General features: G+C 44.9%; 1 protein-coding gene across 1 annotated transcript; it reads left to right on the top strand.

Moving 5' to 3' along the window:
• Window positions 1-50,904: 50,904 nt before the first annotated feature.
• On the top strand, window positions 50,905-69,090 carry VSX1 (visual system homeobox 1). Its single transcript, XM_066594540.1, has 6 exons — window positions 50,905-50,942; window positions 66,304-66,690; window positions 67,327-67,405; window positions 67,867-67,990; window positions 68,231-68,411; window positions 68,822-69,090. The coding sequence occupies exons 2-6, from the start codon at window positions 66,306-66,308 to the stop codon at window positions 69,088-69,090; spliced, it is 1,038 nt and encodes a 345-aa protein (XP_066450637.1). The 5' UTR covers window positions 50,905-50,942; window positions 66,304-66,305.
• The last annotated feature ends 2,999 nt before the right edge of the window (window positions 69,091-72,089 follow it).

Raw genomic sequence — 72,089 nt, 5'->3', positions numbered from 1 at the left:
AGTCTATATACACAGTGGGCTTTTCCAAAAAAATGTGGGAAAAAAAATCTATTTGGGCTGCCTGTGACCATCCTGACTGTACTGCGTCTCTGCTGGGGGTAGTTGTCCTAATTCATACGCAGCCAGCTAAGTGTTACAGCAGGCTTGCACAAAATTCTTTCCTGCCTCTGCGTTGCCTCTTACATCACCGCTGTCATCCTGTCCAGAGTGAAACAGTCTGCAGTAATTTTACATAGTCCACGGCCAGTAGTGGTGGTGAGGCAGGGACAGTGAAAGACATATCCAGTCTATATACGCAGTGGGCTTTTCCAAAAAAATTTGGAAAAAAAAATATATCTGGGCTGCCTGTGACCGTCCTGACTGTACTGCGTCTCTGCTGGGGGTAGTTGTCCTAATTCATACGCAGCCAGCTAAGTTTTACAGCAGGCTTGCGCAAAATTCTTTCCTGCTCTGCGTTGCCTCTTACATCACCGCTGTCATCCTGTCCAGAGTGAAACAGTCTGCAGTAATTTTACATAGTCCACGGCCAGTAGTGGTGGTGAGGCAGGGACAGTGAAAGACATATCCAGTCTATATACGCAGTGGGCTTTTCCAAAAAAATTTGGGGGAAAAAAATCTATTTGGGCTGCCTGTGACCATCCTGACTGTACTGCGTCTCTGCTGGGGGTAGTTGTCCTAATTCATACGCAGCCAGCTAAGTGTTACAGCAGGCTTGCACAAAATTCTTTCCTGCCTCTGCGTTGCCTCTTACATCACCGCTGTCATCCTGTCCAGAGTGAAACAGTCTGCAGTAATTTTACATAGTCCACGGCCAGTAGTGGTGGTGAGGCAGGGACAGTGAAAGACATATCCAGTCTATATACGCAGTGGGCTTTTCCAAAAAAAATTGGAAAAAAAAATATATCTGGGCTGCCTGTGACCGTCCTGACTGTACTGCGTCTCTGCTGGGGGTAGTTGTCCTAATTCATACGCAGCCAGCTAAGTTTTACAGCAGGCTTGCGCAAAATTCTTTCCTGCTCTGCGTTGCCTCTTACATCACCGCTGTCATCCTGTCCAGAGTGAAACAGTCTGCAGTAATTTTACATAGTCCACGGCCAGTAGTGGTGGTGAGGCAGGGACAGTGAAAGACATATCCAGTCTATATACGCAGTGGGCTTTTCCAAAAAAATTTGGGGAAAAAAATCTATTTGGGCTGCCTGTGACCATCCTGACTGTACTGCGTCTCTGCTGGGGGTAGTTGTCCTAATTCATACGCAGCCAGCTAAGTGTTACAGCAGGCTTGCGCAAAATTCTTTCCTGCCTCTGCTGTGTGTTCTGTAAGCGAAGTCAGCCTCCAACCACAGGCCAATAAGCGGCACATTTAATTACAGCGTTCTGTTTCTGCACTACTGGTAATACAGCATGCTGAGGGGTAGGCCTAGGGGACGTGGACGCGGGCGAGGCCCAAGTCAGGGTGTGGGCACAGGCCGAGCTCCTGATCCAGGTGTATCGCAGCCGACTGCTGCGGGATTAGGAGAGAGGCACGTTTCTGGCGTCCCCACATTCATCTCACAATTAATGGGTCCATTCGGTAGACCTTTATTAGAAAATGAGCAGTGTGAGCAGGTCCTGTCGTGGATGGCAGAAAGTGCATCCAGCAATCTATCGACCACCCAGAATTCTGCGCCGTCCACTGCTGCAACTCTGAATCCTCTGGCTGCTGCTCCTCCTTCCTCCCAGCCTCCTCACTCCATAACAATGACAGATTCTGAGGAGCAGGCAGACTCCCAGGAACTGTTCCCGGGCCCCTGCCCAGAATGGCCAGCAATGGTTCCTCTCCCACCGGAGGAGTTTGTCGTGACCAATGCCCAACCTTTGGAAAGTTCCCGGGGTCCGTGGGATGAGGCTGGGGACTTCCGGCAACTGTCTCAAGAGCTTTCAGTGGGTGAGGAGGACGATGACGATGAGACACAGTTGTCTATCACTCAGGTAGTAGTAATTGGAGTAAGTCCGAGGGAGGAGCGCACAGAGGATTCGGAGGAAGAGCAGCAGGACGATGAGGTGACTGACCCCACCTGGTTTGCTACGCCTACTGAGGACAGGTCTTCAGAGGGGGAGGCAAGTGCAGCAGCAGGGCAGGTTGGAAGAGGCAGTGCGGTGGCCAGGGGTAGAGGCAGGGCCAGACCGAATAATCCACCAACTGTTTCCCAAAGCGCCCCCTCGCGCCATGCCACCCTGCAGAGGCCGAGGTGCTCAAAGGTCTGGCAGTTTTTCACTGAGCGTGCAGACGACCGACGAACAGTGGTGTGCAACCTTTGTTGCGCCAAGATCAGCTGGGGAGCCACCACCACCAGCCTCACCACCACCAGCATGCGCAGACATATGATGGCCAAGCACCCCACAAGGTGGGACGAAGGCCGTTCACCGCCTCCGGTTTGCACCGCTGCCTCTCCCCCTGTGCCCCAACCTGCCACTGAGATCCAACCCCCCTCTCAGGACACAGGCACTACCGTCTCCTGGCCTGCACCCACACCCTCACCTCCGCTGTCCTCGGCCCCATACACCAATGTCTTTCAGCGCACCATCCAGCCGTCGCTAGCGCAAGTGTTGGAGCACAAGCTCAAGTACGCCGCCACGCACCCGCACGCTCAAGCGTTAAACATGCACATAGCCAAATTTATCAGCCTGGAGATGCTGCCGTATAGGGTTGTGGAAACAGAGGCTTTCAAAGGTATGATGGCGGCCGCGGCCCCGCGCTACTCAGTTCCCAGTCGCCACTACTTTTCCCTATGTGCCGTCCCAGCCCTGCACGACCACGTCTCCCGCAACATTGTACGCGCCCTCACCAATGCGGTTACTGCCAAGGTCCACTTAAAAACGGACACATGGACAAGCACAGGCGGGCAGGGCCACTATATCTCCCTGACGGCACATTGGGTGAATTTAGTGGAGGCTGGGACAGAGTCAGAGCCTGGGACCGCTCACGTCCTACCCACCCCCAGAATTGCGGGCCCCAGCTCGATGGTGGTATCTGCGGCGGTGTATGCTTCCTCCACTAAACCACCCTCCTCCTCCTACGCAACCTCTGTCTCGCAATCAAGATGTGTCAGCAGCAGCACGTCGCCAGCAGTCGGTGTCGTGCGGCACGGCAGCACAGCGGTGGGCAAGCGTCAGCAGGCCGTGCTGAAACTACTCAGCTTAGGAGAGAAGAGGCACACGGCCCATGAACTGCTGCAGAGTCTGACAGAGCAGACCGACCACTGGCTTGCGCCGCTGAGCCTCCAACCGGGCATGGTCGTGTGTGACAACGGCCGTAACCTGGTGGCGGCTCTGCAGCTCGGCAGCCTCACGCACATGCCATGCCTGGCCCACGTCTTTAATTTGGTGGTTCAGCGTTTTCTGAAAAGCTACCCACGCTTGTCAGACCTGCTCGGAAAGGTGTGCCGGCTCTGCGCACATTTCCGCAAGTCCCACACGGACGCTGCCACCCTGCGCACCCTGCAACATAGGTTTCATCTGCCAGTGCACCGACTGCTGTGCGACATGCCCACATGGTGGAACTCTATGCTCCACATGTTGGCCAGGCTCTATGAGCAGCGTAGAGCTATAGTGGAATACCAACTCCAACATGGGCGGCGCAGTGGAAGTCAGCCTCCTCAATTCTTTACAGAAGAGTGGGCCTGGTTGGCAGACATCTGCCAGGTCCTTAGAAACTTTGAGGAGTCTACCCAGATGGTGAGCGGCGATGCTGCAATCATTAGTGTCACCATTCCTCTGCTATGCCTCTTGAGAAGTTCCCTGCAAAGCATAAAGGCAGACGCTTTGCGCTCAGAAACAGAGGCAGGGGAAGACAGTATGTCGCTGGATAGTCAGAGCACCCTCCTGTCTATATCTCAGCGCATTGAGGAGCAGGAGGAGCATGAGGAGGATGAGGAGGAGGGGGAAGAGACAGCTTGGCCCACTGCTGAGGGTACCCATGCTGCTTGCCTGTCATCCTTTCAGCGTGTATGGCCTGAGGAGGAGGAGGAGTAGGAGGATTCTGAAAGTGATCTTCCTAGTGAGGACAGCCATGTGTTGCGTACAGGTACCCTGGCACACATGGCTGACTTCATGTTAGGATGCCTTTCTCGTGACCCTCGCGTTACACGCATTCTGGCCACTACGGATTACTGGGTGTACACACTGCTCGACCCACTGTATAAGGAGAACCTTTCCACTCTCATACCCGAAGAGGAAAGGGGTTCGAGAGTGTTGCTATACCACAGGACCCTGGCGGACAAACTGATGGTAAAATTCCCATCCGACAGCGCTAGTGGCCGAAGGCGCAGTTCCGAGGGCCAGGTAGCAGGGGAGGCGCAGAGATCAGGCAGCATGTACAGCACAGGCAGGGGAGCACTCTCTAAGGCCTTTGACAGCTTTCTGGCTCCCCAGCAAGACTGTGTCACCGCTCCCCAGTCAAGGCTGAGTCGGCGGGAGCACTGTAAAAGGATGGTGAGGGAGTACATAGCCGATCGCACGACCGTCCTCAGTGACGCCTCTGCCCCCTACAACTACTGGGTGTCGAAGCTGGACACGTGGCCTGAACTCGCGCTGTATGCCCTGGAGGTGCTTGCTTGTCCTGCGGCTAGCGTCTTGTCAGAGAGCGTGTTTAGTGCGGCTGGGGGAATCATCACGGATAAGCGTACCTGCCTGTCAACCGACAGTGCCGACAGGCTTACACTCATCAAGATGAACAAAGCCTGGATTTCACCAGACTTCTCTTCTCCACCAGCGGACAGCAGCGATACCTAAACAATGCGTAGGCTGCACCCGCGGATGGAAGCATTGTTCTCTATCACCATCAAAAACGTGGACCTTTTAGCTTCATCAATCTGTGTATAATATTCATCCTCCTCCTCCTGCTCCTCCTCCTGAAACCTGACATAATCACGCCGAACGGGCAATTTTTCTTAGGCCCACAAGGCTCAGTCATATAATTTTTGTAAACAATTTTTATACGTTTCTATGATCATTAAAGCGTTGAAACTTTCACCTGAACCAATTTTTATTTTAACTGGGCTGCCTCCAGGCCTAGTTACAAATTAAGCCACATTAACCAAAGCGATTAATGGGTTTCACCTGCCCTCTTGGTTGGGCATGGGCAATTTTTCTGACGTACATTAGTACTGTTGGTACACCAATTTTTTGGGGCCCTCGCCTACAGTGTAATCCAATTAATTTTTTGCCCACCTGCATTAAAGCTGACGTTACATCAGCTGTGCTGGGCACTGCAATGGGATATATTTATGTACCGCCGGTGGGTTCCAGGGAGCCACCCATGCTGTGGGTCCACAGGGAGTTGTAACTGCATGTGTCTACTTCTAAAGAACCCCAGTCTGACTGGGGCATGCAGTGTGGGCCGAAGCCCACCTGCATTTAACATGACATTACCTCAGCTGTGATGGGCAATGCAATGGGATATATTTATGTACCGCCGGTGGCTTCCTGGCACCCACCCATGCTGTGGGTCCACAGGGAGTTGTAACTGCATGTGTCCACTTCTAAAGAACCCCAGTGTGACTGGGGCATGCAGTGTGGGCCGAAGCCCACCTGCCTTTAATCGGACGTTACCTCAGCTGTGATGGGCACTGCAATGGGATACATTTATGTACAGCCAGTGGGTTCCAGGGAGCCACCCATGCTGTGGGTGCACACGGAATTCCCATTGCGGAGTTGTACCTGCCTGTGACTATTTATAAAAAACAGCGGTCTGACTGGGGCATGCAGACACCTTGACAGAATGGTGTGTGGCACATAGGTTCCCATTGCTATGCCCACGTGTGCAGCTCCTGATGGCGGGGGCACAGGATTATATTTCTCATTGCTTCTGTACAGCATTGTGGGCTATCGCCCCGCCCCTTTTAAAGAGGGTCACTGCCTAGCCGTGCCAACCCTCTGCAGTGTGTGCCTGCGGTTCCTCCTCATGGCAGACGCACCTATAAATAGACATGAGGGTGGTGTGGCATGAGTGCAGCTGAAGGCTGCGCAGGGACACTTTGGTGTGCGCTGTGGACACTGCGTCGTGCGCAGGGGGGGGGGGGGGTGTTGGCAGCATGTAAGCCAGGAGAAGTGGCAGCGGAGTGTCATGCAGGCAGTGATTGTGCTTTGTTGGAGGTAGTGTGGTGCTTAGCTAAGGTATGCATTGCTAATGAGGGCTTTTCAGAAGTAAAAGTTGTTGGGAGGGGGGAGGGCCCACTCTTGCCACTATTGTGGCTTAATAGTGGGACCTGGGAACTTGAGATGCAGCCCAACATGTAGCCCCTCGCCTGCCCTATCCGTTGCTGTGTCGTTCCCATCACTTTCTTGAATTGCCCAGATTTTCACAAATGAAAACCTTAGCGGAGCATAGGTCCCATACAAAAATGTTCGGGTCGCCCATTGACTTCAATGGGGTTCATTACTCGAAACGAACCCTCGAGCATCGCGATAATTTCGTCCCGAGTAACGAGCACCCGAGCATTTTGGTGCTCGCTCATCTCTAGTTACAACATATACTCATATCAAGATCTGAGAAAGACATACCTATGATGAACTTTGTGATAATCTCCTGATGAACTGTGTGTAATAGGAGAGGGAAACGCGTTGAGCAAGAATTCAGTCTGAGCACAAAATCCAGTTCTAATGAGCACTATTTCATTTTGAGCAATTATCCAGCTCTAAGAACTATAGTGCCTCTGTATATAGAAAAAATAAACATATGAACATCAAGATCTTATATCTCATACGAAAACTCACTTTGGTCTACTGAGACCTTTCAGAAATTTTACCGCACTTGAGTATAAGAAATAATTGCATATAGTAATATTTGCTGGATTAAAGATGACCTACACGATTACTATATGTATCACTTAATGATGCCATATACTTCATTATATGACTGATATAATACATCATATATATCATATTTTATCATCATCTATGAAATGTGGGTAATACTACATTCTACTGTTTGCATGTAGGACACTCATTATAGACTGTCCTCTAAACTTTATAATGCTGATAATCCAGCACAGCCCAAGAACCTCCTTTTTGTCGTTCGTTAGCCCAGCTTTTTAATGAATATTAATAAAAATTTTGTTTTTAGTCTATATCTGTGAAAGGCTAGATTAACAATTATATAGACTTTCCCTACCACTGTGATTTTTATTCTTACCAAGAGGGTGGAAATGGTTGACGAAATACGGGTGGCTGGGATCTTAGGAGGCAGTGATCATGCTATCCTGGAATTTTGCATAACAAAAGGAGCAAGACCTGAGAAGACTCAGACTTCAAGGTTGAATCAGAAAGGCAGATTTTAAAGGACTCAGAAAGAAGGTAGGAAAGATCCAATGGCTGGATGTTGTTAAGGACAGAAATGTCCAAGTCCGTCGGGAAATATTACAAAATGAGATTCTCAAAGCACAATCGCTAATAATTAGAGATGAGCGAACGTGTTCTTCCGAGCTTGATATTCGTGCGAATATTAGGGTGTTCGGGATGTTCGTTATTCGTAACGAACACCATGCGGTGTTCTGGTTATTTTCACTTCCTTCCCTGAGACGTTAGCGCGCTTTTCTGGCCAATTGAAAGACAGGGAAGGCATTACAACTTCCCCCTGCGACGTTCAAGCCCTATACCACCCCCCTGCAGTGAGTGGCTGGGAAGATCAGGTGTCACCCGAACATAAAAGTCGGCCCCTCCCGCGGTTCGCCTCAGATGCGGTGTGAGTTAGATGAGGGACAGTGCTGTTTGTACCGGAGCTGCTGTAGGGAAAGAATTGGCAGTTAGTGTAGGCTTCAAGACCCCCCAAAGGTCCTTATTAGGGCCACTGATAGCTGTGTGTTGGCTGCTGTTAGCAGTGGCAAATTTTTTTTTCTCAAAATCGCCTCTGCAGACCGTTGCACCTGGCATTAGGGACAGAAGTGCTGCATAGGCAGGGAGAGTGTTAGGAGTGAGTGTAGCCTTCAAGAACCTCAACGGTCCTTTCTAGGGCCATATTTATCCGTGTGCAGTACTGTCCAGGCTGCTGTTAGCTGTGCTGCATTTTTTTTTGCTTCTCAAAATCGCCTCTGCAGACCAATGCACCCTCCATTGATACTGCAGGGAAAGAATTGTATAGGCAGGGCGACAACACAGTTGTTATTCATTGAATATACGCAGTGCTGCCTTTTGGTGCCAAAAAACTGAAAACAAATCTATTTGTCCAGCCTCTGTCCGTCCTAAGGGCTGTGGACACGTGTGAGCTGCGTGAACAACATTGCTAAATCAGACGCACCCAGCTACGCTTTACTGCTGGCTTCGCCATTTGCTTTCCTTAATTGGGAAAAAAATACCTGCTCTCCAAGAGTTATAATAACTCTGCTACCCTCACGTTCTGTGACACATAAGCAGGGACACAGCACAGTTATTAAACTTCTCATGTTCATTGAATATACGCAGTGCTGCCTTTTGGTGGAAAAAAACTGAAAACAAATCTATTTGTCCAGCCTCTGTTCGTCCTAAGGGCGGTGGACACGTGTGAGCTGCGTGAACAACATTGCTAAATCAGACGCACCAAGCTACGCTTTACTGCTGGCTTCGCCATTTGCTTTCCTTAATTGGGAAAAAAATACCTGCTCTCCAAGAGTTATAATAACTCTGCTACCCTCACGTTCTGTGACACATAAGCAGGGACACAGCACAGTTATTAAACTTCTCATGTTCATTGAATATACGCAGTGCTGCCTTTTGGTGCCAAAAAACTGAAAACAAATCTATTTGTCCAGCCTCTGTCCGTCCTAAGGGCTGTGGACACGTGTGAGCTGCGTGAACAACATTGCCAAATCAGACGCACCCAGCTACGCTTTACTGCTGGCTTCGCCATTTGCTTTCCTTAATTGGGAAAAAAATACCTGCTCTCCAAGAGTTATAATAACTCTGCTACCCTCACGTTCTGTGACACATAAGCAGGGACACAGCACAGTTATTAAACTTCTCATGTTCATTGAATATACGCAGTGCTGCCTTTTGGTGGAAAAAAACTGAAAACAAATCTATTTGTCCAGCCTCTGTCCGTCCTAAGGGCGGTGGACACGTGTTAGCTGCGTGAACAACATTGCTAAATCAGACGCACCCAGCTACGCTTTACTGCTGGCTTCGCCATTTGCTTTCCTTAATTGGGAAAAAAATACCTGCTCTCCAAGAGTTATAATAACTCTGCTACCCTCACGTTCTGTGACACATAAGCAGGGACACAGCACAGTTATTAAACTTCTCATGTTCATTGAATATACGCAGTGCTGCCTTTTGGTGGAAAAAAACTGAAAACAAATCTATTTGTCCAGCCTCTGTCCGTCCTAAGGGCGGTGGACACGTGTGAGCTGCGTGAACAACATTGCTAAATCAGACGCACCCAGCTACGCTTTACTGCTGGCTTCGCCATTTGCTTTCCTTAATTGGGAAAAAAATACCTGCTCTCCAAGAGTTATAATAACTCTGCTACCTTCACGTTCTGTGACACATTAGCAGGGACACAGCACAGTTATTAAACTTAGATAATTCATTCACTAGAGGCAGTGGGGCCTTTCGTTTTCCAAAAAGGGCAAAAATTATATTTGGCCTGCAGTCTTGCGCCAATTTATTTCCTGCCTGTGAAATCAAATCACTGGTAATACAGCATGCTGAGGGGTAGGGGTAGGCCTAGAGGACGTGGACGCGGCCGAGGACGCGGAGGGCCAAGTCAGGGTGTGGGCACAGCCCGAGCTCCTGATCCCGGTGTGTCGCAGCCGACTGCTGCGCGATTAGGAGAGAGGCACGTTTCTGGCGTCCCCACATTCATCGCCCAATTAATGGGTCCACGCGGGAGACGGTTATTAGAAAATGAGCAGTGTGAGCAGGTCCTGTCCTGGATGGCAGAAAGTGCTTCGAGCAACCTATCGTCTACCCGCAGTTCTGCGCCGTCCACTGCTGCCAATCCGAATCCTCTGTCTGCTGCTCCTCCTTCCTCCCAGCCTCCTCACTCCACTACAATAACACCTGCTCAGGAGCGGGAACACTCCCAGGAACTGTTCTCGGGCCCCTGCTTAGATTGGGCAGCAGCGGTTCCTCTCCCACCAGAGGAGTTTATCGTCACTGATGCCCAACCATTCGAAAGTTCCCGGGGCCCGGGGGAAGAGGCTGGGGACTTCCGCCAACTGTCTCAACAACTTTCTGTGGGTGAGGAGGACGATGACGATCAGACACAGTTGTCTTGCAGTGAGGTAGTAGTAAGGGCAGTAAGTCCGAGGGAGGAGCGCACAGAGGATTTGGAGGAAGAGCAGCAGGACGATGAGGTGACTGACCCCACCTGGTGTGCAACGCTTACTCAGGAGGACAGGTCTTCAGAGGGGGAGTCAAGGGCATCAGCAGGGCAGGTTGCAAGAGGCAGTGCGGTGGCCAGGGGTAGAGGCAGGGCCAGACCGAATAATCCACCAAGTGTTTCCCAAAGCGCCCCCTCGCGCCATGCCACCCTGCAGAGGCCGAGGTGCTCTAAGGTCTGGCAGTTTTTCACAGAGATGCCTGACGACCGACGAACAGTGGTGTGCAACCTTTGTTGCGCAAAGCTCAGCCGGGGAGCCAACACCAACAGCCTCACCACCACCACCATGCGCAGACATATGATGGCCAAGCACCCCACAAGGTGGGACGAAGGCCGTTCACCGCCTCCGGTTTGCACCCCTGCCTCTCCCCCTGTGCCCCAACCTGCCACTGAGATGCAACCCCCCTCTCAGGACACAGGCACTACCGCCTCATGGCCTGCACCCACACCCTCATCTCCGCTGTCCTCGGCCCCATCCAGCAGTGTAGTTCAGCGCACCGTTCAGCCGTCGCTTGCGCAAGTGTTCGAGCGCAAGCGCAAGTACGCCGCCACGCACCCGCACGCTCAAACGTTAACCGTCCGCATAGCAAAATTCATCAGCCTTGAGATGCTGCCGTATAGGGTTGTGGAAACTGAGTCCTTCAAAAGTATCATGGAGGCGGCGGCCCCGCGCTACTCAGTTCCCAGTCGCCACTACTTTTCCCGATGTGCCGTCCCAGCCCTGCACGACCACGTCTCCCGCAACATTGTGCGCGCCCTCACCAACGCGGTTACTGCCACGGTCCACTTAACTACGGACACGTGGACAAGCACAGGCGGGCAGGGCCACTACATCTCCCTGACGGCACATTGGGTGAATTTAGTGGAGGCTGGGACAGAGTCAGAGCCTGGGACCGCTCACGTCCTACCCACCCCCAGAATTGCGGGCCCCAGCTCGGTGCTGGTATCTGCGGAGGTGTATGCTTCCTCCACTAAAGCACCCTCCTCCTCCTCCTCCTCCTTTGTCTCGCAATCAAGATGTGTTAGCAGCAGCCTGTCGCCAGCAGTCGGTGTCGCGCGGTGTGGCAGCACAGCGGTGGGCAAGCGTCAGCAGGCCGTGCTGAAACTACTCAGCTTAGGCGATAAGAGGCACACGGCCCACGAACTGCTGCAGGGTCTGACAGAGCAGACCGACCGCTGGCTTGCGCCGCTGAGCCTCCAACCGGGCATGGTCGTGTGTGACAACGGGCGTAACCTGGTGGCGGCTCTGCAGCTCGGCAGCCTCACGCACGTGCCATGCCTGGCCCACGTCTTTAATTTGGTGGTTCAGCGGTTTCTGAAAAGCTACCCACGCTTGTCAGACCTGCTCGTAAAGGCGCGCCGGCTCTGCGCACATTTCCGCAAGTCCCACACGGACGCTGCCACCCTGCGCACCCTGCAACATCACTTTAAGCTGCCAGTGCACCGACTGCTGTGCGACGTGCCCACACGGTGGAACTCTACGCTCCACATGTTGGCCAGGCTCTATGAACAACGTAGAGCTATAGTCGAATACCAACTCCAACATGGGCGGCGCAGTGGGAGTCAGCCTCCTCAATTCCTTTCAGAAGAGTGGGCCTGGTTGGCAGACATCTGCCATGTCCTTGGTAATTTTGAGGAGTCTACCCAGGTGGTGAGCGGCGATGCTACAATCATTAGCGTCACCATTCCTCTGCTATGCATCTTGAGAAATTCCCTGCAAACCATAAAGGCAGCTGCTTTGCGCTCGGAAACGGGGGCGGGGGAAGACAGTATGCCGCTGGATAGTCAGGGCACCCTCCTGTCTATTTCTCAGCGCGTACAGGAGGAGGAGGAGGAGCATGAGGAGGATGAGGAGGAGGGGGAAGAGACAGCTTGGCCCGCTGCTGACGGTACACCGGCTGATTGCCTGTCATCCTTTCAGCGTGTATGGCCTGAGGAGGAGGAGGAGGAGGAGGAGGATCCTGATAGTGATCTTCCTAGTGAAGACAGCCATGTGTTGCGTACAGGTACCCTGGCACACATGGCTGACTTCATGTTAGGATGCCTTTCTCGTGACCCTCGCGTTGCACGCATTCTGGCCACGACGGATTACTGGGTGTACACACTGCTCGATCCACGGTATAAGGAGAACCTGCCCACTCTGATTCCCGAAGAGGAAAGGGGTTCGAGAGTGTTGCTATACCACAGGACCCTTGCGGACAAGCTGATGGTAAAATTCCCAGCCGACAGCGCTAGTGGCAGAAGGCGCAGTACCGAGGGCAAGGTAGCAGGGGATGTGCGTAGATCGAGCAGCATGTACATCCCAGGCAGTGCAACAGTCTTTAAGGGCCTGGCCAGCTTTATGGCTCCCCACCAAGACTGTGTCACCGCTCCCCAGTCACGGCTGAGTCGGCGGGAGCACTGTAAAAGGATGGTGAGGGAGTACGTAGCGGATCGCACGACCATCCTTGGTGACGCCTCTGCCCCCTACAACTACTGGGTGTCGAAGCTGGACATGTGGCCTGAACTAGCGCTGTATGCCCTGGAGGTGCTTGCTTGTCCTGCGGCTAGCGTCTTGTCGGAGAGGGTGTTTAGTGCGGCTGGGGGAATCATCACAGATAAGCGTAGCCGCTTGTCAACCGACAGTGCCGACAGGCTAACACTCATCAAGATGAACAAAGGCTGGATTTCCCCAGACTTCTGTTCTCCACCAGCGGACAGCAGCGATACGTAAGCAATACGTAGGCTGCACCCGCGGATGGAAGCTACGTTCTCTCTCACCATCCAAAACGGGGACATTTCTGCTACATCAATCTGTGTCTAATATTCCTCCTCCTCCTCCTCCTGCTCCTCCTCCTGAAACCTCACGTAATCACGCTGAACGGGCAATTTTTCTTAGGGCCACAAGGCTCACTCAAATAATTTTTCAGAACAATTTTTATAAGTTTCAATGCGCTTAAAAGCATTGGAACTTTAACTTGAACCAATTTTTCGTTACACTGGGCTGCCTCCAGGCCTAGTTACCACTTAAGCCACATTAACCAAAGCGATTAATGGGTTTCACCTGCCCTCTTGGCTGGCCATGGCCAATTTTTGGGATGTACATTAGTACTGTTGATACAGCAATTTTTGTGGGCCCTCGCCTACAGTGTAATCAAATTAATTTTTAGCCCACCTGCATTACAGCTGACGTTACCTCAGCTGTGTTGGGCAATGCAATGGGATATTTTTATGTACCGCCGGTGGGTTCCAGGGAGCCACCCATGCTGTAGGTGCACACTGAGTTTTTAATACATCTGTACACTTCTAAAGAACCCGTCTGACTGGGGCATGCAGTGTGGGCCGAAGCCCACCTGTATTACGCACGACATTACTACCTCAGCTGTGTTGGGCAATGCAATGGGATATTTCTATGTACCGCCGGTGGCTTCCTGGCACCCACCCAGGCAGTGGGTCCACAGGGAGTTTAACCTACATGTGTCCACTTGTAAAGAACCCCAGTCTGACTGGGGCATGCAGTGTGGGCCGAAACCCACCTGCATTAACCCTTTCCAGTCCACTGTGTGACCTGTGAAGACATTAGGGTTTAAGGCTGTACAGCTCCGTTGTTGGTAGACGTCCGTCGGGGTTCTCTTACTGTATATTGCCAGCCTCTCTGCTGTCAGAGCCTATCCTACGTGTCAGCTCATGCAGTACTGGCTTTAGCCAGCATATAGCGCCGTTGTATAACAGCAGAAAAAGAGTAAGCCCCCTAGGAAAACCATATACAAATTGGATTGGAAAGGGTTAAGCACAACATTACTACCTCAGCTGTGTTGGGCAATGCAATGGGATATTTCTATGTACCGCCGGTGGCTTCCTGGCACCCACCCATGCTGTAGGTGCACACGGAGTTTTTACTACATCTGTACACTTATAAAGAACCCCAGTCAGACTGGGGCATGCAGTGTGGGCCGAAGCCCACCTGCATTAAGCACGACATTACTACCTCAGCTGTGTTGGGCAATGCAATGGGATATTTCTGTGTACCGCCGGTGGGTTCCAGGGAGCCACCCATGCTGTGGGTCGACAGGGACTTCACAATAGGGAGTTGTACCTGCCTGTGTCTATGAATTAAAAAGCCCGGTCTGACTGGGGCATGCAGACACCTTGACAGAATGAATAGTGTGTGGCACATAGGTTCCCCATTGCTATGCCCACGTGTGCAGCTCCTGATGGCGGTGGCACAGGATTCTATTTCTCATTGCTTCTGTACAGCATTGTGGGCTATCGCTCCGCCACTTTTAAAGAGGGTCGCTGCCTAGCCGTGCCAACCTCTGCAGTATGTGCCTGCGGTCCCTCGTCATGGCAGACGCAATTCTAAATAGACATGAGCGTGGTGTGGCATGAGGGCAGCTGAAGGCTGCCCAGGGACACTTTGGTGTGCGCTGTGGGGGGGGAGGGGGGGCGGTTGGGCAGCATGTAACCCAGGAGAAGTGTCAGTGGAGTGTCATGCAGGCAGTGATTGTGCTTTGTTGGAGGTAGTGTGGTGCTTAGCAAAGGTATGCCATGCTAATGAGGGCTTTTCAGAAGTAAAAGTTGTTGGGAGGGGGGGGGCCCACTCTTGCCGGTATTGTGGCTTAATAGTGGGACCTGGGAACTTGAGATGCAGCCCAACATGTAGCCCCTCGCCTGCCCTATCCGTTTCTGTGTCGTTCCCATCACTTTGTTGAATTGCCCAGATTTTCACACATGAAAACCTTAGCGAGCATCGGCGAAATACAAAAATGCTCTGGTCGCCCATTGACTTCAATGGGGTTCGTTGTTCGAAACGAACCCTCGAGCATCCCGGGAAGTTCGTTCCGAATAACGAACACCCGAACATTTTGGTGTTCGCTCATCTCTACTAATAATCTCTTAATAAAAAAGAAAAAAGAGACCAGGATGGATGAACACAGAACTTACAGACATGTAAAAAAGGAAGAAAAATATGTTTATCAAGTAAAAAGAGGGGGGAATATCTAAAGAGAACTATAATGCAGTCTGCAGAAATTGTATGGCAAATGTCAGAAAAGCTAAAGCTAATAATAAATTGATGTCAAAAGCAGATCAAAAGTCAAAGATGCTATATCATATTTATAGGATGAAAATGGTGAATCGGTTAAAAATGATGATGAGAAAGCCGAATTTTTAAATTCCTATTTTGTATCTGTTTTCTCTCAGAGAGTAGATATAACATCAACTGATCTTCCCTGTGCTATTTAACCCTTTCTAATCCACTGTCTGATGTCTTCCAACATTCTGATTGAAGCTTGTACAGCTCCAAGACATCCGGCAGGGTATTCTTACTGTATATTACTGGCCACTCTGTTGTTGGGGGCCTCTTTCGGCATGTCACATACTGCAGTTTTGGCTCTGGCCGGCAGATGGTGCCATTGTAAAATGGCAGAAAGAGAAAGCCTCCTAGTAAACCCGGAATCCAAAATTGAATTGTAAAGGGTTAAGGAATAAAAGAATGCAGGCTTTCTATAAACAGAGAGATGGTGAGGGAACACTTAGCTAACTTAAATGAATTCAGTTCTGCAGGTTCAGGTGAATTACATTGTAGGATACTAAAGGAAGCAGCGGAGGTAATTGCTGAACCACTCGCTGTAATCTTTGAAAATTCATGGAGAACTGGAGAAGTTCCAGAAGATTGGAGAAGGGCAAATGTTCCTATCTTCAAAAAAGGGAACAAAATTACTTGCCTGTGAGTCTGACTTCTATACCGGGAAAAATCTTTGAACAAATTATTAAACAGAATCATATGAAAGATGAGAAGTAAGTAATTAACCAGAGCCAGCATGGGTTTGTAACAAACAAGTCATGCCAGACCAATATAATTTCCTTCTATGACAGAATTACCGACTGGGTTAATCAGGACAATGCAATGGATATAGTATATCTTGACCTTAGTAAAGCATTTGACAAAGTATCTCATACCATACTAATTGAAAAAGTGAACAAATATGAGATTGACAAGGCAACAGTTAGGTAGATTCACAACTGTCTGACTGATTGTACTCAAATATGGTCATAAATGGCTGCACATCCAATTGGAAGAATGTGTCAAGTGAGGTACCACAAGGCTCTGTCCTGGGCCCAGTGCTATTCAACATTTTTATAAATGATCTGGAGGTGGGACTTGAGGGGAAACTGATCAAATTTGCAGACAATACAAAGCTAGGAGGGATAGCTAACACTAGAGGAGAGGATTCAAAAAGATCTAGAAAAGCATGAACAGTGGGTGGCGACTAACGGAATCGAATTTAACAAAGAAAAAATGCAAGGTCCTACATGTGGGCTAGAAAAAAAGAAAAAAAAACATACAGAATGGAATTGGGCTAAGTAGCAGCACATGTGAAAAAGACTTTGGTATTCTTATAGATCACAGACTGAACATGAGTCAACAGTGTGATGCAGCAGCAAAAAAGGCAAACATAATTTTGGGATGTATCAGGAGAAGCATAAAGTGACTTTATTAAAGTCTAGATCAAGTTAGACCTCATCTGAAATACTGTGTCCAGTTCTGGGCAGTACAATTTAAAAAAGACATAGACAAACTGTAGCAAGTTCAGAGAAGTGCTGCCAGGATGGTGAGCAGCCTGCAAATCATGTCCTATGAGGAACGGTTAAGCAATCTGGGAATGTTTAGCTTGCAAAAAAAAAGGTTGAGTGGAAACTTAATAGCGGTCTACAAATATCTGAAGGGCTGTCACAGTGCAGAGGGATCAGCCCTATTCTCATTTGCACAAGGAAAGACTAGAAGCAATGGGATGAAACTGAAAGTGAGGAGACACAGATTAGATATTAGACAGTGAGGGTGATCAATGAGGGGAACAGGTTGCCATGGGAGGTGGAAGTCTTCAAACTGAGGCTGGATATCTGTCTGGGATGATTTAGTGAATCCTGCACTGAGCAGGGGGTTGGACCCGATGACTCTGGAGGTCCCTTCTAACTCTACCATTCTAGTGGGGGTGGGGGTAGGGGGGGTGGGTGGAGAGATCTCTCTCACTCTCCCCCTGCTGCCTCCTGTTCCCCCCCCCACGCAATGCATAGTTACTCGATAATACTGCTACACGAGCGTGCTCACTCATCTCTACATATAACCTTTTCAGTCCCATTCACTGCTCATTCTGTCATATGAGTTCTCTGACCGCTCAGACTTGCAGCCTTTATCTCTGCTTTCCTGAACCAAATAAAATAAACTTAACCCGTCATGTTATAAAGCTAGCAGAAGTGACAGCATTGCTCTGCAGCCGTGGTACATACTCCCTTAGAAGAGCCCACATACTTTACAGTGTGACAGGACCTTTTTCAAAGTGTATCCCCCATTTCATAAAGGCATGGCATAGATCTACGAAACACCATTACCTTATGATCCATTAGTTTAAAAATAGGGGAATTTTAATAATATGCCACTTTAAAGCAGAGCTGTGACTATAAAAATGTTCTTCTATCCAGCACTTTATAGTGATGTTGCTGCTGAGCTATTACACCAAACTGTGCAAAAAATATTGCGCCATTCAATTAATAGCTGCTGATAGAGACTACAGCGGTCTGCTGAATTCATAAGGTAAGTGCTCCTACTGCCCACCACTTGCATTGACTGGCGCCCAACATAATCACAGCGCATCTCGTAAGTATAAGTAAGGTACTATGTATTGCTAATAATAACAACATTTTAATATGGAATAGCTTTTTATGCCAAATATTAGGATGATTATTAAGGTGCATGTATTTAACCCCTTAAAAATACAGTGCAGGATTAAAGCTTTTGCTCCTGCCATGTAGCCGAAACAGGTTGGGTCTTTGGCTGTTAGTCACAGCAGAGGACCTAGAGGAGGAGGAGGCACTTCTGCCTTCTCTCTAATAGCGCTATGTAGTGAATAGAGAAAACGAAAGTCGCTATTCCACTTAGTGACTACTCTCACTACAGGGGTGTGTTTTCCCCTGTAACTGGGGCTCCTACAAATGCTGCTCCTATGGATGCCCCAGCTACAGGGGAAAAGTGTGAAATTAAAAAAACAAAAAAAGCAATGTGAATGACTTCCAGAGGTCTTATATGACATCATGGGGGGACATAGATGTTTAAAAAATAGTTACAAAAATGAGTAAAAAAAATTACAGAATAAAATAAAAAAATGTATATAAAAAAGAAAATGACCCACCGCTGACGCCAACGAAAACCGTTGCCATATGCACCCTGTAATCCAAGACTATACAAATGATATATCAAAAAGTCTAAAACAAAATGAGGAACCCATTCCGCAGTTTATTTTAGCATAAATATACCCTTTTTTTTTTAAAACTATTAAAAAATATTTTTTTTTCTTAGCTTTTTACCCCTAATATAACTAAAAAACAAATAGAAGTCAGTGAAAAAAACATGAAAAAATGTCTCCGTATGTCACAGAAAAAAAGGAGCAAAAGTAATTTGGCAGCTGAAGAAAAGAAATAGGGTAGTAAAACCACCACATGGGTAAAATCCCTAAAAAAGGTCTGGTCCTTTAGGACCGAAACATCCTGTTTAGAGATGAGCGAGCACCAAAATACTCGGGTGTTCGAGTAACGAATCCTATTGAAGTCAATGGGAGACGCAAGCATTTTTCAAGGTACCCCATGATTGGCATAGGGGATCTCTCTCTCTCTCACTCTCTCTCTCCCCTCTCCTCCCTCTCCTCTCTCTCTCTCCTCCCTCTCCTCTCTCTCCCTCTCTCCTCCCTCTCCTCTCTCTCTCTCCTCCCTCTCCTCTCTCTCCCTCTCTCCTCCCTCTCCTCTCTCTCCCTCTCTCCTCTCCTCTTTCTCCTCTGAAATTTACCCAAACGAGCACTTTCGATGCTAATGCTCGGACGAGCATGCTCGCTCATCTCTAATCCTGTTCCTTAAGGGGTTAAAGACACCCAGTTTGCTGATGCTAGCATTGACTGCTTGTGTGCAAATAACAATTACGAGCACATTCAGCAATACAATGTAATAGAGACTGATATGCATGCCAGAACTAACATGGAATAAATCATAGATTGATATTGTAGATATGAGTTTGCGCCATAAATGCATTCACATATTTAAGGCCTCTAACGCACTTACGTCACTATAAAAATTCAAAGCTCCAGTCTTGTATATGGAAAAAGGAGGCTATTAGTATAAGCCTAATACGTGCATACTAGTGAGCCATAAAACAAATGCAAGCCTTATAAACTGATTGAAAGCAGATATAAAGTCTATGCTTTATAACTACAAATGACTTGCCCATATGCATATTTAAGGCTTCATCATCCCCTGTAGCTCAGCTTTAAATGTGAACTGCTGAAATTAAGCTGATTCTGCTGTAACATCAAAAATTAGGGTTTTATCCACTAATATCTGGTCAGACAGGAAATTTTCTGTGGGAGGGAGGCTGGATTACCACTTCTAATTACGACAGGAGATTTACTCTTAGTTGTGGAAGTGAAAGTCTTTTGACCAACCTCGAGTTTCAACAAAAACAGCAAACTAGGAAAGTGAGCCGTCAAAAAGGGAATGACTAAGAAAAATGACAGAATGGATTTTATAATACTGGCAAGCTGCTTCATTACAACACAATTACAGATATTGGGCAGTTGGAATGTGCAAATTGTCCTATTAACACATGAAAACCATAATGGAAAGTGTATAAAGCTATCAGTGTGGTGTCTATGCGCCACAAACTACTTTAAAGGGGTTGTTCAAGTATAATTTTTTCTAAATGTCTGGAAAAGCTCTAAAATTACAAAAGAATAGATACTCATCTTTCTTCCCCTGCCTGGAAACAGCAGAAGGGCTTCGTTGAATCTCCTGCTGTTAGTGCTGGCTGGACATTACGTGGCCACTGCGGTCAATCAGAGGCCGAAACATCACCTCTAGAGATGAGCGAGCGTACTCGCTAAGGCAAACTACTCGAGCGAGTAGTGCCTTATGCGAATACCTGCCCGCTCGTCTCTAAAGATTCGGGTGCCGGCGGGGGAGAGCAGAGATCTTCTCCCCCCCCCCCCGCTCTCCCCTGCCGCTCCCCGCCCCCCGCCGGCACCCGAATCTTTAGACATGAGTGGGCAGGTACTCACATAAGGCACTACTCGCTCGAGTAGTTTGCCTTAGCGAGTATGCTCGCTCATCTCTAATCACCTTTCATTCTCCTGGCATCGCTGCTTAGATCTTGGGCGCCATGAGTACAGGAGTTCGGGACTGGATGTAGCGGCTCTGATTGGCCACAGCGGTCACCAGACTTCCAGCCACTGCTGACAGTGGGAGATTCAGCAGAGCCGCTACACTGCTTCCAGGGAGGAGACGAGAGGTAAGTATCTATTCTTTTGTTATTCTAGAGCATGCCCAGCCATTTAAAAAATTATAATTGGACAATCCTTTTAGGCAGGGCTCACGCAAGCGTAATTTAATTCGTGCACAATGTACGAACACATAATATGCAGTGAATGGCGTCAATGAAAGTACATGGATTTTCATTGATCCATTTACACTTGTGTATATAGATTGCATATATTACTTGCATAAAAAAAGAACGCAGCATGTTCTTCGTATTATTCGCAGTACTACCCTATTGCTCTCCATGAGTGCATATGAAAACACTGTACATACTCTGCAATTTTTACTAGTTGTTGAGCCTGGCCCTAAAGTCTATATTTTCATTTGCCACTTTTTTCTGTTGCTTCGACAAATCTAAAAAAAAATGCGCTGTGCAAAGTTGTCTAGTCATTTTGTTATGTGTATTGCACAGCTGCAACAAGTGAAAGGTTAATGCTTGCATGAGACTGGGAGATGCCTGCAATGTATCAATTTATGTCTCGTCATGTGGTATGTGAGAGATGATAAATATGAGTGTTTTGGTTGTGGTAGGGAGTTAGAGAGAGAGTTTCATTTCTTCTGGGTTCCCGGGAAAGAGTGCCAGCCACATAGGGGTACCTTCAATCCTCATGTGGTAAAGAATGGAAGAAGAGGAGCGGTTTCTGAAGATTTATATGCCTTTAACCACAGAGGAGTGAGAGCTGGAGGAGAGAGAGAGCGTGACTGTGAGAGCGGAGAGGCAAGGTTGAGATCACTTTGCAGAGGTACTATAACCAAGAATGTCTGTGGAGTGTCCCTACCCTTATCCTTCTCTGGAGATTTCCCTTGTCCAGGAGTGGTGCCTGTCAGATAACTTGGTCTGCAGGGTGTCATCCTGTGTTTTCCTCCTGGACCTTAAGTCTACTGTTTTGCCTGCATGGCCGTCTTGTATAATTGTCCCTTTTACTAAGTTCATGTCAAGTAAAGTTTTGCCAGGCCCTGACCGTTCCCAGGGACCTGAGGTATGTTACACAAGTCTGCGGTTCATTTATTTTCTGCCGAGGGTTATTCTGGTGGGTAACGGAACGGTGGCGTCACCCATGATACCTTCAACGCCTGTTTGCATGTTTATTGGCCATCCCTCTCCTAGGGGGTGTCCAAAAGAGGCCTACCACTGCCCTAGCTGAGGCTATGAGTGTCCCACTGGGAGGAAGCCTTAAGTGCTGTCGTGACTAGAGTCCACCTTACCCCCCCAGCTCCTCAATATATGCCCTGCGTCTGGGGTCACTCTATGGGATGCTGCAGCAGCCTACTTCTCTTTGGAGTCACAAACAGGATTGAATCCTCTGGGCTGCCCCAGTTTGCATTCAAGACCGCAGAGGTATGTGAGAAAAGAAAAATCTGAGAAATTGTGAAGAAGTTTGGTAATTTACAAGTTTTTGTGCCAACTGTTCCCACCAAGACCACTCAAAATGGTGCCCAACAACCATCTCTCTCCTATTCCCACCAAGACTTTCCTGCCAGATGTTTGGCGTCAAAAAGCGCATGCCATCGCTAGGTGCAAAATAGGGGGGAGGACTACCCCCGCCGGGCGTGCCTGGCGTCAACTACAAGTCAGCCCCCAAGGGGAGGCGCTATCTGTGGCTACAAACACTTTGAGCCAGAACCTTTGCAACTTTTGTCCTTCCAAGATGGACTCCATAAGAAGACGCCTACGTCCAACTGGAGATGCTGCTGCCGAAGCATCTCCCAGAAGACAGCCCCACTACTGGGAAGAGGGCCCACAGCTTCTGCTTTTGCCCAGCAACTCTTCCACCTTTCCGCCACCTGATGCAGCCACCGGAGAGATAGAGTCAGGAGATCTTGCAGAACCCGCTCACCCTCTCTATACCTACAGGCGACAAAATGTCACTGCCCAAGTGGAATACCCCCCTTGGATACTCATCCAACCCCGTAATGCCGTGGTGAGGAACTATCTTCCAGAACTTTTAAGAAGTTTTGTGATCGAGTTTGAGGATCACAATTTTTCCTTTTATTTTGCCGGAAGCCGCCAAGTTGTACCTAACCCGCCTCTGCGGCAATTTCAACAGGGACCTGCCACGTCTCCCATTCTAATTCAGGACACTTCTTCTTCAAAGGGAGATTCCATGCAGGCTTCTCCTTCTACTAACAGTTCTGTTGTATCTGAGTGTAATGAAGAGGTCGGCTGGCTTCTACAGAGTAGTTCTTCGGAGATTTCGATAGTGGAAGTTCCTTTCCTGTAAGTAACAAAACATAGTCCGCCATCACAGTCACTGACTACGAAGGTGAAGATGTCCAGGAGGTTGCTAACTTGCTCCAGCCGCGCAACCACTTTTTCAACTAAAGATGGACTCTTTTTGTAAGAGACTCTTGCTGTTTCTTCCCTTTTTAAAAAAAGGACTCAAAAGTTTTATTCCCTTTTTGCATAGCCTACTAATGTTTTTCATATTGAAAGCTATTGTTATTTATGTTATGGAACGTTCAAGTCATGAGCAGGAGAGAGTTATTCAAACATGCTTCTATTCTCGCTCTCAAGTAATTCATATGCTTAAATATTTAAAGTATCACTGGCCAGCAACAGCTGCATTTAAATTGCCTGATTGACATTTGGATGTCATGTGTACCTGCCTATTAAGACGTACCCTGGTACAACTTAATAGGATGCCTGTAGAATTACAATATGCTGCAACAATGAAGTAGTGTAGTATACTGTATAAGCATAGAAAAATAGAAGTAAGTAATAACATTTGTTTTTCATTGTTTTAATAAATGAAGAATATTAAAAGTGAAAAAATACCTCTTCACATATTTATAAAAATAAATAAACAAAATGAAGAAAAAAATATTTGGTATTGCCATAAGACTAATCTATTAAGGCCTCATGCGAGCGGAAAATCACAATTGATTTCCACTTATGGGCAGGGGAGAATCATTTAACGCAGCATGTCTATGGATGGACATTGCAGCGGAAGTCGCGACAGGTGTCTTTAAAATTTTGAAAAATAAAGAACTTATGGTTTTTTTGAAAGGCGGAGAGAAAAAAACAAAAATGAAAAACAAAAAATTGTTGTGTCCTTAAGGGGTTAAAGTTTTCTGGTGGATTATGTAATCCGTCGTAGAGCTAAGGTACATTTAAACAGTTGATATAGTAAGTTGGTATATAATAGGGCTGGTATACTCTTAATCATTACATGTAAACCAGATGGTTACCAGAAAACATTGAGAAACTGAATATACAGCATGCAGTACAATCTACATAAAACCGCCATTACACATCTTTGCTGGAAAATATACTGAAGTGTCTGAATTTTTAAAAATCCAGATAACCCTTTAAAGGGGTTGTCCTGTGAAAGCAAGTGGGGTTAAGCACTTCTGTATGGCCATATTAATGCACTTTGTAATATACATCGTGCATTAAATATTGGCCATACAGAAGTTATACACTTACCCCCTCCGGTGCTGGCGTCCCCGTCCCCATGGCGTCGACCAAAGCCCCCTTTCCCTGGATTAGACGCGCTTGCGCTGAAGGGGCCGCTCCGGCGTGCTCGCGCCGCACAGGTCTTCTGCGCATACCTTCTGTATGGCCAATATTTAATGCACGATGTATATTACAAAATGCATTAATATGGCCATACAGAAGTGCTTAACCCCACTTGCTGCCGCGGGACAACCCCTTTAATGTCCATCACATTGAACTGTAGTCTTCAACTGTAACACTACCATACAAAGTACCCTTTTTTGGTGGGGTGGGAGTGAAGGCTGGGGGAATGCCTCCTCATTAGAGATGAGTGAACCTACTCGTTTCGAGTAATTACTCGATTGAGCACTGCGATTTTTGAGTACTTCCGTACTCGGGTAAAAAGATTCAGGGGGAGGCGTGGCGGAGCGGGGGGTAGCAGCGGGGAACAGGGGGGAGCCCTCTCTCTCTCCCTCTCCCCCCCCCCACTCCTCCTCCACTCCCTGCTGCAACCCCCCACTCACCCACGGCGCCCCCCGAATCTTTTCGCCCGAGTATGGAAGTACTCGAAAATCGCAGCACTCGGGCGAAAAAGGGGCGTGGCCGAGTACGCTCGCTCATCTCTACTCCTCATTGATGTGTATTTCTTGCCCTTACCTGTATACATCAATGATCAGCTTAAGGGTTTATTTGAAGTACTTTTCCAATGGTAATTGTTGCTTTGGAAGGAAAACATGCAGAAGTCTCTGAGATTACATTATACTTTGAATACCATCATAATTAAAAAGTCTGCCTACAGTATACGGGTATCTTGCAATGTTATGTTCAATTATTTTGAATATATTGTTCATTTCATCATTGTAAATCTCTATTACATTCTACTTTTTCCATATTATTACTTAAACTTTCCACAGTATAAATTATTTAGGGGGATAGCTGAAGGGCCCTGGAAAAAGTTTTGCCTTTCCCCCCCAAACAAACAACAACTCTACTTGACTGTCAGTTGTAATCTGCCTGCAACTTTCCACTGCATTGCTAAGTCTCTTAAGTGTCTCATTGATGTAGCTCTAGCAGCTATGAGTATTGCTGGTTTTGCGACCCCCTTCTCCCAAAATCTATCTATCTATCTATCTATCTATCTATCTATCTATCTATCTATCTATCTATCTATCTATCTATCTATCTATCTATCTATCTATCTATGTGCCTTGACCCAGACAGCCAAACAGTTCCGATGTGATGGAGGTGTGATAGCCTGATAGTGAGTTTTTAGGTGCTTTTACATAAAATGATCATTGCTCAAAAAAAAAAAATCAATGTAATTGTTCAAATTTGAATGATAACACTGGCCAACACGTATTCTGGTGCAGAGGGTTTGATAGCTGATATAAGGTATATTTCGTGTGCTGATTTCAAATATGCCATCCATTTCCCCCTATCAGCTCTAGTTTCTGTGATATAGGCACTAACTGAATTTTATTACCCTATTCCATATTACACATATGATCGATATAATTAAACAGATACCATACAAATTTGTGTTATTTTCTACAATATGGTGATGCAAGGAACAAAACAAAGTGGACCATGTAACAATTTTTTTTTTTCCAAATAATGAAGATTAAACCATAAATGAAACGGACATTAGTTTAGGAAACTTCTTTTATGGGACATTCGTGAATGAACTTTGGTAGGAGAGTGTCTTTGCAAATTCCAGCAGTAATAAGCCATCATATGTTTATCCCATCGCCCCTGATAACGATCTTCCATGGTCCTAATGTCTTGGTGAAATCTTTCACCTTGTTCTTTGGTGAAGTCACCCAAATTATCTGGAAAGTGGTCCTAATGGCTGTGAAGGTAGTGAACCTTAATGCTCATTACATCCAAGATCTCTGTAATTATTAAGCATATTGTTTACTAGCTCAGCATAATTTGATGCTTTGTGGTTGCCCAAAACGTTTTTAACAACCTGAACGAATGACATCCACGCACTGTGCTCAACATCACTCCTGGAGTCGATGAAGCCACTATCATTTACAAATTGTCTGATTTGTGGACCATCGAAAATGCCAGATTTTAATTTTTCTGTACTTAGGCCAGGCATTTTCCTACATATACATATTGAAAGCATTGTCCATCATAATCAAGAGCCTTCACAAACTGCTTCATCAGGCCTAGCTTTATGTGAAGTGGGGGCAGGATTATTTTGTCTCTTCCAATCAATGTTTCTCAAATCAAATTCTTTTCACCGACACCCATGTCTCCCTCACAGGCCACTGTCGTTTCACCCAGTGGTCTTGTTTGGCCCTAGAGTCCCAGAGCCACATAAAACATGGATAATTTGTGTACCCACTTTGTTGGCCTAATAGAAAATTGACCATTTTTATATCAACACATATATCCCATTGATGTTCATGATAGTGTATCTTCTCCAAGACCAAAGCTATGGTTTTGTATTCTTCTTCATTTTGGTGGTGTGGGCAATTAGTATTGACCCATATATGTTTCTATTGTTCAAAAGAACACATTTCAAACTGTGCTTTGAACTGTCAATAAATAGACGCCAATCCTCAGGAACATATTGGGGATGTCTCATGTTTATCTTGAGTCTTTTAATATTTTTAATATATATATATTGGCGCTACATATACAACAGAGATAAGTAATCAGGAGGCCAAATTCTTGTTTTTAAAATTTTCCATCTTTGAGATGTTCCTGTTGGCAATTTCACAACTAAATAATTTTATTCCCTCAGGAAGGAGATATTCATTTAAACCCATTTGAAGATACCTGAAATAAAAAATCTAATAGCAGTTCTGGCATTTTGTAAAAGATATAGTCCCTGGGCTCTACATTTCTTATTCTTTGTTAGCTTTATACGTGTTTTTAGGGTTTATTCACACGAGCGTACATCGGCCGCATTTTCACGGCGGGACGATATACACGACCATCTTAGGCATTGGTTTCCAATGCATTCATACACATGGGCGAATATGCGGCGTGTTAAAACATTGCACCGTAAAAAAAGGAACATATGCGACTGAATTACTATTATGCACTGGGAAAAAAGATAGTTCTGGTTCTATCTTTTGACCGATATACGCCGGCGGCTCCAATAGACTCCTGTGTGATCTGGAAAAAAAGGGACGGGATGACAGTTTAGCTGCGAAAAGCTTACAGGTGCCTCTCTTTAGGCTTTTAAAGTCATTCCGAGGATTTAAGGCGAGCAAGGATTTTCCAGGTGGCGATGTTTTTTTTCGCCTAAATGTCACGCCCGGTCGTATGAATGGACGAGAAAATGCTAATTATCTTTCAACAATCAACATAAAACAAGAGCAGACAGCATCAATGGTGCAACATTTCGACTCCTATATGGAGTCTTTATTAGCTTGATAAAGACTCCATGTAGAATTCGAAACATCGCTGCTGATGGACTGTTGAGGAAAAATGCTATGTCCTTTGGGATGGATTTGCACCATTGATGCTGCCTGCTCTTGTTTTATGAACTTCCTTGTAATGAGTTTTGTTCCTCAAGATTTGGGTACTAATGATTGTGCTCTGTAATGGACTGACGCTTGTTTATCTTTGTCATTCTTGTAAATTAGCTGATAAAAAGTGCAGCAGAGAAGAAATAAGGGCCGAAAACTAAGCTATATGTCCAGCCTCACTGTCCGGTCTATTGAGACTTCGGGCCTTTTTACATGGGACGACTGTCGGGAGCTAACTGTTCCAAAGATTATCGTGCCTGTTCTTTCACATATGACCATTAATCACTCATTGACTGGAGGTAGAGCGTGACGGAGATCTCTTCTCACCTCCATTGAAAGTAAACAGGTGGTCGTTCATAAAAGAACAACTGCCTGCTTACATAGGCCAATATAGTTCAGCTTTTATGCGTTCACAAAATAAATGACAAACAATAGGCGATTGAATTATCCAACATGTTCGATCGTCCACCGTGTTTACACTGGACGATTATTGTTCAGTTACACAATCCTATTACCTGAACGATGATCGTTGTTAAAGGCCCTTAGTATCTATATACAGTGATATTTAGAAACTGCAGAAGAAATGTTGCAGAATTTTTAATTAAACCCTAATGCAAAAATGATTGTTAGCCCAAAGTATGTGCATTTAAGGTGCTCAATAGAGATGAGCGAACATGCTCGTTCGAGTAGTAGCATACTCGATGGTGCTTGTTACTCGACCGAGCACCACTCCATGTTCGAGAATATTTTATGGCCCCTCCCCACTTACCACTTCCTGCTGTGACGTGCCTAGCGTACGCACGAGAGAGAGAAGGAGAGGAGAAAGAAGAAAAAAATAAATAAAAATGCTCCATTGAAAATGCTCGAGTCTCCTATTGACTTCAATAGGGTTTGTTACTCAAACAGAACTCTCGAACGTTACAAAAAGCTTGGGTCAAATAATGAGCATTTTGGTGCTCGCTCATCTCTAGTGCTCATAACTTCTAGGGGCTGTTTACTTGATGCAGTCAAATCCATTCATTGTAATGACTGTCTTAGAACTAAGTGAATCCGGCTACCTGATTAGGTGTTACTGCACACAGCCTACAAATTAATACATTACTTAATTACCATCAAATATCTATTTATTACTCATGTCACTAGAGCAATGAAACCAATTAACAATATAGTCTTAAAGAATTAAAATAATTGATTAGAAATCAAAGTATTTCAGTTTGGATAATGACGGGTAATTCCAAAATAAGCGGATCTGATAAGACTGAAACCCCATTTACTTTAAGAAACTCTTACTGCCAAATGATATTCGATTTATCAAGAACACACAGGCTGGTCTCCCGCTAGAATCATCCAGATATCAAGTGTCTTTTCCCTAGTTAGTGGTCCACATGGCAGTGCTACAATCCTGTTCATTTCCTTGAAATTGATATCTCTTATTGGTACCTGATAAAATACCTGATTAATTAGATTTCTGCTTCCTCCAGAGCCAAGAATAAATTGCAATTGTCAAAAGCAAACCATAAACCCAAGCAATTCAAATTACAATTATCCTAAATGAAAGTTATTATTTTGCTAATCCTGGGAACAGCTTGCAAAGGGAGATTTGGGTCTTTCTTTAATAATGTAAAGTTAATACGTAGTCCTCTTGTAATTATCTTTATCAGAAGGCCCTTGTTTAATCTGCATGTTTAGCAGAAAAGGACCAAATCAAAAAGAGATCTGCTTTAAAGCAGTTGATGTAAGCTGTTTGTAAGTCGTTTGCATAAACAGATGAAGCATGGAATTGCAATCCAGGTGCAGAAATGGAAATCACATAAACTGATGTGGTTAGGACATGTCTAAGGTCATGTAACAAATTCTTCCTATTTCTTTCCCGAGTGAGAACACATGGCACAAGACTGCTGCTCTCTGCCGCTGACCATAATGATTTCATCTGGGGCGATTTCAGTGCAAGTAAGCTTAAATCTGCATGTAAGGACTGAGATCAGTCACTGCCTATAGGATATCCAACATGTACATTTCACACTACTGCTAATATTATTGCTGGTTGAAAAAAAGCATAGTTTTTTTCACTTAGAGAAAAATCGCCAAAGAAAACTCTTGTATATAGAGTTGTAAAGCCGATGATACCAATACTCAGTACACAGCAGCATACTGAATGTTATGGCCGTGGCTTTGTGGTTGGAAACTTCTGTAGTCGAGTTGTATATTCTGGTAATATATTCTAAAATGCTTTTGTACTCATTCTATTTTTATAACATAGTTGCTATTGAAATTACTTACAGTACTACTTTGGCTAATAATATTAGTAGGATTATTAATTAGAATGACTCTATAAGGGTGGTTTCACACCTGTATTGAAAGCTGTGGTCGCAGATCCGGCACGAAATACCGAAAAAATGCAGCATTTGTCTTCCAGCTAAAACCTACCCAGCTGAGCAGAAAGCGAACAGACCCCATTATAGTCAATGGACCCGTTCGGAGCTGTTCACTTCCGTCCGAAGACAGAGCCCTTGAGCCATGGGGATTCTGCTGTCTTACTCCCTGAATAGAGCAGGAAACCAGAACCCCCAATGCAGATGTGAAACCACCCTTAGACTGCCTTCACATCTGTGTTGGAATCTCCGTTTGGAGGTTCCATTGCAGATCTGGCACAAAATACCGAAAGAAATAGTTCTACATGCAATGCTTTTTCTTCCAGTAGAACACTGGCAGCTAAGTGGAAACCGAATGGACACCTTAATAGTCAATGGGGTCAGTGCGGCATTGTTCGTTTCTGTCATAAGACGGACATGTTCAGCTTGGGAATTCCCCTTTCCTGCTCCTCGAATGGAGCAGGAAAATGGAATCCCTGCTGCAGATGTGGAAGCGGCCTTAGGCTTTATTCCCACGAGCGCATATACGGTGCGTTTTCATTCACATGGGCGATTATACGGCACGTAAATACACAGTGTGAAAAAAAGAACATATACGCATCCGGCACATATACGCTCAGCCAAAAGATAGTTCTGCAACTATCTTTTTGCCAATATACGCTGGCGGGTCCTATAGACTCCTAGGGGAGCAGGGAAAGAGAAGGGAGTGGGAGGCATTTTTGCAGCATCCAATGCTGCGAAAGGCTTACAGGTGCTTCTATATAGGCATTGGAAGGTAACCCAAGGTTTTTGGCTGAGCGAGGGTTTTCCAGAGTGCAGCGTATTTTTTCGCTAAAAACAACGCTCGCGGTCGTGTGAATGAACAATAAAACGCAGGCCATCATCGCGGAAATACGCCCATTTAGGCAGTTATACAGAGCAGGCGTGAAAATGTAAAAACGCTGTCGCCGTATATCCGCTCGTGGGAAAGAGCCCTCAATGTCATAAAATGTTATTATTTTACAATTGCTTAAATAGGGCCAAGATTATATGTTGCATTGTACAGAGCTTGTCATCAGTTACATCATACATATATCTACATAGGGGTTCATATTTAAATAACACATAAAACCACAATGTAAAACTGAAAATGCTGTTATGTACCTAATAATATGGAATTTTATTATGATGACTGTAGCAAAATTAATGGAAATAGCGAGAAGCCTATAATACTTCACAAGTACTTGATTTATTACTAAGAAATATATATATATATATATATATATATATATATATATATATATATATAGTAGTTTATCAGGTACGTATGTAGTATTATAAGCTGCTCGCTATTTCTATTAACTTTGAGATAAAAGTGATAAAATTTGCTATTTGAAATCTACTGATCCATTCTCTGAAAGACCTCTCTCAAAGTGAAGACCAAAGCATTCCAGCATTGTAGGGCCTGTATTGTGGTCATGGATTTGATGCAGGGAGTCATTATGAATAGTCACTAGAGATGAGCGAGCACCAAAATGCTCGGGTGCTCGTTACTCAGGACGAAATTATCGCGATGCTCGAGGGTTAGTTTCGAGTAACGAACCCCATTGAAGTCAATGGGCGACTCGAGCATTTTTGTATATCGCCGATGCTCGCTAAGGTTTTCATTTGTGAAAATCTGGGCAATTCAAGAAAGTAATGGGAACGACACAGCAACGGATAAGGCAGGCGAGGGGCTACATGTTGGGCTGCATCTCAAGTTCCCAGGTCCCACTATTAAGCCACAATAGCGGCAAGAGTGCCCCCCACCCCCAGAACTTTTACTTCTGAAAAGCCCTCATTAGCAATGCATACCTTAGCTAAGCACCACACTACCTCCAACAAAGCACAATCACTGCCTGCATGACACTCCGCTGCCACTTCTCCTGGGTTACATGCTGCCCAACCCTCCCCCCCCCCGCACGACCCAGTGTCCACAGCGCACACCAAATTGTCCCTGCGCAGCCTTCAGCTGCCCTCATGCCATGCCACACTCATGTCTATTTATAAGTGCGTCTTCCATGAGGAGGAACCACAGCCACACACTGCAGAGGGTTGGCACGGCTAGGCAGCGACCCTCTTTAAAAGGGGCGGGGCGATGGCCCACAATGCTGTACAGAAGCAATGAGAAATATAATCCTGTGCCACCACCATCAGGAGCAGCACACGTGGGCATAGCAATGGGGAACCTATGTGCCACACACTATTCATTCTGTCAAGGTGTCTGCATGCCCCAGTCAGACCGCGTTTTTTTTATAAATAGTCACAGGCAGGTACAACTGGGAATCCCCAACTCCGCAATGGGAATTCCGTGTGCACCCACAGCATGGGTGGCTCCCTGGAACCCTCCGGCTGTACATAAATGTATCCCATTGCAGTGCCCTGGATAGCAGAGCTAACGTCAGATTAAATGCAGGTGGGCTTCGGCCCACACTGCATGCCCCAACCTGACCGGGCTTTTTAATTCATAGACACAGGCAGGTACAACTCCCTATTGTGAAGTCCCTGTGGACCGACAGCATGGGTGGGTGCCAGGAAGCCACCGGCGGCACATAAATATATCCCATATCATTGCCCATCACAGCTGAGGTAATGTCATGTTTAATGCAGGTGGGCTTCGGCCCACATTGCATGCCCCAGTCAGACTGGGGTTCTTTAGAAGTGGACACATGTAGTTACAACTCCCTGTGGACCCACAGCATGGGTGGCTCCCTGGAACCCACCGGCGGTACATAAATATATCCCATTGCAGTGCCCAGCACAGCTGATGTAATGTCAGCTGTAATGCAGCTGGGCAAAAAATTAATTGGATTACACTGTAGGCGAGGGCCCCAAAAAATTGGTGTACCAACAGTACTAATGTACCTCAGAAAAATTGCCCATGCCCAACCAAGAGGGCAGGTGAAACCCATTAATCGCTTTGGTTAATGTGGCTTAATTGGTAACTAGGCCTGGAGGCAGCCCAGTTAAAATAAAAATTGGTTCAGGTGCAAGTTTCAGCGCTTTAATGAGCATTGAAACGTATAAAAATTGTTTACAAAAATTATATGACTGAGCCTTGTGGGCCCAAGAAAAATTGCCCGTTCGGCTTGATTACGTCAGGTTTCAGGAGGAGGAGCAGGAGGAGGAGGATGAATATTATACACAGATTGATGAAGCAAAAATGTCCCCGTTTTTGATGGTGATAGAGAACGATGCTTCCATCCGCGGGTGCAGCCTACGTATTGCTTAGGTATTCCCCCAGCCGCACTAAACACCCTCTCTGACAAGACGCTAGCCGCAGGACAAGCAAGCACCTCCAGGGCATACAGCGCGAGTTCAGGCCACGTGTCCAGCTTCAACACCCAGTAGTTGTAGGGGGCAGAGGCGTCACCGAGGACGGTCGTGCGATTGGCTTCGTACTCCCTCACCATCCTTTTACAGTGCTCCCGCCAACTCAGCCTTGACTGGGGAGCGGTGACACAGTCTTGCTGGGGAGCCATAAAGCTGGCAAAGGCCTTGGAGAATGTTCCCCTGCCTGCGCTGTACATGCTGCCTGATCTTTGCGCCTCCCCTGCTACCTGGCCCTCGGAACTGCGCCTTCTGCCACTAGCGCTGTCGGATGGGAATGCTACCATCAGTTTGTCCGCCAGGGTCCTGTGGTATAGCATCACTCTTGAACCCCTTTCCTCTTCGGGTATGAGAGTGGAAAGGTTCTCCTTATACCGTGGGTAGAGCAGTGTGTACACCCAGTAATCCGTAGTGGCCAGAATGCGTGTAACGCGAGGGTCTCGAGAAAGGCATCCTAACATTAAGTCAGCCATGTGTGCCAGAGTACCTGTACGCAACACATGGCTGTCCTCACTAGGAAGATCACTTTCAGAATCCTCCTCCTCCGGCCATACACGCTGAAAGGATGACAGGCAAGCAGCATGGGTACCCTCAGCAGTGGGCCAAGCTGTCTCTTCCCCCTCCTCCTCAACGCGCTGAGATATAGACATGAGGGTGCTCTGACTATCCAGCGACATACTGTCTTCCCCCGCCTCCGTTTCCAAGCGCAAAGCGTCTGCCTTTATGCTTTGCAGGGAACTTCTCAAGAAGCATAGCAGAGGAATGGTGACGCTAATGATTACAGCATCCCCGCTCACCATCTGGGTAGACTCCTCAAAGTTTCCAAGGACCTGGCAGATGGCTGCCAACCAGGCCCACTCTTCTGTAAAGAATTGAGGAGGCTGACTCCCACTACGCCGCCCATGTTGGAGTTGGTATTCCACTATAGCTCTACGCTGCTCATAGAGTCTGGCCAACATGTGGAGCATAGAATTCCACCGTGTGGGCACGTCGCACAGCAGTCGGTGCACTGGCAGATTAAACCGATGTTGCAGGGTCCGCAGGGTGGCAGCGTCCGTCTTGGAGTTGCGGAAATGTGCGCTGACCCGGCGCACCTTTCCGAGCAGGTATGACAAGTGTGGGTAGCTTTTCAGAAAGCGCTGAACCACCAAATTAAAGACATGGGCCAGGCATGGCACGTTCGTGAGGCTGCCGAGCTGCAGAGCCGCCACCAGGTTACGGCCGTTGTCACACACGACCATGCCCGGTTGGAGGCTCAGCGGCGAAAGCCAGCGGTCGGTCTGCTTTGTCAGACCCTGCAGCAGTTTGTGGGCCATGTGCCTCTTCTCTCCTAAGCTGAGTAGTTTCAGCACGGCCTGCTAACGCTTGCCCACCGCAGTGCGGCCACGCCGCGCGACACCGACTGCTGGCGACGTGCTGCTGCTGACACATCTTGATTGCGAGACAGAGGTTGCGTTGGAGGAGGAGGAGGGTGGTTTAGTGGAGGAAGCATACACCGCCGCAGATACCAGCACCGAGCTGGGGCCCGCAATTCTGGGGGTGGGTAGGACGTGAGCGGTCCCAGGCTCTGACTCGGTCCCAGCCTCCACTAAATTCACCCAATGTGCCGTCAGGGAGATATAGTGGCCCTGCCCGCCTGTGCTTGTCCACGTGTCTGTTGTTAAGTGGACCTTGGTGAGGGCGCGTACAATGTGAGGGCGTGTACAATGTTGCGGGAGACGTGGTCGTGCAGGGCTGGGACGGCACATCAGGAAAAGTAGTGGCAACTGGGAACCGAGTAGCGCGGGGCCGCCGCCACCATCATGCTTTTGAAAGCCTCCGTTTCCACAAGCCTATACGGCAGCATCTCCAGGCTGATCAATTTGGCAATGTGCACGTTTAACGCTTGAGCGTGCGGGTGTGTGGCGGCGTACTTGCGCTTGCGCTCAAACAGTGGCGCTAGCGACGTCTGGATGCTGCGCTGAGAGACATTGCTGGATGGGGCCGAGGACAGCGGAGGTGAGGGTGTGGGTGCAGGCCAGGAGACGGTAGTGCCTGTGTTCTCAGAGGGGGGTTGGATCTCAGTGGCAGGTTGGGGCACAGGGGGAGAGGCAGTGGTGCAAACCGGAGGCGGTGAACGGCCTTCATCCCACCTTGTGGGGTGCTTGGCCATCATATGCCTGCGCATGCTGGTGGTGGTGGCTCCCCAGCTGATCTTGGCGCGACAAAGGTTGCACACCACTGTTCGTCGGTCGTCAGGCGTCTCTGTGAAACTGCCACACCATAGAGCACCTTGACCTCTGCAGGGTGGCATGGCGCGAGGGGGCGCTTTGGGAAACAGTTGGTGGATTATTCGGTCTGGCCCTGCCTCTACCCCTGGCCACCGCACTGGCTCGGCCTGTGCCCACACCCTGACTTGGGCCTCCGCGTACTCGCCTGCGTCCACGTCCTCTAGGCCTACCCCTACCCCTCAGCATGCTGTATTACCAGTAGTGCAGAAACAGAACCCTGTAATTAAATGTGCCACTTATTGGCCTGTGGTTGGAGGCTGACTTCGCTTTCGGAACGCACAGCAGAGCCAGGAAATAATTTTGCGCAAGCCTGCTGTAACACTTAGCTGGCTGCGTATGAATTAGAACAACTACCCCCAGCAGAGACGCAGTACAGTCAGGACGGTCACAGGCAGCCCAAATAGATTTTTTTTCCCAAATGTTTTTGGAAAGGCCCACTGCCTATATACACTGTATATGTCTTCTCTCTCTGCGTCACCACTACTGGCCCTGGAGTATGTAAAATAACTGCAGACTGTTGCACTGTGGACTGGAATACAGCGGTGATGTAACAGCCAACACAGAGCCAGGAAATAATTTAGCGCAAGCCTGCTGTAACACTTAGCTGGCTGCGTATGAATTAAGACAACTACCCCCAGCATAGACCCAGTACACTGAGGACGGTCACAGGCAGCCCAAATAGATTTTTTTTCCCAAATGTTTTTGGAAAGGCCCACTGCCTATATACACTGTATATGTCTTCTCTCTCTGCGTCACCACTACTGGCCCTGGAGTATGTAAAATAACTGCAGACTGTTGCACTGTGGACTGGAATACAGCGGTGATGTAACAGCCAACACAGAGCCAGGAAATAATTTTGCGCAAGCCTGCTGTAACACTTAGCTGGCTGCGTATGAATTAGGACAACTACCCCCAGCACAGACCCAGTACACTGAGGACAGTCACAGGCAACCCAAATAGATTTTTTTTCCCAAATGTTTTTGGAAAGGCCCACTGCCTATATACACTGTATATGTCTTCTCTCTCTGCGTCACCACTACTGGCCCTGGAGTATGTAAAATAACTGCAGACTGTTGCACTGTGGACTGGAATACAGCGGTGATGTAACAGCCAACACAGAGCCAGGAAATAATTTAGCGCAAGCCTGCTGTAACACTTAGCTGGCTGCGTATGAATTAGGACAACTACCCCCAGCACAGACCCAGTACACTGAGGACGGTCACAGGCAGCCCAAATAGATTTTTTTCCCCAAATGTTTTTGGAAAGGCCCACTGCCTATATTCAATAAATATGTCTTCTGTCCCTGCGTCACCGCTACTGGCCCTGGACTATGTATAATTACTGCAGGGCGCAATGCTCTGCACGGCCGATATACAAAAAACAAAAATTGTGCAACACTGCAAAAAGCAGCCTCCACACTACTGCACACGGTCAGATGTGGCCCTAAGAAGGACCGTTGGGGTTCTTGAAGCCTAAAATAACTCCCAACACTCTCCCTATAGCAGCTCCGGCACCAGCAGCACTGTCCCTGATCTCTGTTAGAATGCATCTGTGGCGAGCCGCGGGCGGGACAGATTTTAATACTCGGGTGACACCTGATCTCGCCAGCCACTCACTGCAGGGGGGTGGTATAGGGCTTAAACGTCGCAGGGGGAAGTTGTAATGCCTTCCCTGTCTTTCTATTGGCCAGAAAAGCACGCTAACGTCTCAGAGATGAAAGTGAAAGTAACTCGAACATCGCGTGGTACTCGTCACGAGTAACGAGCATCTCGAACACGTTAATACTCGAACAAGTATCAAGCTCGGACAAGTATGTTCGCTCATCTCTAATAGTCACCTTAATGATATATTCATTTCCCTTTAAAATGAGGTACATTCATAGGAGGTCCGTATAGGTCATAATGGTGGATAGTTTGGACTTACTCGATTTCCTTTCCAAACTGAATTAGGAAAAGTGACGTTGAGTAATCTTTCCTAAAAGAGGTGTCACTGCCAGCTAGGATTGCCCGTTTTGTGCTTAGAATGCCTGGCTCTATTTTCACGTTGGTAATATGCCTTTGCTTCGTTTATAGGCAGAGAATTCAGTGACATGCTCCTTTCTTATTAACTCCTCACAATCCTGCTGGTTGAGTTTCTTTTTCTATCATTTCTGTAGTTTATTGAAAAGGGTTATCCAAGAGTTTAAGAAATTTACCCCTTTCCCGACAGCTGGTTTGTGAAGCTGTCATATATTTATGGTCCTGCTTTTCCTGGCCATAGCTGGCCATAGCTGGCTTCAGGTTTTAGGGAATTTCCAGCTCTGGCTGTAACTAAAGGCCCATTTAGGCACAATGATTATCACTCAACATTCGCTAAAAAGACATCTTTTGAGCGATAATCGTTGTGTGCATTTAAATGGCAAGATAATCGCTCAAAATTTGTTTGAGTGACAGTTTAGAGCGTTCACTTTGCATGAGAGTTTTGAGCGTTCACTTTGCAGGACCACTATCGTCTGCATACAGCTGTTGGCTTCTCGGAGCGCTCATCTGGTATACAGCTGAGCGCTCTAAGCAGGGTATGAAGAACAGAGCTGAAGTGCTGTCTTCTGCTATGTTCATAGAGCGCTCAGCTGCTATACAACTGAGTGCTCTGCTGCTATACAGTGGAGAGCTCTGCTGCTATACAGCTGAGCACTCTGAGCGGGGGTATACAGAAGATAGCTGGACCGCTTATCCTCTGCATACTTCTGCTGCGCTCTGAGCGGAGTATACAGAAGACAGCTGGACCGCATGTCTGCTGCATACTCCTGCTGTGTTCTCTAAACAGGATACCAGCTGAAACAATAGTATCAGCGGTATCCCGCTCAGAACTCAGTGTGCGGGCCTGATAAGACTCATCATTGTCTTTCAGCTTGCTGAAATGAGGGGTGTCCTTTGTGATAGAGAGTGGGGGGAGCAGAACTAGAGGCACCCTGTGTGATGGGGAGTGTGTGGGGGGGGGGGGACGAGGGGTGTTCTGTATGATGGGGAGTTGGGTGAGGAGAATTAGGGGTGTCCTGTGTGATGGGGAGTGGGGTGAGGAGAATTAGGGACGTCCTGTGTGATGGGGAATAGGGAATGAGAACGAGGGGTGTTCTGTATGATGGGTAACGGGGGGGGGGGGGGAGGGGGGAGAACAAGGGGCGTCCTGTATGATGAGAGTGGTGGGGAGAACGAGTGGGGGAAGGCCAATGAGGAGCGTTCTGTGAGATGGTATCGTTGTAATCATGCCAACTCACAGAAAAATGTATCATGCCATTGATGCTGCATGATAAGTGCTGTAAAAAAATGGCAGAATTGATGTGTTTTTTCTCCCAGCCCTAACAAAAAAGTGAATAAAAGTTTTACAATACATTTCATGTACACACAAAAGATACCAATAAAAACTACAGCTCGCCCCACAGTAAACAAGCCCTCATACCGCCATGTTGATGGAAAAATATAAAAAGTTATGGCTTTCGAAAAGTGAAGATGAAAAATCGCAAAAAATCTTTTTTTTCCCAAATGTCAATAGGACTTTCTAATGTTAACATCGCATCGCACAAAAATCGCAGGGAAAAAAAACGCTAGTGGGTAAAAGCCCTTATAGCCAAAAAAAGTCGTCATCTTAATGGGTTAGAGAGCAGAGGTTATTTTTTAGCAGTGTGGAGCTGTATTGGGACACCATGTAGACAAACTTGTCTGTTCCGAATTCTGCAGAGACGAATGGTGGCAGAGAAAAGCCCTAATGGTGGTCTGGGCCGGCTAGAGATGAAAACTGAAAGTGACCATCACTAGTGATCATTGTAGGTAATTGCACTGTTATCACTATCCGTGGGCCGGCAGCTGACCATTACGTGCAGACTTCTCTATTAGAGGTATACTAGTACTGAGCCGCTGGATTGGTGACTAAGAGCTCAATGCCACAGCCGTAAGCGTACAACACTGTGGGAGACCACCAGCATTTCACACATTTTCCAGCCATGTGTGCTGCTGGTCGGGACCACATGTGGCTTTGTGTGGCATTGCACATGCCTGCGTAAGCACAGTGGGGTTTTTTTCCCCCCTGCTCTGTTCAGAGTGACAATGTGTATGGAAACAATGTATTGCATATAGGCAATGTAACATATGCAGCACAAACAAGTGTACAGGGCTATACATACATATACTGTGTATATATATATATATATATATATATATATATATATATATATATACACATATACATACACATTAGTTTTTTCTTTCTAGGTGAAGCAAAGTTTGCCTTGAGGCTTGTGTTCAGGATGTTTTGAAACTCTGGCAAAACTCCTTATTACTAATGACCCATTGATGGGGCATTTAAAAAAAATCCCAGTAATGTAGCTAAAGGTGATGTACAAGGAGTAGCTGTGAAAAGGTGTGGGGGGTGGAGGGAAGCCCCAAGCTAGACAGTTGCACCCAGGCCTATAAGCCTCTAGCTACGCCCCTGCCTGTGATGACATGCTTTACACAATGTATACATATGTGATGTCGTTAGACACGGGAGAAGTAGAGGATTAATTTTGGGGGGTAAATATTATTAATTGAACAGACAACCTTAAAGGGGTTGTCCCGCGGCAGCAAGTGGGTCTATACACTTCTGCATGGCCATAATAATGCACTTTGTAATGTACATTGTGCATTAATTATGAGCCATACAGAAGTTATAAAAAGTTTTATACTTACCTGTTCCGTTGCTGGCGTCCTCGTCTCCATGGTGCCGACTAATTTTCGGCCTCCGATGGCCAAATTAGCCGCGCTTGCGCAGTCCGGGTCTTCTGCTTTCTTCTATGGAGCCTTTCGTGCAGGATGCCGGCTCCGTGTAGCTCCGCCCCGTCACGTGCCGATTCCAGCCAATCAGGAGGCTGGAATCGGCAATGGACCGCACAGAAGAGCTGCGGTCCACGGAAGAAGAGGATTCCGGCGGCCATCTTCACAGGTAAGTATAGAAGTCACCGGAGCGCGGGGATTAAGGTAAGCGCTCCGGTAAGCTTTCTGTACGTCCCTGCATCGGGGTTGTCTCGCGCCGAACGGGGGGGGGGGGGGGGGGGTTTGAAAAAAAAAAAACCCGTTTCGGCGCGGGACAACCCCTTTAAATCATAGCATGGAAAAATCAGGAAAACTGTATTTCTTTAACCTATTTCTGATTATTTTTCCCTAAAAAAGAGCTACAATATTAATTAATATCCATTCAAGGAAGCCCCATGTTTCCCAAAGATAAAGGAACTAAACATTTTGTTTTAGATTAAGAAACTGGAAAAAATCACTTTAGAATCCAACATTTCAAAAGCTGAAATTTAGCTTTGGGCATAAGGCTTAAAACACCCCTGATGAAGAAGGGGTTAAGGGAAATATAATAAAATAAGTACTACAACTATTAGCTGTTTAACCCCCCTCTACTCCAGTGCTGCTAATTCAGTGGTCCCCAATGGCCTTTGTTTGTTTTCCTGGAGTGATGACGTGCCGGACATTGGCATGACTGATGCAGCCAACCATTGACCTAAACAGGGATGCTAGCATGAACGTCAGATAGCTATTAAGACCAGCAATTGCATCATAAAACAGGTAATGCAAAAGAATGCCATGTTGTTCCAACAACAACCCAGTGGGTAAGAGAGCCCACTGTCACCTTAAAATCAGCTTCTTACTGACTATTATATTGCATGTAAGGGACTGAGTTAATGAATTGCATGGCATGACATTTACCTCATCAACCAGGTATGCCCAGTTTCTTTGTACGGTGTATAGGAGAAGAACATAAAATGGAGCAAAAAGGTCTTAATCAAGAGCTCTTCTGAATAGAAGTAGCTCTCACTCAAGAGTTTCATTGCAAACGTACAAAAACCTGTAATACAAGGGGTAACTGTGTTTATAGCAAATCACTCAATGACAAAATGGATGTTGGCTGAGCATGTTAGCCAACTTGGCTGGACATGCCATTCAATCATATACCATGTTGATAAGAGTAAGAATGCAGATACAATGACTAAATATGGTCTCCAGAAAACGCTCAAGCCCCCAGTCCAAAGGACAGTTTAGTCCAGTTTAGGCTGCTTTACAAGCTTTAGACTGAACTGTAATAACCCTTGAATAATAAGTGTAATATAGGTCATTTCAAAACTCTCATATCTTTCCCCTTTTGATAACATTTTTATTCTCAAACCAGGTATATCCCATATGCTAATCCTATGGGGAAGACTGGTGCTTCACCTCCCTAGAGCTAGCCTCCAAAGAGGACTTGTTTTTACTCCGTTCTCCAATTTGAGAACTCTTTTGGGTTAGAGAAACCCTGAGCACTGGATGATGCAGACATCACAGAGTAGAGCATTCGGGAGAGACACAGGTGTTTACCTTTATCCTAACTCCCTTCACATCCGGCTCTGCACCTCTTTTGTGCCACTCCACTTTTTCTCCTTATGAGACCCGTTTCTACAAAATAGACAACAGAAAGATATCCACGCCTGGTTCGGTTGCAACCATGTTATGGGCCATTACTTTATCCAAGGGTAGTCAGGTCTCTGCTTTGGTTGCTTTTTGGTTCCCTGGGGCTTCAGGAGTTGTCTTCTTGGTATGAGCCTGGACTTTGATGGTGACTAGCTGTTTGGGAAGAGCTAAAGCCTTGTACCTCAAAGACAATGCCTCAGCATTCTGTATTGGTTCACCTGATGATCTGACAAAATTTCTGCAGTACCGCGGAGGTGTGAATATGATTCTAAAAGCGTACCTTGAATTAGTGTTAAGTTCTCTCCCTGCTCTTTCCCTCCCCTCTCCATTCGCTGTAAGCAGCGGCTGTTTAGTACTGGATTCAGTTCAGGATTTTGAGCATACTTAAAACTAAACTACTGGACGATTCTTATCCGGTCATTCAATTTCTGCATGCTTTTGAATGGGACGATTATCATTCAAAACGCTGTGGAAGCGCAGGGACTTAAATGACCAGAACGATAATTGTCCCATGTAAAAGGTCCTTTACATTCAGCGAGTGCCATCAGCTCAGCCTCCTAAGCAGACTTCCCAAGAGGGATTAGTTTCTGTACTATTACCTTGTTGTTGGTTACCAATGCATAGCCTGTATTTGCTTATCTACTTTCATGGTGTCTGGATCCATCTACAGGGAACTCAAAATCTGCATTAGCAATGGGAGTTTGAACATTTTCAAGACCCCTGTTCTCAATTTTCATTACCTCTAAGCAGTCATACATTTGATGTTCACCCCCTATTTCTATTTCCCCTTCTTCTGAATTCAGTGGAAGTAAAGAAATTGGATTCAAGACCTTGCATCTTTTAATTGTGATGTGAGTGGGTGCTAGAAGGTAGTTTCATACTTAGTAAGCTTAGCCGCTAAAAGATGTTTGGTCTGTGCTCTATTCAGTATTTCTATTACTGCATATGGAACTATGACTGTGAAGGGGTGATCAAGCACAATAGGGGTAGATTTCTCTACCAACACAGCAGCAGCCACGATGCGCACACAAGAAGGTGAACCTTGCATTACAGAGTTCAATTTGGTTGAGTAATAGGCTACTGATCTTCTTTTACCATCATGCTTTTCAGTAAAAACACCTTGTGCATGTCCCTGCAGTTCATCAGACAATAAGGTAAAGGGCACAACATAATTGGGAAGTTCAAGAGCTGATTTTGAGGCAATGGATGTTTTCAAGTTCTTAAAGCATTGCTGGACCTCAACAGGCAGTTCACATTTTGGAAATGACAGGCAATCATAAAGAGGTTGTAAAAGGCCGGAGGCTTGAGGTATCTGTTCTCTGCAATATCCCACTGGTCTGAGAAAGGTACGTAGCTCCTGGGGATTTCTGGGAAGAGGAACAGCCTGACCTGCCTGTAGTCTGTCAGTAGTGATGTGTCTAGTGACTTGTGAAATACAATAACCCATAAACACGACTGTGGGTTGACAAAGCCGAGGTTTTGACTTAGATGCATTGCAATCATTTTTAGCAGGAAATTGCAACAGAGTAATAGTCCCTTCTAAACACCATTCAACGGTGTTGCAAGGCAAAAGCAAATCATCCATATATTAAAGCAGTGAGGTGCTGAGATATTTTGGGACCCAGTTTTGCTGAACCGTATGTAACTCCTCAGAGTACTGCCCTGGGAAGTTGACTCTCCCTGCAGCAGCGCACACCAACAGTATTGCTGCCACGATATGTAAAAATGAACAAGAGCTGGACATCATGTGGTAAGGGCACACTAAAAAAGGCATTTGTGAGAGATCCACCACTGTGAAGATGGTGGAGCTGGCTGACACCTGAGGCAGCAAGGTGTGGGGGTTTGGTACCAATGGAGTGTTTACAATTGTAGCAGCATTTACTGCTCACAGGTTGTGGACCATGCAAAAGGTTGAGGTTGCCCTTTAGCAACCTTTTTCTTGACTGGAAACAATGGAGTGTAATAAAGGGAATGACGTTCTTTCATAATCCCCTTTTCAAGGCAGACCTGGACCTGCTCATGAATACTGGTTTCCTGAGCAACAGTCAGAGAGTATTGTCTAATGTTGGGCAATTGTATGCCAGGTTTGAGTTTTACATCTATCAGAGTGACAGGCAGTTGTCCAACATCCATTTGTCTTTAGCCCACAGTATCTCCGGCACTGATGCAAAGACTTGTAGCATAAAAATCTAGATAGATTTTTCTTGAGAGTCTGTGAGAGTAAGCACAGCACAAATAGTAGTTAACTGTTGGTTGGTTAGAGGGTTAGTCACCTTGATATCATTTGAGGTATATTCAATTGTCCCTTGTATTGCTGTAAGTATATCTGCCCCTAATAGATTACCTCGGCAGGTCTCTGACACCAAAAACCTAACATCAAGTTCATGTAAAATAGCTGTCAATTGTTTTGTCTCTTTTGACGCCACCTCTTTCCTTCCTATTCCCATCCCTTATGTCACCACCTCTGAAAACAATTCTTTGGTACATCAGATGCATTTAAAACTGATCTTTTATTTCCCCTGTATTGTAAGCGCTGTGGAATATGTTGGCGCTATATAAATAAAGATTATTATTATTATTATCTAGCTGCTTAGGTATTCACTAAGTGACTAATTGGTTCACTTCCCAGTAGAGTGAGGGTGGTTGTAGCAGATTGAATCATTTTTCCTATGCAGGTAGGCTGGGCATGGGGCATCCGGATTGCCAATTTCCTGTTGGCTTGCAGCACTGCCCTGTGACTCCTGTAGGAGGAGTTATGGTCAACTGTGAATATAATGGCCCATCTGCTGGCAATTGTAACATTTGAACTGTTTTGGATCTCTCCTCTGTGGAGGAGGGCCATTGTGTTTAGAAAACTGTCCATAATGTGATTGAGGATCTTGTACTACAAAGGTTCCAGGTGTCTTAGTGTGTCCCCGTGTGAGCTCTGCAGACTGGCAGATCGGTAGCAGGTCACTAGATTTCATAATCACAGCCTCCGATCTGGCTATAAACACTGCCTTTCAGATGGGTTTATGTAGTGCATCTAGGAATGAGTTGTGGAGGATTCTCTCATCTGCTGTTGAGTCTGATTTGAACCCCATTTGCAGGCATCCAATCTATAGTCTTGTGTAAAAGTTTGTCACAGTTTCTTTTGTGTGACTTTGTCAAGAGTAATAGGGCTCATATCCAGTTGCATCATAGCCAATTGCTAACGTGCAGATTTTGATGCTGAATTAAAAATAGCAGAATCCTGCTGGTAATTAAGTATTAAAATATGTAGCTAGCAATGCGAATTTTGCTGCAAACTTCAGGGGCACATATTCTGCAACATTGTTGCACAATATTCCATCCTGTGTGAAACGTCACTTAGGCTAAGCCTTTAGCACTGTCTAATGGATTGCTTTGCAGTTTTAGATGCGCAGGGAATAATTCTCTGCTATTAAGGCATTATAAAAGTAATCAAATTATCACATTATGATGTTGCTGATGGGACTACGTAAATAACAGAATAAATGTTAATAAAGTTTATTAAAAATCTACAATTAAAAAAACACATAATTTTTCATTTTATTTTGTAAAAGCAACTTTCCAACACAGTATAAATGCAATTATCAAAGTCCTATAATCACCTCTATACTGTCACTGCAGAAAACCCATTATACCAATGCTAACATTGTCAATAATAAAAACAGTACAGAGGCAAACAAAAAAACACAAACAAAATGGCCTTAGGCCTCATGTCCACTGGCAAAATCGAATTGCGGATTCCGCTGCGGATTTCCGCATTCAATTTTGCCCATAGGGATCTACTGGCCGTCCGCGGGTAATTAAATTGTAATTTGCACCCGCAAATGGCATTTTAATGGATTTGCGTTTTCTCCCGCTCGTGAGAGAAAACGCAGCATGCTCCATTTTCTGCAGGACTCCCGCGCGGACGGCTCCTGCAGGCTTCCATGGAAGCCATCCGGTCCTGCGGTACACCCGCAGCTGAATTTCTGCTCTCCTGCGCGGGAGCACGGGAGAGCAGGAGTTCAAAAAAAAAAAAGAGTGCAAGGCGTGCCGAGTGCATCCGCCGGGCAGAGAGAAAGAAGATCCAGCTGCGACAGACAGGAACCCACAGCGTCCGGACAGGTAAGAAAAATCTATTTTCAGGCCTCATCTCCCCGGGAAAGGAAGGTCTCGCTGCGGGATTCTGCATGGAGAATCCGCACGGGCCCGAATTTCCTAGTGGACATGAGGCCTTATACTTACTATTGTGTAACATAGAGCATGCAGGTAATGCACCATACCCCTCAAGCATGCAGATAGCCAAACTGCTATCAGGAGGAGTACAGGTGCAAGTTACTGCTGACAACTACTCACACATCCTTCTTATATGGAGGCAGCGGCTGCCCAGCACAATATTTGCATATAACTAAAAAATGTAGACATGGTGTCAGGCCACACAGTATGTGTAGTGCACCATGCAGGCTCACAGCCTATTAGTGATGCCATATTTCCAACCAGTGGGTTGCCCTACACCCCATAGGTTGCCCACACTGGATCTGACACCCAGAGTGTCATGTGAAAAAAAAAATGTATTAACAATTCTCGATAAATACAAGATACTGGTTAATATTTTGGCCAAAATACACAAACTCACAAGCCAAAAAAGAAATATGGGCTCACCTCACCAGCAGTATCTTCCAATGTTGCAGGGAGATCTGATTTTCAACGGGAGCTCCGTCCTCAAACAGCTGACGGCAGACGGCTAAATTCCATATAAAGAAAAATAGAAGTTCAGAGGAGCTGCTACCGTTAAAAAAACATTTCATTCTTTATTGAGTAAAAAGCATACAGCTCACAGGTCTGCGCTAAATGCGTTTCGGCTACAGTAGCCTTTGTCAACAGCCGTTGACAAAGGCTACTGTAGCCGAAACAAGCTCACAAGGCCCGTCAAAGCTCCTCATAGTTCAAGATGGTGTGAAAACCCTTCCCCCGCACCACCATTTTGTCCTCCCAATAGAAATTTTAACGGGTAATCAGAGGATGCAGTGCTCAGCGATGTTGGATTCAGTGTCACTTCTAACCTGCACACCCTGGCTCTGGAACCTGAAATCTTCACACAAATGCACACACGGAACACCTGGGGAAGAACTGCGTACTGGACTCAAGGACAGACATAACACAAGGACTGAACTGAGGACCAAAACATGCACCATACATACCTGTACACATAACAAATGGACTTGCTATAAAAATATGAGGTATTAGTTTTTGAATTGACCAAGTCACTTAAGCCCACTTTAAGGGTTCCCATTGTCTCATTGGAAGCTACTCTACTAAGACAGCTTTCACATGAAACCTGTCTGCATGCGGGGCGATCATCCCAATAACTCGCCCAGGAAGGAAAACAATGCAAAGCAGGACAGGACACACCACCCCACTAGGGAATGCATGCAACACAGAATAGGACTGTTTATACCTGATGTCTGGCCACCTACACAGGCCCACAGAACATGTCACTGTACACACACGTCCAGCCACCTGCACAGACACACAGCACATCATGCATGAAAGCAAAACCCCACGGTGAAGGAAAACCAGTATCCTCTAGTAGAGGGGCTGGTATTTAAATGCAGCAGACTGGTGGCGATTGGCTGGAGAACTTCACACCCAGCCAGGTCAATTATTTCACACCTGTGAAGCTGTGCTCATGGAAACCTGTAGAACAAGAGGTTCTAGCAGCACAACCTAACATTCAGGAGTGGGAGGAAACTTCATGGACTTAAGATTTGCTTGTGACAAAAACATTGTAACCCGACTTAAGCCCATACCGATTGATATGGATACCGTGGATGGGTCACCCTTGTCCTCGGGACATGTCACATAGGAGACAATCAAACTGGAACTCCACATAAAATCTGACCATCAAGAAACGATAAGCTTCCAGCTCATTTCGCACCTAAATTTCCAGTGATTCTCAGGAGCCCCTGGTTCTCTATCCATAATCTCTCTATCAACTGGGAATCAAGGACCATTGCCTTCCCTTCAGTAGTGATGGCAGATGGCACCATCTGCCCACAAACCAATGCAAAACCTCAAAGATGGTCAACAGGGCTTTGATAAATTACCAGTTCAATACCAGATGTTCAGAAATGTCTGCAGCAAGAAGAAAGCTGACCAGCTGCCACCTCATCGTCCCTATGACTGTCCTAATAAGCTGCTCCCTGGACCTTCTATTCCATTTGCACGTATCTAAAACCTCTCAGAACCTGAGATAAAAAAAATCTTCGGGAATATTTGGATAAAAATCTAAAGAAGGGCTTCATCCAGCCCTCTTCCTCCCTGGAAGGAGCACCCATTTTCTTTGTTAAAAAGAAAGATTCTACTCTTTGATTGTGCATTGATCACTGGGAACTAAACAAGATTACTATTAAGAATCGCCATCCTCTCCCGTTAATCCCAGAACTGCTGGAGAGGCTTCAAGCAGCCAAAGTCTTTACTAAACTAGACCTCAGAGTAGCATATAATCTGGTATGGATCCGACCCGTAGATGAATGGAAGACTGCTTTCAGAACAAGATATGGATAATTTTAATCTCTAGTAATGCCGTTCGGTCTTTGCAATGCTCCCAATACCTTCCAGCACTTTATTGATGACATATTTCGAGACCTGTTGGATCAATTTGCAGTGATATATATCGACGATATCCCCCTCTTCTCTGACAATTTGGAGGAACATCACAGGCACGTTCCAAGAGAATAAACTCTACATCAAACTAGAGAAGTGTGAGTTTGAACAGACCTGAATGCAATTCCTGGGGTACATTATCTCCCTAAACCGGGCTTAGTATGGACCCCAGCAAGATTAAAGCCATCCTGGATTGGTCCATTCTAAGAAATTTGAAGGAAGTACAGTGCCTGATCGGCTTCGTAAACGTCTACAGAAGATTTATTAAGGACTTCTCAAAGGTCATCTCTCCCATTACCTGCTTCACAAAGAAAGCACACACATTTTCCTGGCCCCCGGAGGCACAAGCTGCTTTAGAGAAACAAAAGATTCTTTTTACTTCAGCACCAGTACTGATCCATCCAAGACCAGAATTGCCTTTTGTTGTGGAGGTAGACACCTCCAACTCTGCTGTGGGAGCTAGCCTGTCATAACAAGGCAGAGATAAGATGCAACTACATCCTTCTGCATTTCTGTCCTACACCTTATCACTTGCAGAGAAAAACTATTATGTCAGAAACAAGGAACTTCTAGCCATTATTGTGTTTTTCACCGCATGGAGGCACCACTTGGAAGGCGCCCATCATCCAGTAACGGTTCTTACTAACCATAGAAAATTAGAATGTCCCTGCACCGCCAAGAGGCTATTTGCAAAAGAAGCACGATGGGCCCTGTACTTCTCCAGGTTCAATTTCATTGTGTCCTACCTCCCCGGTTTCTAAATGGCAAGGCAGATGCATTGTCCAAGATATTTTCTGAGCCTGAAGAGAAGTCAAATATAGACCACACAATTCTGTATCCTGCATTTTGAGTGCCTCCTAACAAAGCTTAAGGGAGGCTACGAAAGTGACCCTTTCCTCAGTCGCCCTTCTAAGGATGTGAAGTTCTCTTTAAAGAATGGACTTTGAAGGCGAGAACATCAACTATGCGTTTCTGTGGCTGGTCCATAATTCCAAGCTGACCGGTCACCTTGAGGGTCACAAAGACTCTGGAAGTCCTGCATCTTTCCTTCAGGTGGCTTGACTACAGTAGGGATGTGAAGAGATATGTCACCTCTTGCAAGCTCACCCTCTGGGTTTCCTACAACTTCTTCCAATCCCATCCAGGCCATGGGGATCTATATAAATGGACTTTATAGTGGACTTGCCTCGACATTCTTTGAAAGGAATGAATACCACCTTGGTTGTTGTGGACCGACTTACGAAGATGGCTCACTTCGTACTGCTGAGCACACCACGAGTTGATATTCCAGGAAATTTTCCAACTACATTGAATTCCAGATAATATCATCTTGGACAGAGAGGTTCAGTTCACCTCAAAGTTCTGGAGACACTTCTGCACGGCCCTGGGAACTATTGTAAATCTCTCCTCTGCCTTTCATCCTCAGTCAAATGGCCAGACCGAGAGAACTAACCCAACTCTGGAGCAATATCTCCGCTGCTTCATCTCTGATCTTCAGGACAACTGGGTGGATTATCTATCAACGGCGGAGTTCACCTATAAAATGCCTAACACAGCTCAACCACCCAGAGCCCATTCTATGCAAACTACGAGATACATCCTGTGTTTATTCTGGGCCTTTCTATCAGTACTGCTGTCCAGATGGTCGATTACAGACTGACGGCATTAGCTGAAACCCAGAGTAAATTGAAGGAGACCTTGCGAAAAGCCCAGGATGCCTACAAGAGAGATCAGGTAATGCACCATATCCCTCAGCATGTAGACAGCCAAACTGCTTTCAAGAGGAGCACAGGTGCAAGTTACTGATGACAACCGCTCCCACATCCTCCCTATATGGAAGGGATGGCTGCCCACTACCATACTTGCACATAAGTAAAAAATGTAGGCAGGGTGTCAGGCCATGCAGTACACCTAGTGCACCATTCAGGCTCACAGCATATTAGTGACACCATATTTCAAACCAGCGGTCTATGCTGCATACCATGGGTGATCCATACTGCCACTGACATCCCGGGCACCCCCAGCATACTGTATATTAATTAATAATGGTCTTTATATAATAAAACAAGAAACAGATATACTCACCTGTGTCGCTCTGAATTCTGCACATCCCGCACTGCTCACCCAAGAATTTCCTGATAGAATGGTAATGTGATCAGGCTGGGTGATCACGTGATCCCTCTACCAGGAAGTCCTCAGGGGAGCAGTGTAAATGCAGAGGCCAGGAGCAGGAGGAGCGACACAGGTGAATATATCTGTTTTTATATTTTATTTAGTTCCCCAATTATATAAAGAAACAAAGTTGTCTCCTCCACTGGCCATAGAATCTGACTGGCTCACCAGAAATTCTCCCGCTGGGATCAACGGCTGCTGCTGCTGCCCCTAGGGCTAGTGCTGGGGTCAGGCAATCCCTTAATCAGGGCATCTGTCTATTTGCATCCAGAGTTTATAAGCAGTGCAATTTAAAGTTGTCTATGGTCTTTGTCCTCCCACACCTGCATTTCGTTGTACTACTCTAGTTGTTGTGACCATAGAATAGGTAGGGACTGGAGCCTTGGTCGCTCTTGGTGGGATCCACGACAGTTGATATAATAGTCAGCAGCAGGAGGCTTTTGTTGGCCTCAGTCAGTACAAGTCTAGCCCTACTGTATCATCACATTGTAAGAAGCAGTCAGTAGAGGATATAGAAGAAGAGCCAAGGCCACAACTACTGAAGTAGCCCTGCTCTCCACTTCCTCCTTTGTCTCGGTCAAATTCAAGTCACTGTACATAAAACATCCCTTCAATTTTACTTCTTTGTAAGCTCCAGAACACATTTTCTATGACACTTTAATCCACTCATCCAGTTCTTTCTTTAAATCATGATCTTTACATTCTCTCTCAAACTCTCTCCACTTTCCCATATCCAAACATCCCATCTTTGTCATATACGCTTTCTTGAATATCTTTTGGTACTCCCAGAGAACCCATTTGCCAGAATGATTGGGTGCAACCTCCACTGTGGTCATCTCTTTGTCCCTCAGACATTTACTGCTTTGAGTGCCCATCCCAGATGAGCTGCAGTGTTATTCCCTAAATGACTATTTCCTGAAGTCTTTTAATCCACTAATCCAGAATTGCTGACTCTGGTTCCAACAATCTGGTGGCTGGGTAGCCCTTTCTCTAATTTGCAGCAACTCTATAACAAATCCACAGACTGAATAAACACAAAGATGGAAACCTTTGACACAATGTACATTTATCCAGCACAGCAAATCAATTTCACAATGTGTTAGATTCAGTTGTGCAGGTTATTTGACAACTCTTCATCTGCTGTCACAATTCATCCACAATTCATCAGATGAACACCATTGTCCATCACTACTACATCCACTCATTTGCAGTTACAAACAAGTCTAGTTATCCAACTTTGAGCATATGCTCTTTTTGTTATGACTGTATCAAGTTCTTTTCCTTGAGTACAAAGCAAAGGAAGAGCATGCAGATTCAGCAGAAAAAAATGTCTCTTTATTCCAACAGTCTGTCTGTTGAGGCACACAGGGCAACTGAGAACAGCCACTACAGTCCAGCTCAAGTTGCTGTTTCTGTTATGCAGTTTCACGCTGTAAACACGCTTTGGACATGGCCAATTCATACACACAAAATACTCTAGTTGATGAAATGGCAAGTGAAATAGAAAGAAATTTTTACCTTCCCAAGACAGCAAACAAAAGCAAACATGCATTAGAAACAATGGTCTTACCTTACCGTTTGGACTTGTATTTGCCTGGGGTCTACTTTCCAAAGACCTTGACAGTCCTTAGAACATTCTACTTGTCCGCATTCTTCACCAGGAATTGTTGGAGTAATCCCTTCATATAGGTGACACTGGAGGCCTGGCCTGTCTCGCCTTATATGGTAAGAGGCAGCAACACCAGACAAGGGAAATAACACAAGTGCCTCATGAACAAGGTATGCCCAATTTCTTTGTATGGTGCACCATAAAGAACACAAAGTGGAGAAATTAGGTCTCGTTCCAAAGCTCTTCTGAAAGAAAGTAGCTTACAGTCAAGAGTTTTATTGCAAGTAGAAAAACACGCAATACAAGGTGTAACGGTTACAGCAAATCACTTGAGAACAAAAGGGTACTGGCTGGACATGTTAGCCAACCCAGCTGGGCGTGCAGTGCAATCATGTACTACATTGGTAGGAGTAAGGAATTCGGATACAATGACTAAGTACAGTCTCCACGAAACGCTCAAGCCACAACTGTAAAGGATAGTTCAGTCTAGTATATGCTGATTTTATTAGCTTTAGATTGAATTGTAATGATTCTTGAGTGTAATATAGATCATTGAAATACTTTCACAAATCCTGTTGCAAAAATGATTTCCAGCCCAAAATACATACCTTTAAAAGGAACCTGCCACGTCCCCATAGAACCATAAACTAAGTTATGGTGCTGTTAGAGAATGTGACAGGGAGCCAGTGGATGTATTTTTTATACTCACCCACTCCTGCAATCCAGCACTGACACCTGTTGAAGTCAGTGCACAACACGAAAAGCTGACTCCTTTAAGAGTCCAGTGCACATTCTCCCATAGACTTGTATAGGGAGGATTTAGAAAAGAGTCAGATTTTCATGCCACACGCCACTTCACTGGGTAACAATAATGGATCACGGGAATGGGTGAGTATAAAAAATACATCACTCGGCTCCCTGTCACCTCCCTAACATCACCATAATTTAGTTTAGGTGCTTTGGGGATGTGACAGGTTCCTTTTAAATAAATAATACTGTATGCCGCAAAGATGCCCATAGCTTTATGTAAAACTGTTAATATTCTATTGTTTAAGTATACAAAAATTGAAAAAACACACACAAGAAGAGGTTAATACAACTGCCAAGTATGTATATATCATAGAGGCAGCATAGAGCTAATATCACTTTAGTAAGAGATCTTATTTCTATAATCAAAGCAATGATAACATAGGGTAAGAGCCAGAAGTTAAGACATGGGTAAGGAGTAGAGATGAGCGAACGTACTCGGTAAGGCCGATTTCGCAATCGAGCACCGGATTTTCGAGTACTTCACTACTCGGGTGAAAAGTACTCGGGGGCACTGTGGGTGAGCGGGGGGCTGCAGAGGGGAGTGGGGGGGAGAAGGAGAGAGAGAGAGCTCCCACCTGTTCCGCGCTGCTACCCCCCGCTCCACGACCCCCGAATCTTTTCACCCGAGTAGTGAAGTACTCGAAAATCGCGGTGCTCGATTGCGAAATCGGCCTTACCGAGTACGTTCGCTCATCTCTAGTAAGGAGATAACTAGCTCTGGGTTGCCCTGTCCTCAAATGTAGGGATGTGATCAATTGTCCCTCCAAGCTGTGGGAGCCATTGAGCGCAGTCATAAGGAAGGTTGGCAATCTGAAAACCTAACATAAGACTATTGGTATGTAAGAGACTCACCCTAAAGGATTAAGTTGCTACCAAAATTACCGCTTGTACAAAAATTGCTGATTGGATGAGGCTCTGACTTAAAAAGAACATATGCAACAGGAGTGCAGAGACTGTAAAAAAATTGAGAGAAGCTGCTGCCTGACAGACTGTGGGGAGAGGAGACACCATCTAGGAGGATAAGAGACTGCTGGCAGAAAGGACATTGGAGCCAGATTGCTACCTTTTGATAGACTGCATTGAAGTGCTACTACCTAAGGAAAAAGCTGTGTCGCTTTGTCAAATATTCCATAATCCGACATTTTGTGAAACGATACCAAAATTAATTGGGTGTTATTGATATTGTTAACAAGGTATTACTGTTACCTCTGATTGCACGCAATGTATTGTTATTCCCATGTTTTAGCTAGCAGTACATAGGGCCTAGTCATTTGAAGGTAAAAGTCAAAATTGCTAAATCATTATTGTTATCTTATCACTGTTCATTTCTATTTTTGGTGTGTTTCACTGTACGCGTTGGTTACTCCATCTGCTGCATTGTATCCTGAATCCTGCATCACTATACCTCCACTTTCTATAGCTACATCTGCAGAAAAAGCCAATTCAGCAGTAAATAAAAAGATACACAGATCAGCCTGTCTCCCAAAAAATTAATAAAAATTATCAAAAAGTTGAATGCACCCTAAAATGGTACTAATAATAATAAGAACTCGACAGGCAGAAAGCAAGCTCCCAGACAGCTCTCTAAATAAATAAAAGCACTCTAAAATTTCTTACAAAAGCTATAGGGTTCAAAATTTGGCTGCACAGAGCATTTTACATTTTTTTTAAAAGTAGTAATAAAGTAGTACAAAAATTAAATAATTCTGGTATTGCCGTAATGGTACTGCTATATTTGTTCATCCCGTGGAAAGAATGACGTACACGAACGCAACCTAAATAAGACAGGAGAGGAGAAAGGGTAGTGGGGACATGCATACACGACCATACACCAACAATAACCATAAACTGGATGTACATACAAACAACCACAAAGACAACAAACGCCAAAATACTTGCCTAATGTACTACAACTCAAACAGGTGAAAATATGAATATGTACGTACGAGGAATTGGTTTGTATTTTGGACAGAATGTGTAAGCTCACAAGCCCACGTCAAGGGTCGTCATTGTCTTGTGAGTCCCTACTGCAACAAGTCAATTAAAACCACAAAAAGGGACCCATGCTTACAAGCAGGGCGGTCGTCCTAACAGGGACAGCACCATGTTGGACTATAGAGGCTTAGCTCTCCTTGGATGGTCACAGATAGGAATACCAGACAAGGGAAATAACACAACAGGCATCTGCTCACCTACAGACACAGGGAAATAGAATATGACATAGAACATAAAACTCACCAGGTGTCAACACACCTACAGACACAGACATCACCACACAGAAAATCAACTTTGCATACAGACATAGACCAAGACATTGTTCACACCTAATGTCTGAACATCTATAAACAAGCACTGAACAAGCCACTGTACACTGTATAAATTAACAAACAGACACAAGGGAATCCCACCCAGAACTTCATGCATGCATAGATAAATAGTAGCTAGTTCAAGTGTCCACACACCAAGGAAGTGGAAAGAGCATCAGACACCAATCAGACATAAAGGGAACATGTTGTCCGATATCACCAACCTGTCAACATACAGGACATCAGATGTCTGGAGGCCACACCTGATAAAAGTGAAGGCAAGGGATCCGTACAACATAGAAGGTGGGTAAGCAACTTAAACTAGAAGCAAGCAAAACACCAAGTACTGAGTAGGAAAGGAGCTGGTATTTATGTGCACAAGACTGAAGGTTATTGGATGGCTGGAGTGCCCCACAACATCAGCCAGCCAAATCAACCACACCTGCAGTAGTGTGCTCCTGGAAACCCATAGACCTACAGGCTCCAGAAGCACAATGTTACAGGTACTGACCCACAGAATAAAGTGAGGTGGAAGGTAATGAGGGAGCTCTATGGAGCAGTATATGTGAGAGGCCCTGCAGAACAGTAAGAAAAAGACCCCAAGAAGCATGACAGCGGTCATATGACCAAAGATTGCTATATGGCTCTATGATCTTGCACTTATATTCAGGTCAATGGGGTGGAAGTGTAAGCTGCAGGTTGCAAAAAGTTTACTGAGAAAAAAAATCTATTGCTATGTTTTGGGGGATTTAGACTTAACTCTGGGTTGGAATCCTGAAGCATATTAAATGCATTGTGAATGCTGCCTTAGACTGTTTCCCAGGGCTGCTGACTTACACTGCTCCCCAGGGCCCCTCCCTTACATGGCTCCTCAGGGTCTTTCACATAGACTGCCAAAACACGCCATTTAGTCCGCCCCTCATAGATATGTTCTCTCCAATGTTTGTATTTGCACAGAAGCTCTCTGCACTCTATGTCCACCTCTGGCATGCTGTCATGTGGAGTCCATCCCTTTGTCAGTGGCAGATGAGACACCAAGGCGCATTACAGGAAGTGAGTGTGTGTGTGAGGAAGCTGCTGGAAGAAGATGGGAAGCAAAGAGACTGGCACAGACATCCTGTCCTCTCTGATGCCTAAAAAAAAAATAAAAATAGCCATGCTTCACTATATACATCCACCAGACCACTGGCTAAACTGCTAATATCTAAATCCCCATACAGATCTAGCAGATATAAATGCTGACTGCACACGGTGGAAGTACCACATAATAGACAATGCTAATTAGAGAGCAGTTTGGGCCAAATGTATAGTAGATACTTACAGTGAAGCGTGGATGTTTCCATTGTTTATACTTTTTTCTTTCTTTGGTTTTACAAGAGTTGCTTATGGCCAGTGGCTCGCACTACTGGAGGCACTTCTGTTAGTTATGTGCATTTTAAGTAATTATTTTATCTCAGCTCTGTGCTGGATTCACAACCACACTGCTCAGTATCAGTATTGGCAGCTCTCGGGGTCTCCATCCCCGCACCACCCGTCCTATCACCCAGGCTGATAGTTTGCGGTCTTGGTGACCTTCCGTGGCCGCCACAGTCCTGGTCGTCGGCTCCGTCCGCTCGTGTCCCCCTTGCCATGACTCCTGGGTGCTTTTGCTCTGCTCTGTCTCTGCAGGCGCTGGGGGCTGTTCTCCCAGTGTTTAATTTGGTCCTGCTGCTGTCAGACTCCCCATCCCAATCAGCTGCTGGGGCGGGAGTTCTGACAGCATTTAAACTCCTCAGTTTCTTCTGATCCCTACTAATGTATGTTTGTCTCCAGGCTACACCCGCGTTATTCTGATTTGATTCCCGTTATGACTCTCTGCTTTTGGACCCGACTTTGACTTTGCCTGACCCCTTGTACTGCGTTCCTCTCCTGTTGCCAACCCGAATTGCCCTACCTGCTTTTGTGTGTGTTTTTTTCCTTGCTTGTCCATTAGTCTGACTCCCTGCCCTGCATCCCTAGCTAGCCTTTGTTGATTCCGAGGCAGCAGCAAATTTTGTTAATTTTGATTTTGTGGCTCAGATTTCTAGTTACTTGCTACGTTTAGATCCTCCTATTCAAGTTTCAGGGGGTAGACTTCACTCCATTTCATGCTGGCTGTTACGCCTGTCACCTCATAGTTAATTTTGCCAGCACACCTGTTCTGTCCAGACGAGCCATGGTTAACAGCTCCTGTGCCTTTCAGTCAGGTTAATTACACTGCTATGTGTCTGAGAGGTGTGCTGGTGATTGTCAGGTCTATCTACCTATCGGCTCCTCCCACCTTCCCATAATATCCAGCTCTGGCTGCCTGGGAGTTGCCGATTATTGTTCAGTTTTCATTGTCAGCTTAGTAGCTCTGCTGCTCTGACCTGCTGAGTGTCGGTCCTGGTACTTTGTGTCTTTCCCTCAGTCTGCTAGCTTGTCTGCCTTGTTTGGTATCCTGCTTCTGTCAGATTGTCCGCTAGACCTCGCTGTTATCAGCCAGGGTTTTCCAGTCTGCTCTGTTTGTATCCTGCTTCTGTCAGCTTGTCCGCTAGACCTCGCTGTCATCAGCCAGGGCTTTACCATCTGCCTCTGTCCTGTTTGCACTGTTCATGTTGGTTTTGTCATCTGCCTTTCCTGTCGGTGCTAGTAGGTACTAGTCTCTTGCATAGGTATGGCGGTCCCTGCCTGTCCTCACCTAGGAAGCGTAGGGTCAGAGTTGGCAGCCTGGATGCTTTCACCATCAGGGCTATCTCCAGGAAGGGACAGTGGCATGGGTGAAGATCTGGGAGCCCCGCACCGTGTGTACCTAGGCACCCCACTAGTACCGTTACACTAGTCTTGTCAATCTTGTTACCCCAGAGTTAAAATTTACCATAGCAGCCCTGCATACTGAGACTTGCGCCTTCCTCGTCATCAAAGACTTGTCAGTGGACATAGTCTTAGGGCTCCCTCGGTTAAGGGAACACAATTCCATTATTAATTGGGACACGCTGGAGTTAGTCAAGTGGGCATCCCGCTATACCAATCACATGAATCCCGTGAATTTGGATACTTCTGTTTTGGAGAGAATTGAGTTACCAGACTATATCTCTGACTTTTCTGATGTTTTCTCCAAACAACTCTCTGAAATATTGCCTCCTCATAGAGAGTTTGAATAAGATTGATCTGATCCCAGGTGCCAAACTCCCTAAGGGTCGGATCTACAATTTAACTGTTCCTGAGAGGAAGTCCATGAAGGATTATATTCAGGACAGTTTGGCCAAGGGACACATTCGACCCTCGGAGTCTCCTGTGGGTTTTTCTTCGTTGAGAAGAAGGACGGGGATCTCAGACCCTGTATTGATTACAGGGAGCTCAACCAGATAACCATCAGAAACCAATACGCTCTTCCTCTCATCCCCGACCTCCTCAATCAGGTTTCTGGGGCCCAGTGGTTCTCCAAGCTTGACCTGAGGGAAGCCTATAATCTCATCCGTATTTGGGAAGGGGATGAGTGGAAGACGGCCTTTAATACACCTCTGGGCCACTTTGAATACCTTGTTATGCCTTTTGGGTTATGTAATGCTCCAACGATTTTTCCAAGGGTATATAAATTCGATTTTCCAGGATATCATGGGTGTGTTCGTTGTGGTGTACCTGGATGACATCCTGATTTTGTCCTTTGACTGGGAGACACACTGTGTCCAGGTGTGAACCGTGCTGACTCGCCTCAGGGCTAACAAATTGTTTGCAAAATTTGAAAAATGGGTTTTCGGTGGCCAGAAAATATCATTCTTGGGGTATATCATTACACTATGTGATATTTAGATGGATCCAGTTAAGGTGGAAGCTATCACGGAATGGGCTCAGCCAAATACCCTAAAAGCTCTGCGGCGCTTCCTTGAGTTTGCTAATTACTATCATAAGTTCATTAGGAAGTTTGCCATGGTAGCTAAGCCTTTAATGGATCTTACCAGAAAGTGGCTGATGTGAGTACTTGGTCTTTGGATGTTCTTGCGGCCTTCTCTACCCTGAAGGATGCCTTCTCTTCAGCGCCCATCCTTATCCAACCTGATCTATCCATTCCATTTGTGGTGGAGGTAGATTCCTCTGAATTTGGAGTTGGAGCGGTACTGTACCAAGCTCCATCCACACTCATGAACCTTAGGCCTTGTGCCTACTTTTCCAGGAAATTCTCCTCCACAGAACGAAATTACAATGTAGGCAACCGGGAGTTATTAGCTATAAATGGGCGTTTGAGGAATGGAAGCACTTCCTGGAAGGAGCACTCCATCAAATCACTGTACTTACAGACCACAAAAACCTCATGTATCTAGACTCTGCTAAGAGGTTGAATGCTCGACAAGCCTGCTAGGCCCTGTTCTTTTCATGGTTCAATTTTGTGGTGACTTACAAACCCGGCTCAAAAAATGTTAAAGCAGATGCCTTGTCTAGGAGTTTTGGTACCCCGGAACATGCAGCATCTGAGCCGGAGAGTATTCTCTCCCCCGGGCTGGTTCTTGCTACTGTCTCCTCCGACTTTTCACCTCTGTTACACGCTGCTCAACAATTGGCGCCTGAAGCCCTTCCGGAAGGCAAACTGTTTGGCCCTTTGTCCTTGAGGTTAAAAGTGTTGGAGGAGTCTCATGCTTCGGTCCTAGCTGGTCAGCCCGGTATCAGGGGTACTCAGGAACTACTGTCCAGAATTTACTGGTGGCCTCATATGGCCAGGAATGTCTGGTCTTTTGTGACGGCATGTCCGGTTTGCGCCATGGGGAAGAGTTTTTGGAGATATCCTGAGGGCCCTCTTCTCCCCTTGCCCATTCAATCAAGGCCATGGTCCCATCTGTCCATGGACTTTATAATTGATTTGCCTCCCTCGCTTGGGAATACGCTCATTTGGGTCATAGCTGATCATTTCACCAAGATGTCACGTTTTGTTATGCTAGGCAAGCTACCTAACGCCAAATTATTATCTGAAATGTTTATCAAGGAGGTGGTTCGACTGCATGAGATTCCGGAGGATATTGTCTCGGGTAGATGGGTACAGTTTGTTGCTCGCTTTCTGCAAGAACTTAAATATTAATTTGTATTTTTCATCGGCATTACATCCTGAGTTCACCGGACAAACTAAACGCTTGAATCAAGAATTGATCCAGTACCTGCAACGTTTTTTCTCTGATAATCAGTTTCTGTGGATCAACTACTTACCTCTCGCTGAATTTGCAATCAATAACCATGTTAACTTGTCTTCACAAGTCTCACAATTTTTCTATAATTATGGGTTCCATCCCCGGTTTACATTCTCTACTTCTGTTTCTGACACTCCATCTGCTGATACCTCTACTGATGAACTGTGCACAGTTTGGGCCCAGGTTCGTAAGAACCTTCAGGGTTCCCAGGAGAGATTGCTTAGGCAGGCAAATAAAAAAAACACACTATCTCTGCACCTTTTGTGGTTGGGGAGCAGGTATTACTATCTTCCAAGAATTTGAAGCTTAAGGTTCCATCCTTAGGGGTGGCTTCACATGAGCGTGTTTTTGTGCGTACATAAGTGCGCACCCATGTATGTGCAAAAACACGCGTAAATGCATGTCCGTGCATTGTTTTCAAAGGAGCCGTGGCTGCTGCCCCTGGCTCCATTGAAAACAATGGTCTGTCGACACCCCTGTATTGTTTTTCAGGAAAGGGCTTTACATATAAGCCCTTCCCTGAAAAACCTAAATTTTAGTGTAAAAAAAAATAAAAAATAAACTTGCCTGTCCACCGCTGCTGTGTTTAAAAAAAAAAATAAAATACTCACCTCCCTTCAGCTGCCGGGGCTCAGCCGCGTCTTCTCTTGCTGTCCTCTGTGGTGCTGATCTATCAGCAGGTGAGGATTTAAAATCCCCGGCTGCTGAAAGAGCTGAATGTGATTGGCTGAGGTGCTCAGCCAATCACAGGCAGCTCTCCCCGAATGAATGAGAAATACAGCAGGAGAAGACGCTGCCGAGCCCCGGCAGCTGAAGGAAGGTGAGTATCTATTTTTTTGTTTTTTAAAGCACGTTTACTGGATTTTCAGGGAAGGGCTTATATTTAAAGCCCTTCCCTGAAATCAATTGATGGGGTGCCAGCAGCAGAATCCTCTATCGCAGCTGTCATGTGTGACAGCTGCAGTAGAGGATTGAAGAATTCCTCTGCTGCATCTGTCACAGATGTGGCAGATGTAGCAGCAGGGAATTCTTTTTACTAGCGGGAATGAAGGTCCATTTACTATCGCTCAGGTGGTTAACCCAGTGGCATATAGAGTATCCCTTCCTGCATCTTGGAAGATCCACAACATCTTCCATAAAGACTTGTTAACAAGATATGTGACTCCAGTTTTGCCTACCTCTGACCCGCACTCTCCTACGCTGGTGCAAGGAGAATTAGAATTTGAGGTGGACAGAATTGTTGATGCCAGACGGGTTCGGGGCTTGATACAGTATCTGGTCCATCCATTACCTATTCTACGGTGCGAGCGCTGAGGTTTTTTTCCTTTTATCTCATTTATGTTTTCCTCCTTCATGCCATGACCGGAGTTTCCCTCTAGCCGCTCTCTCTTATGAGATTGTTTACAGCACCTAGGAATATCCGTCTTCACCTGGCAATCAAGACCACTCATCTACTACACGTTCCAGTATCCTTCCAGTGAGCGCCAAATTCCTACTCATCACCCTGGTCCATTGGAGAGGGTTTGGCCCCGAGGAACGGACGTGGGTCCCTGCCAGGGATGTTCATGCCCCACGTATGGTCCGATTATTGCACAGGGCTTTCCCTCTCAAGCCCTCTCCAGGTCATGGGGGTCCGGTGTCCCCCCATACAAGAGGGGGTCCTATCAGGACCGGCGGCTCTTGGAGTCTCCATGCCCGCACCGCCAGTCCTATCCCCGGGCTGATGGGGTGCGGCGCAGGGGAGCCCCGGTCTTGGTGACCTCCCCTGGCCACCGCAGTCCTGGACACCGGCTCTGGCAGCACGCATTCCCATTGCCATGACTCCCAGGCGCTTTTGCTCTGCTGTGTCTCTGCTGGCGCTGGGGGCTGTTCTCCCAGTGTCTAATTTGGTCCTGCTGCTGTCAGACTCCCTGCCCCAATCAGCTGCTGGGGCGGGAGTTCTTACAGCATTTAAACTCCTTAGTTTCTCCTGATCCCTACCAGTGTATGTTTGTCTCCAGGCTACACCCGCATTATTCTGATTTGGACCCGACTTTGACTTTGCCTGACCCCTTGTACTGTGTTCCTCTCCTGTTGCCGACCCGGATTTCCCTACGTGCTTTAGTGTGTGTTTGTTTCCCTGCTTGTCCGTTAGTCTGACTCCCTGCCCTGCATCCCTAGCTAACCTAGGGACTGTCGCCCTAGGGCTTAGCCTAGGGGGGCAAGTAGGTAGAGACAGGGTTTGCTGGTGGTGTTTCAGGGACCTCCAGTTACCCTAAACCCCGCCCTTGACACTCAATACTGCTGTACAATGTTCTACATGCTGCTGCTGCTTTTTACGGTGTGCTACGGAATAAAGAGAAACAGGTCTCCACCCACTAGCCCAGGAGAAACTGGCAAATTGAGATAAAGCCTGCAGAAGAGAAAAATGATTAAAAAAATGTAATATACAAGTCATATAATAGCCCAAACTACTGCAACTGATGTGTACACATGACAGCCGTTTATGAAAAGTCTCCTCAAACGTTAAGTACACTTTAGCCTCTTCCCACTGTATCCCTTTTCCGTTTTCATTTTTCCATGTTCACTTTAAAAAAATCATAACTTTTTTATTTTTTCAGTGACATAACAACGAAATGAAGGCTTGTTTTTTTTGCAGGATGATTTGTATGTTTCAATGTTTACTGTTCAACATACCGCATAATAGATTGGAAAAGTTTAAAAAATTTTTGACCCCATAATGTTTTTATTTTTCTGTCAATACAGCTATGTGAGGGCGGACTGAAGTTTTTATTGGTACCATTTTGATTGCTGTTCATTCAATTTTTGGGGGGGGGGACAGTGTGACTAGGAAAACAAAATTCTTTACATCATATATCTCTACTACTTGGAAACTCAGTTGACTTAGACTGCCTTCACACTGGTGAGAAAATCATATGATTTTTGAACGGCTTGAGAGTGAGAGAAAACGCTAAATTATGAAACCAATGCTTTTCAATGACTTTATTCCCATTTGAGATGTTTTCTATTATGCGATGTTGTGAGATTTGGAAATCGCTGCCTGCCCTATCTTTCTGCGTTTTGCTATTTTTTCTTGCCCTATGTAGCCTCCGATTTATCGCATCGCAACGCACAAACTTACGATGTTCATGCAATGCGTTTTTAACATTAGCAACACCTGTTGTTGTCTATTGCGCAAGAAAATCGCAGACAGCAGCGATGCGCGATTTTTTCAAGGACAAGGCATTGCTGCTGCTCAAACATCACATGAGCAAATATGCGTTATGTCCCCAAATTTTCTCACTGCAACATCACGCTTGCCGGTTTGAAGGAGCCGTTACAAAAGTGGGGATAATTAAAGCAGCTCATTTTATATGTTGCCTACTTTGGGTTTAGTGGAAATACTTTCCATGTCAATTGCCATTGACAGAACATTAGAAGAAGAATGCACATTCAAGTCATCTAGCTGTTGAAATAATCTGTTGTACCTATAAACTTTTGGAAATTATTATTTATGTCAAATTAACAATTTTTGAGGTAGGTTATTTTATATGTGAATGTTATAGTATAATAGTAGTACATAGTATAGTTATATACTTTCTATTATACACACATACTTATGTAACCATTTAAAGGGGTTGTCCAGTTACTTGACACATTCCCCCAATATCTGTGGTAAAATATCAGAGCTGTACTTAACCCTCCTCTGCTGCCACAATCAACCGCTGCAGCCTCGCCATGGTCCCATTTGTTATGGCGGATGATTCAACCGAAAGTCAGGTGTCCACTGCATCAAATCAGAGGCTGCAGCATCACTGCCGTTTTCTTGGTATCAGCGCTCACATCCTGGGTGCATTGATCCCAAGAGCTTTGAATAGTGACACTGCAGTGTCTAATTGGCTACAGTGGTCACTTGACTATCAGTGACATCATCTGCCATAACAGATACCGGGACCACGGTGGGCCCGCAGGGGTTGATCACAGCAGCATAGATGGGGTAATTTACAGATCTATTTGTTTTTTTAATACGGTTACAGCTATTGGGCGAATATTGTCCAGTAACTGTGCAACTCCTTTAAGTACTGTAAAGTATGTGACATAATGAAATACATCAGGATTCCTAAATCTCTAAACTCCCCTTTCCCCCTATCTGGCATGTGCCATTTATTGTATTGTTGTCCTATAATGTAACAGATGACCTTTTGGGTCTATTGAGACACCAGATTCTGGGCGCTCACACCTGTGAAGCTGGGACACTTAAATTAGTAAATCACTAAACAAAGGCATCATCTACATGATATGTACAATTACACAACCACAGATCTGTGAACTTGTCAGAAACCATAGGTTAGGGCTTGTTCACGTCTGCATAGGTGATTCCATTTGGAGCCTCTGTTGCAGATTTCAGTTAAAATTAAAGATGAAATGCTGCTTCGTGCTGCGCTTTTTTGCCTTGGAAGGGCATAATACAATCAGGATGGACCCCATTATAGTCAAGGGAATCCGTCTGGAGGGATCGAGCACTTCCGGTTTTACCGGCATTCAGCACAAGTGTAAACAAGCCCTAAATTAGCAAACTGGGGTTTTGGTTCTGTGTTAAAAATAATCTAAATTTCATGTGCACAGAAGTCCACACTGCACCCATACTGAGTTGTACCGTTTACAAGTATGCAGAAGTTTTACCGAACAAAGTATCATAGCCGTACCCATTAAAACAAATATATGAATATACAGTATAGGTCAATTAGGTGATTATTACATAACCTGAAATGGAATCCATTGAATGGGCTTTCATGTATCTGCAGGGGTTTTAACGCATTAAGACCTGAGCATGTTACTGCTGGAGAATATATATATATATATAAGATATATGCTGGAGAAGTGTCAGTATACTGATTCTATCGTGGGAATCATCTTTATTAAGTAAAACAGATACAGAATTTATATGGAATACAGAAAATACTCACTAGCAAAAAAAAAGTTGGCTGCAGTAAGTTTTCCCTTGCAAGGATTAACCCCAGATATACTGGATCACTGGTCACTTGAATGTCTGAAGGTTTAACCTTGTCCTTCCTCCCTGTTTTCTCCTGGTGTTGGTAATATTAGTACCCCCTGTTGTGGTCTGGTAGTTATGTGTCAGAATCAATCAGAGGGCAATGAAAGGGAGGGGTTTTAACTCACTGTGTTAGGTCACTATGTGCCATTCACTAATAGACAAAGGGCCTCCTCAGCAGATGTAAAGTTAAGTGAAATCTGTCATCCTGCATAGAAAAAAAATGACCACGAGGAGGAGGGAGAAGGAAACAGGAGGTTAGAGCCAGGGAATTTATCGGATTGAGAAGGATAGGGGGAGTTGGGGGTGAATTGGTGCCAATTAATCCTGTGGGATTGAGAGGGAGGTGGAAACCTCTCTAAACACGGTGAGGGGCATGTCCAGGAGCTTATTGGAGCTGGGGAGCAACATAAAAACCCCCTGCCTGGCACTGTCCTCTTATATCCTTCAGATCAGCTTGGTAGTAGGAAAAGAGAAAGTAAACTTATCCCATATTCATACAGTCATGACTGGCCGAGATGACATCTCAGAGGCTAAATCAAAATTGAAGATCCTGGCCCCAAGTGCGGGAAATGAAAAATCGGGACGTTTTCATGGACCTGCAATGAGATCCAAAGGCTTTGCCATCACCGACCTGCTTGGTCTAGAAGCGGAGCTACAGCCACCATCAGTTTCCCTTCCCAGCTGTGAAGGTCCAGGAGGAGGTCTTGGTGGGGTCTCCTTGGCTAATGGCTCGCTGCCCCTTGGGTTGGGGTTTCTGTGTGGTTTTGCCTCTCAACAACCCACTGGGACTACTTGTCTTCTGCCAACACACATACCGTTTCTCCAGCCTAGACCAGATCATCATCAGTACCTCCACAGCTCAGACAAGCACAAGGAAAATATATCTGGTAACTAAAAATATATATCTTCATGTAAAATATATACTTATGCCATACTAAAAAAATATTACTATAGGGCCTGAAACCTGTTGCATGCAATCTCTTAAAAATGGGTTGATATCAACAATTATTGTTGTGGCAATGTAAAGCGGACATTGTAGTGGATACAAAAATTAGTAATTTATGCCATACAAGTAACTTGTATGGGGACAATATTGCATTTGTATATCTTATGCCATATATTTTCTATATAATGATTTTTAGTGTATCAGACATGGAGTTGCTGGTTATGTGCACTATTGTGTGACAGCAGCTCGAGAAAGTGATTGCTGTAGAAAACAAGCCCTGGATCAGAGAGCTGTCCAGCTTGTATGACCTTTCTGTGGTGCTGAATGGTTGTAAATACATCACACAACTTTCCCCTTTAGCCAGTACTTAGCTCCTGCTACGAGCTACTGAATTGCCATTTCCTTAGACACTATACAAATACAGTACAATTGCTAACTTAGTACTTCAAGAGAAAACTTTATTTTATGGAATGTTTTTTAATACTAGAGTCTATTATTTTATTGTGCTTCACTTCTACTATTCTATTATACATGGGAGTGTAGTCCGAGCAGTAATTCCTGATGTTTGCATTTCTAGATGATGACAGTCTCTTAGGAGATAAGAATGATATGAAGGCATCTGGCTCACAAACAAAAAGAAAGAAAAGGAGACACAGGTAATTTAGATATCTGTAGATTATGGCCAGGCATGGTTACTAGTATAATCTGTAGCTTATAGACCTATATATTCCACAGAAGAAAACTGATTCTATGGAAATTATTCTGTGTATTGACACTTACGTATAACATTTGCGACCATTTGTAAAGGCTATTATGGAATTTTTTCATGGTTAACCTTTAATATTAAAAACATATACTTGCCAATTGAAGCGAGTGTTTCTAGCCTTAGATACACTGCAGAACACTTACCAATTCTGATCCACCTTAAAAACCAAAAAGGGCCTGGACAACTTAATAAATCCTGCCCTAAAAAATTTAGGATACAAGCCCCTGAACCCTACAGTAAACATATTTTTGACCATTTTTATATTGTCATCGGAGGTACTGGTTTGGACAAGTGGTTATATATGTTGGCAACTGATGGCAACAGTCCATAATCATATGTCTGTTTCTGCAGGACTGTATTTACTGCTCATCAGCTAGAGGAATTAGAGAAAGCCTTCAATGAAGCTCATTATCCTGATGTGTATGCCAGAGAAATGTTGGCTCTCAAGACAGAACTGCCCGAGGACAGAATACAGGTAACATTCGAGACATATTTATCTACTGTTGCAACTACGACAACCAAAATATGAGGTTTATATGTTACTGCAATAGCCAAAACCTGGAAGAAAGTAGCAAGACGTTTTGCAGAACTTTCTGACTTAAAGACATTTTAAAGGACTAAACTGATTGCTATTTTAGAGCATCTATTCACAAACTGTTCTCTTTGACCATCATGTTTTGTAACATTGATAACATTTTGATATTGTGTTTTACAGGTTTGGTTCCAGAACAGGAGGGCTAAATGGAGAAAGCGTGAAAAGTGTTGGGGCAGAAGCAGCGTTATGGCAGAATATGGGCTCTATGGTGCCATGGTAAGGCACTCCATCCCACTACCTGAGTCCATCATCAACTCAGCAAAAAATGGGCTTGTTGGCTCCTGTGCTCCTTGGCTATTGGGTGAGGAAGCTTTTTTGCGGTTGATACCTTAAAATTTATACTTATAAGGCAAAATAGGTGCAAATTGTCTTTTAACATATTCTAAAATACAAAATGGTCCTGGATGATAAATTTGGGAAGTGCCTTATCACAGCTTTTGGAAAGTTCTACATAAAGCATTTAACGTTACAGGTGGAACAGAAATTATTGCAGCTAATAGCATAGAGTATCCTATATTATTTTAATATTCAAAAATTTCCCATTCCAAGATTTTCCGCACTCATTTCTAAAGCTTGGACTTTCAATAAAGTTTTCACAAATGGAAATACATAGCATTTTTAATTAAATATAAAAAAATATATTTTAGAACTCATCAGCAGGTGTAATGGTTTGTAATCTATTAACTAAAATTATTGTTTTTTTGCTTTTAGGCATGCATAAAAAGTCTATAGACATCTCCAGGAAGGCAGATGTGGATGAACCTGCTACAATTAATTACAGGGGGGAACATCACACCGATAACCTGTTATCCAGGCCATCAGAGTCCAATAGGAACATACAGGACAGAGGCAATAGTATGGACACTTCAGAAGACAGAGCCATTGACCTGTCAAGCACAGCAAAACAAGAGACACCATGCAATATAAGGCATGGATCTAACAGAGACAGTCAAAATGACACTACAGACAGTGAACACTAAGGCAAATGTTTTAGATCAGAGCAAAGACGTAGTGAAGAAAGGAGGGGGGGGGGGAGAGAATGGCAGGGCTAAACACAATCACGGACAATAATATTGCACATGTATTTCAATCAACAATTTCTGAAAACTTTATTGCAGTTTTATTTTTATTGAGGCTATTTCCTCAAAATGCATAAGCTGATTACGTATTTGTATAAATTATTAAAGATTTTCTTAGCTTTTATATGTATACAAGGATAGTCAATGGGGCATTTGGAATTCTCTTGTACAAACCAATGATTTTTTCTGTAAATAGATAAAATGGTGACTAGAACAGGTGTTAGCAAAAGCCCAGTAAAATATATCACCAAAAATCACTTGCATTAAAAAAAATAAATAAAAATAAAAAAATAACATTACGCAGTAATAGTTTTAACGTCACATATAAAATATATTTTTAAGAAATTGGTTCAAAAGAAAAAATGTTTACAGAAATAATTCATCTCTTTTCATTCATCTACACAATTGGTACTATTTAAATATTCTTTTTTTCCTATTTTAACTAAAAAATATCCAGCACTGTTATATATTTGTCTACAGGTTTTTAAGGTTTATTTTATCCCTGTCTTATATATAGTATTTGAAGCAAAATTTGAGTGTTAAAATAAAGTGGAAAGAAGTATTCTCATTAATTAAAACGAGATTGAAATCACAGGTTTACCAAAATAATGTATCTAAAATATACATTTATGAAAGGAAACCTATAACTGAGAAGACACATTAATAATTCTGTATGATAGGAAAAATTAAAGTTCCAATAACTTTATTTCATTAAATTTACTTTTCTGCATTAAACATACCTATAATGTAAAAGTTTACTGAGTGAATCATATATGAGTTTTATGGTCAAAGCAAAAGAAAAACAAAAAAGTAGCACAAATTATATTTTTATAATGTAAATCCAGATTTGGCAAAACGTACTGTTTTTTTAAAATCATTTTTTATAAAAAAAAAAAATCAACATTAATTTGAGGAAATGTTGAGTCAAAATATAACATTTATGAATATGTAGAGGTTGGAAAACAGCTTATCAGTTTTTGAATAACCATGTATATCTGAATTCACCTAGTAACACAATTAAGCAGAGGTTTTCTGTAATGTAAGGTAATTACGTAAACTATTAATTGGCCACCAAATTGTTGCAGATTGTTAGTACAAATGTGTGAACTTTCTGTATTTTTTTAGTTATTTTTATTGTATGTTTAGTTTTGCCCAAAAAGTCAGTTAATTGTTGTTCACTAGGATCAGTGGATTTTGCGCTGGATCCATATGCATTTAGATGTGTGGGGTAATGGCGTCATCTTTTTATCTAACATTTCAATTCTGGAAATAAAAAAAAAAATCAACAGCCTTATACATAATCAATTTTGTATATAACTGTAAACTCTGTTTTGTATATAACTGTAAACTTTTCTAAGCTCAGTTAGGTCAAACGAGCGTGTTCCTTACTTATCTATGCATAGAACATTGAGAGAGGAAGTTGAAATTCTGTCTAGAAGATGTTTGCTTCTAACAAGAAAATACTCTATATTTTGTGAAGAGAGAATAGTAAATGTTTTGTAATTATTTGAATCGTCTGTAAATTTGTGTTCTAATGTTCGGCTTGTGTCACAGCCATTTTATATTTATGTATTGAAGCACTTTGGTAGCCAGGGGTTTCTAAATTTGTTTGTTATATTTTATCATATATTTATTATATATAAACCAATAAAGCTTTCTGTATCTTTCATTCGTAGAAATCAGTTGTGTGTGTGATGGACATGATGAAAAGAGCAAACTTTTTTGGCTATTGTGAGATTACATAAAATAAGAGCATACTGAGTGTGCAGACAATCTTTGAATCAACTACTGTAGGCAAGCAAACAAGATATAAAAAAAACATAATAAAATAAATAAGAACTGCAACTCTTTCACATGGGACCGCATTAGTCAGCACCAACATTTCTGCATCACAATGTTATCCCTATGGGGCTTGAATTCCGCCCCTTTAAAATCCGCATGTCTTTACTTTAAACCACGGGATTAAATTCCGCAGCGGAAACTTTCTTCTGCGGAATGAAGGACGCCTTGCAAAATTTCTCACATACACGAGATGTAATTCTGCAATTAAAGTCTGAGGAAAAAAATACAATAAATTCTGCAAGACTATCTGCGCTACACCTGCGGACGATTCCATCTTGTGTGAAAGGTCCCTTAAGCTCTTCATTTGATCATAAAGGCATTACAAAAGTATAGTGCATTTGACCATGTATGTCAGTTGGAATCCTTGTCAATACATGGTAAAGCAGTAGGGCCTTGGAAGAATAAGCTTACATCTTCTTATATGAAGGCTATCCATTTCCAGTTATACTCTTGCCTAATTTTTGGTTTCAAAAACACCAAAAGGACTTCAGAAGTTTTTAAATTAAAAGCTGAATTTTAGGAATAAAATGCAGAAAAATGAGTAAATCCATCCCACATAAAACTAAACTACCTTCTCATTTAAAAGGAAAATAAATGTTAATAAATAGTAATAATATAATTATAATATGTATTTTAACTTAATCCTTTAAAATGTAATTGAACTGAATATTTGATACTCATGCATAAAATACTGTATGCAGCATCCCCTTTCATGTGGGCAGAGATGGAGCATATTCTCTATCAATATGAAGCGTTAAGTAGCCTAAGATTAATGGTATAGGTTCAAAGAAGAACAGTGTTCTTCTAAGTGCCTTAAGAAAACAATATAAAGAAAAATCGATTGCAATGAATAATAATAATCACATAAATATTTTCTTTTATTGGACATTTGTATAGAAAGAGCTATTATGGTGCAGAGAAGAATTAGTTAAACGAAGAGGTTGGAATGGAGTTGAACTGCATTATCAAATACCACCTGAAAGAAACCATCCATATGTTTCTAATCCTATACAACCCCTTTAAGGACTGCTTCACACTTGCATATTTGTGCACATACA

This window comes from Eleutherodactylus coqui, chromosome 3 (assembly GCF_035609145.1).
Source record: "Eleutherodactylus coqui strain aEleCoq1 chromosome 3, aEleCoq1.hap1, whole genome shotgun sequence".
Classification (NCBI taxonomy): domain Eukaryota; kingdom Metazoa; phylum Chordata; class Amphibia; order Anura; family Eleutherodactylidae; genus Eleutherodactylus; species Eleutherodactylus coqui.
The sequence above is the reverse complement of the archived record's forward strand: the minus strand, read 5'-3'. Positions and strand labels throughout refer to the sequence as shown.

Excerpts from the sequence above, each read along its gene's own strand:
- VSX1 (XM_066594540.1), top strand. The coding sequence starts at position 66,306 with ATGACTGGCCGAGATGACATCTCAGAGGCTAAATCAAAATTGAAGATC. Across the intron at positions 67,406-67,866 it reads AGAAAGAAAAGGAGACACAG|GACTGTATTTACTGCTCATC; the intron begins GTAATTTAGATA and ends CTGTTTCTGCAG. Across the intron at positions 67,991-68,230 it reads TGCCCGAGGACAGAATACAG|GTTTGGTTCCAGAACAGGAG; the intron begins GTAACATTCGAG and ends TGTGTTTTACAG.